Source organism: Aquarana catesbeiana, linkage group LG05, assembly GCF_042186555.1.
Source record: "Aquarana catesbeiana isolate 2022-GZ linkage group LG05, ASM4218655v1, whole genome shotgun sequence".
NCBI lineage: Eukaryota > Metazoa > Chordata > Amphibia > Anura > Ranidae > Aquarana > Aquarana catesbeiana.
Genome location: NC_133328.1, coordinates 10228107 through 10300195, shown reverse-complemented (window position 1 = coordinate 10300195; position 72089 = coordinate 10228107). Strand labels below are relative to the sequence as shown.

Sequence of the window (72089 nt, the reverse complement as noted above, 5' to 3'; positions counted from 1 at the left end):
ATGCTGTGCAATTCTCTGCAATGCTGTGCAATTCTCTGCAATGCTGTGCAATTCTCTGCAATGCTGTGCAATTCTCTGCAATGCCCCCGCAATTCTCTGCAATGCCCCCGCAATTCTCTGCAATGCCCCCGCAATTCTCTGCAATGCCCCCGCAATTCTCTGCAATGCCCCCGCAATTCTCTGCAATGCCCCCGCAATTCTCTGCAATGCCCCCGCAATTCTCTGCAATGCCCCCGCAATTCTCTGCAATGCCCCCGCAATTCTCTGCAATGCCCCCGCAATTCTCTGCAATGCCCCCGCAATTCTCTGCAATGCCCCCGCAATTCTCTGCAATGCCCCCGCAATTCTCTGCAATGCCCCCGCAATTCTCTGCAATGCCCCCGCAATTCTCTGCAATGCCCCCGCAATTCTCTGCAATGCCCCCGCAATTCTCTGCAATGCCCCCGCAATTCTCTGCAATGCCCCCGCAATTCTCTGCAATGCCCCCGCAATTCTCTGCAATGCCCCCGCAATTCTCTGCAATGCCCCCGCCATTCTCTGCCATGCCCCCGCCATACTCTGCCATGCCCCCGCCATACTCTGCCATGCCCCCGCCATACTCTGCCATGCCCCCGCCATACTCTGCCATGCCCCCGCCATACTCTGCCATGCCCCCGCCATACTCTGCCATGCCCCCGCCATACTCTGCCATGCCCCCGCCATACTCTGCCATGCCCCCGCCATACTCTGCCATGCCCCCGCCATACTCTGCCATGCCCCCGCCATACTCTGCCATGCCCCCGCCATACTCCGCAATACTCCGCAATACCCCGCCATACTCCGCCATACCCCGCCATACTCCACAATACCCCGCCATACTCCACAATACCCTGCTATACCCCGCCATACCCTGCAATGCTGAGCCATGCTCAGCTGTACTCGGCCTCTGTATGTGGCCAGGCTGTGGAAGTCTCACATGTGGTATCGCCGTACTCAGGAGGAGCAGGAGAATCTATTTTGGGGTGTCATTTTTGGTATGTACATGTTATGTGGTAGAAATATTGTATAAATGGACAACTTTGTGTTAAAAAAAAAAAAAAAAGCGTTTTAACCACTTCCCGCCCGCCGGCCGTCATACAACGTCCTTGACTTTGTGCGGAGATATCTGAAAGATGGTTGCAGCTACAGGCATCATTCAGATATCAGCTTTTTCAGCCGGCGATTCCCTACACCATGAGAATGATCATAGCAGCTGTTCCACTGCTTGATTGTTCTTACGGGAGGCGAGAGGGGATGTCCCCCCCCTCCCGCGCTTCTACCGACTCACCGCTACGATCGAAGCCAGGATCGTTTTTTTTTTTTTTAAATTTCAGGCTTCCCAGCCTAGAGGTGAGATGCGGGGTCTTATTGACCCCATATCTCACTGTAAAGAGGACCTGTCATGCCATATTCCTATTACAAGGATGTTTATATTCCTTGTAATAGGAATAAAAGTGGTGAAAATTTTTTTTTTTTTTTGGAAAAAAGCATCAAACTAAAATAAAGTAAAATGAACAATAAAAAAAAAAAAAAATTTTTTAAAGCGCCCCTGTCCGTGTGTGCTCGCATGCAGAAGCGAACGCATACGTAAGTCCCGCCCACATATGAAAACGGTATTCAAACCACACATGTGAGGTATCGCTGCGATCGGTAGAGCGAGAGCAATAATTTTGGCCCTAGACCTCCTCTGTAACTCAAAACATGTAACCAGTAAAAAATTTTAAAGCGTCGCCTATGGGGATTTTTGAGTAGCAAAGTTTGGCGCCATTCCACAAGCGCGTGCAATTTTGAAAGGTGACATGTTGGGTATCTATTTACTCGGCGTAACTTCATCTTTCACATTATGCAAAAACATTAGGCTAACTTTACTGTTTTGGTTTTTGTAAAGCACAAAACAGTTTTTTTTCCAAAAAAAACGCGTTAAAAAAATTGCTGCGCAAATACCGTGCGAGATAAAAAGTTGCAACGACCGCCATTGTATTCTCTAGGGTCTTTGCTAAAAAAAACATAATGTTTTGGGGTTCTATGTAATTTTCTAGCTAATAAATGATGATTTTTACATGTAGGAGAGAAATGTCAGAATTGGCCTGGGTGCTCCAGAACGCCTGAAGGTGCTCCCCTGCATGTTGGGCCTCTGTATATGGCCACGCTGTGTAAAAGTCTCACACATGTGGTATCGCCGTACTCGGGAGTAATAGTAGAATGTGTTTTGGGGTGTAATTTGTGGTATGCATATGCGGTGTGTGAGAAATAACCTGCTAATATGACAATTTTGTGGGAAAAAAAAAAAGTAAAAAAAAAACCTTGATTTTGCAAAGAATTGTGGGAAAAAATGACAACTTCAAAAAACTCACCATGCATCTTTCTAAATACCTTGGAATGTCTTCTTTCCAAAAAGAGGTCATTTGGGGGGTATTTGTACTTTTCTGGAATGTTAGGGTCTCAAGAAATTAGATAGGCCGTCAGTACTTCAGGTGTGATCAATTTTCAGATATTCGCACCATAGCTTTTGGACTCTATAACTTTCACAAAGACCAATTAATATACACTAATTTGGGTTAATTTTACCAAAGATATGTAGCGGTATAAATTTTGGCCAAAATATATGAAGAAAAATTACTAATTTGCAAAATATTATAACAGAAATGAAGAAAAATGTATTTTTTTACAGATTTTTCGGTCTTTTTTCTTTTACGGCGCAAAAAATAAAGAACCCAGCGGTGATTAAATACCACCAAAAGAAAGCTCCATTTGTGTGAAAAAAAGGACAAAAATTTCATATGGGTACAGTGTTGCATGACTGAGTAATTGTCATTCAAAATGTGAGAGCACCAAAAGCTGAAAATTGGTCTGGTTAGGAAGGGGGTTTAAGTGCCCAGTGGTCAAGTGGTTAATGGTGGGAGGGTTCTGTAGGATGTGAGGATGGAAGATACTTTATGTGACATGTTCTGCTATCCTTGTATACTAATTGCAGATTGTACACAATATGTTCCCTATTCTAATGCATGTAATTTATGCATGAAGTGTTTTGTAATGTGTCAATTGGTATTCTGTAATTCATTTGTTTTACAACAATAAAGCACCATTGTTTTTTGTTAAAAAAAAAAAAAACACTTGGACACAGGGGTGGCTGTGGACGTGGTATACTTGGACAGAGGGGTGGATGTGGTATACTTGGATTTTGCAAACGTTTGACACAGTTCCCCATACACGGATAATGTGTAGGGTAAAGTCTTCAAGCTGGAAAGATCAGTTTGTAAATGGATAGAAAACTGGCTAAAAAACGGAATTCAGAGAGTAATGGTTAAAGGGTAAATTCACCTTTACATAAAACTCTGTAAGGTGAACTTACACAGGTCCCTCTTCTCGCTCCACCCACCGGTCCAGCGCTGACCTGGACCGCCGCAATCTCCGGTTCTAAGCTCCGGTATATCCATGCCAGGAGTCTGGGGCTTAGAAACCCCCTGAGTTGAATGTCCAAAATGTTCCTCGTCAGGAGGGACATTTTGGAGCTAACTGGTCAGCGCCGTCACATTGGCAGCGCCGACCAATTAGCCTGTCCTGTTAACTATGGAGAAGATGTGTGACTGCAGAGAGGATTTCTAAGCCCCGGTCTCCTGGCGCAGATATACCAGGGCTTAGAACCGGAGATTGCGGAGGTCCAGGTCAGCGGGCCTGGTGGGGGGGGGGGGTGAGGAGGGGGACCTGTGTAAGTTCCCCTTAGAGATTTTTCTGTAAAAGTGAACTTACACTTTAATGATTCTTACTCTGAATGGTCTAAGGTTATCAGTGGTGTACCCCAAGGTTCAGTGTTATCAGTGATATACCCCAAGGTTCAGTGTTATCAGTGGTATACCCCAAGATTCAGTGTTATCAGTGATATACCCCAAGGTTCAGTGTTATCAGTGATATACCCCAAGATTCAGTGTTATCAGTGATATACCCCAAGGTTCAGTGTTATCAGTGGTATACCCCAAAGTTCAGTGTTATCAGTGATATACCCCAAGGTTCAGTGTTATCAGTGGTATATCCCAAGGTTCAGTGTTATCAGTGATATACCTCAAGGTTCAGTGTTATCAGCGATATACCCCAAGGTTCAGTGTTATTAATGGTATACTCCAAGGCTCAGTGTTATCAGTGGTGTACCCCAAGGTTCAGTGTTATCAGTGGTGTACCCCAAGGTTCAGTGTTATCAGTGGTGTACCCCAAGGTTCAGTGTTATCAGTGGTGTACCCCAAGGTTCAGTGTTATCAGTGGTGTACCCCAAGGTTCAGTGTTATCAGTGGTGTACCCCAAGGTTCAGTGTTATCAGTGGTGTACCCCAAGGTTCAGTGTTATCAGTGGTGTACCCCAAGGTTCAGTGTTATCAGTGGTGTACCCCAAGGTTCAGTGTTATCAGTGGTGTACCCCAAGGTTCAGTGTTATCAGTGGTGTACCCCAAGGTTCAGTGTTATTAGTGGTGTACCCCAAGGTTCAGTGTTATTAGTGGTGTACCCCAAGGTTCAGTGTTATCAGTGGTGTACCCCAAGGTTCAGTGTTGGGACCATTACTTTTGAATACCTTTATAAATGATATTGGGTCTGGGATTAAAAGTACCATTTCAGTGTTTGCAGATGACACCAAGCTATGCAGTGTAATAACGTTCTTAGAGGATGTCTATAACTTACAAGCCGACCTCAATGCACTGTCTAATTGGGCAACTGTGTGGCAAATGAGGTTTAATGTTGATAAATGTAAAGTTATGCACTTGGCGACTAAAAATATGTTTCATACATACTGTACTTGCCTGCTCTGTGTAGTAGAACTGCACAGAGCAGACCCCGATCCTCCTCTTCTCTGGTCCCCCGCTGGATTTCCTGGCTTCTTCTCTTAAGCTGGTGCCCCCAATAGGAAGCAGATTCCCATGGGGTCACTCCTGCGGGCTCGCTCCTGAGACCGGCTAAAGTGTCTATTGACACAGACAGCCCGATCCGTGCTCCCTTGTCACTAGAGTTTACTGAAAGGAGTGGGAGCCAGTGGCTTCCACTGCTATTGATCTGCCCTGGGACAAGGCCAGGAGAGCCGCAGCTCTCATGCACAGCACTGGATCGCGATGGGGCTCAGGAAAGTATAAGGGGGAGTAAAGGGGGCGTGACACAGAAGTTTTATTACCTTTATGCATTAAGGTAAAAAAACTTGAGGCTTTATAACCACTTTAACCCCTTGCGGACCAGCCGCCGTCATTATACTGCAGCAGGTTGGCACGGCTGCACAAATCGCCGTATCTGTACGTCGGCCTCTTTAAGAGCAATAGTAGGCACGCAAGCGTCCCCAAAGCCGATGTGTGTGGCCGACGATCTGCTGTTTCTAGTGATCAGGAACAGCGATCTCTCTCTACTCCTTGTCAGTCCCCTCCCCCCACAGTTAGAAACACCTCCCTAGGGAACACATTTAACCCCTTGATCGCCCCCTAGTGTTAACCCCTTCCCTGCCAGTAACATTTATACAGTAATCAGTGGCTATTTTTAGTACTGATGGCTGTATAAATGTGAATGGTCCCAAAAAGTGTCAAAAGTGTCCGATCTGTCCGCCGAAATTTTGCAGTCACGCTAAAAAAAAATCACAGATTGCCGCCATTACCAGTAAAAAATAATAATAAAAATGCCATAAATATATCCCCTATTTTGTAGACACTATAACTTTTGCGCAAACCATTCAATATACGCTTATTGCGATTTTTTTTTACCAAAAATATGTAGAATATGTATGAAATACATATTGGCCTAAACTGATGAAGACATTTAAAAAAAAAAAAAAAAAATTTTTTTTTGGGGGTGGGTTGGGATATTTATTATGGCAAAAAGTAAAAAATACTGATTTTTGTTTTTTTTTTTTCAAAATTGTCGGTCTTTTTTTGTTTATAGCGCAAAAAATAAACGGCAGAGTTGATCAAATACCACCAAAAGAAAACTATTTGTGGGGGAAAAAAATGACAATTTTGTTTGGGTCCAGCGTCGCACAACTGCACAATTGTCAGTTAAAGCGACACAGTGCTGTATTGCAAAACAATGGCCTGGTCATTAACCACTTAAGCCCCGGACCATTTGGCTGGCCAAAGACCAGAGCACTTTTTGCGATTTGGCACTGCGTCGTGCGGTCGTGCGACGTTGCTCCCAAACAAATTTGACGTCCTTTTTTCCCCACAAATAAAAAAAATTTTTCCCCTCAGTTTAGGCGTATTCTTCTACATATTTTTGGTAAAAAAAAAATTGCAATAAGCGTTTATTGATTGGTTTGCGCAAAAGTTATATAGTCTACAAAATAGGGGATAGTTTTATGCCATTTTTATTAATATTTTTTTTTTAATAGTAATGGCAGCGATCAGCGATTTTTATCATGACTGCAACATTATGGCGGACAGATCGGACACTTTTGGCGCTATTTTGGGACCATTCACAATTATACAGCGATCAGTGCATGCATTGATTACTGTGTAAATGGGACTGGCAGTGAAGGGGTTAACCAGGGGGGGCATTGTAGGGGTTAAGTGTGTTGTAGGGATGTATTCTAACTGTGGGGGGGAGGGGCTATGTGTGACATGACACTGATCACCGCTCCTGATTACAGGGAGCGGTAATCAGTGTCCTGTCACTAGGCAAAATGGGGAAATGCTTGTTTACATCAGCATTTCCCCGTTCTTCCTCTCCGTGAGACGATTGCAGGCATCCCCGCGGACATTGAGTCCGTGGGACCCGCGATCACACTCATGGAGCTTGCAGCAGGGTCGTGCACGCGCTGGCGGCGCCGCGCACGCGACCACGCGGTGGCAAATTTAAAGGGTCGTACCTGTACACCCATTTGCCTGTCCGTGCCATTCTGCCGACGTTACGACGTATATGTACATGCGGCGATCGGCAAGTGGTTAAGGGGGTAAATCCTTCTGTGGCTGAAGGGGTTAATGAGATTGTAAAGGCATGTGCAACCAAACTGATAACAGTAGTGCAGGAGCTATGAGGAAAGATTAGCTGAACTAAATTGTATTCTCTCTTGAGAGAGAATTGAGGTGATTAAGTGGGGATATGATCTCCATGTACAGTATCTCACAAAAGTGAGTACACCCCCTCACATTTTTGTAAATATTTTTTTCTATCTTTTCATGTGACAACACAGAAGAAATGACACTTGTCTACAATGTAAAGTAGTGAGTGTACAGCTTGTATAACAGTGTAAATTTGCTGTCCCCTCAAAATAACTCAACACACAGCCATTAATGTCTAAACCGCTGGCAACAAAAGAGCCATGGTTATGCAATAGAGTTTGTCGATCAGCCTACCTGTCTCCATGTGTTCATCTCTAGAGACCAGCTGCCCCTCACCTGACTGCTTTTGTAACCTCTCCTCTAAGTATGGACCCACCCCAGGCCCTATCAGGGAACCCTATATTAACCTGTGCACTGCAAGCCAGCAGTGCTGATCAGCCATTGTGTGTTAGCCTCCGTGTGTACTTGCTGTGTTTCCTACAGCTGATTCCTGTTACCGACTTTGGCGTGTTCCTAACTATTCCTGTCTGCTCGTGACCCTGACCTTTGGCGTGTCCCCGACCATCCCTGTTTGCCTGTGACCCTGAACCTTGGCGTGTACTCTGTTGTCCTTATCTGCTTGTGGCCCCGACCTTGGCTTGTCCTTTACTTCCTTGTTGTTCCAGCCTGCTGCCTCCTTCCTCATCTCCTATAGTCTACTGTGAGCGTGAGCTGTGAGACCCTGGGGGCCGCGACCTGAAGCCAGACTGCAGCACAGTCCATCCTTACCATTAAAGGCTCTGGTGAACACCTGCTGGCTCTTAGACTCTGTGCCCTGGGGAATCTATGCTCTAGCTCCCAGTGGGATCTGTGTCAGTGATCCAGTAGACCTGCTTCCTGAACCTCCCAGGGGTCTAACCACAGCAGTCAGTCCTAGGGTCCACTACCTAGCGGTGCACTTCTGACTCCTACAGAGTGCATCTGTCACCTAGCCTCAAGGTGACCTAACAGTTTGATCAGCCATGGACCCGGCTGATGTGCGGCTACACGCAGATGATCCGCTGCAGGGCTTAGTTCGCAGACTTGAGGCCCAGGAATCGCATCAGACCCAAGTGATGCGATTCCTTCAGGATTTGGCATCCCGTTTTGAACAGGTTCAGGCCTCATTAGGACCCCCGGTTCAACAACCTCAACCGCTATCTGCTGCTGCACCTATCGCAACAGTCGCAGCCACACATTCATTACAACTGCCAGCTCCAGCCCGTTTCTCTGGGGACTCAAAGGCTTGCAGGGGGTTCCTTAGCCAGTGCACGATTCATTTTGAACTTCAGCCCCAAAACTTCCTGTCTGGGCGAAAGTAGTCTAAATTATATTCCTTCTGTCCAGCGAGGCACTAGCTTGGGCTGCCCCTCTGTGGGAACTGAATGATCCAGTGGTTTATAGCCTGTCTGATTTCTTCAAACTTTTTCGAAATATCTTCAAGGAACTGGGTCGTGTATCCTCAGCGGCTAGCGCTCTTTTACGTCTCCGTCAAGAGTCCGCTTCTGTGGGACAGTATGCTCTTCAGTTCCGTATCCTCACAGCTGAATTGAGCTGGAATAATGAGGCCCTAGTTGCAACCTTTTTACATGGCCTCTCTGATAGAGTGAAGGATGAATTAGCAGGAAGATCCCTTCCTGCTGATCTGGACGGTGTCATCACCTTGTGTAACCAGATCGATATTCGCTTTCAGGAGAGGGCCCTGGAAAAAAGACGCCAGCACTCCCCGTTCCTTAGGCAGCTTGAGCTCCCAGTCCCTTCTCTTCTATCCGACGAGCACCCCCTGCCCACTGAGGAACCTATGCAGCTGGGCTGGACCAAGTTGTCTCCTATCATATTAGGTCTTCCTTGGTTACGGCTCCATTCTCCACATGTTGACTGGACTGCTGGACAGATCTTGACTTGGGGTTCCTTCTGTTCCTCCTCCTGCCTACTCAAGGTTACCCCAAAAGAGAATCCTCCTGTTGCCACCATCCCAGTATCTTCTGCTCTTCCTGTGTGTATAGCGATTTCTGCAATGTCTCCTGCAATAGTCGGGCTGAGGCACTCTCTTGGTCGTGTGGCACTCTGGATGAGAAGCCTACCTGTGAACCTGAGCTGATCAGTCACTCCAGTTTGCATGGCCATTTCTCTTTGCCTGTCCCTGGACCCCCTTGGACACACACCCAGGCTGACTCGTCCACCAGTTCCACAGTCGCTATGCCCTGCAATGTAATTCTGGTGGTCGCTGCACCTGGCAATGCTGTTCAGTCAGCCTCTGCACCAGTCCAGCCTATGCCCAGTGAGATTCCTGCTTCTTGTTCAGGACCTTCTGTAACCTGGCCTCACCCTACTGCTACTACGTCCGTTCAAACCTGTTTAAGAGGCTCAATCCATCCTTTGGATAGACTGCCTCATTCGGCCAGGTGGGGTTTTCAATCTTTTGTTCAGGGCTCTCTGTATTCTGTTTGTGTTTCAGCTATCCAGCTTAACTCTTTTGACACGTCACCTTTTAACCAACCTGACCTCAGGGATCCACTGACCTCTACCCAGTCTGAGGGTCCTGTGTTGGATGTCCAGCACATCTTTAAGGGTCTGGGGGACCTTGCTTAGACTTCTGATGGTCTTCTCGTGCCCTTACCCATTTCTAAAAAGCCTTTAGTCCTCAATAAGTCCTTTCGTCCTCTCCTTACCTCGGTTCCGGTCTCTGAGGATAATCTAAAGTAAGAGGTTAGTCAAGTTTTGGATTCCCGGCTCCGCATTCTTCAGTACCTCGTACATTGGAAAGGGTTTGGTCCTGAGGAGAGGTCTTGGATCACTGCATCTGAGGTCTTTGCTCCTCGTCTATTGAGGAGGTTCCATCTGGAGTTTCCCTTTAAGCCTGGGCACAGGCGAGGGAGGGAGAGGTCTCATAAGAGGGGGGTACTGTCATGGTTATGCAATAGAGTTTGTCGATCAGCCTACTTGTCTCCATGTGTTCATCTCTAGAGACCAGCTGCCCCTCACCTGACTGCTTTTGTAACCTCTCCTCTAAGCATGGACCCACCCCAGGCCCTATCAGTGAACCCTATATTAACCTGTGCACTGCAAGCCAGCAGTGCTGATCAACCATTGTGTGTTAGCCTCCATGTGTGCTTGCTGTTTTTCCTACGTCTGATTCCTGTTACCGACTTTGGCCTGTTCTTAACTATTCCTGTCTGCTCGTGACCCTGACCTTTGGCGTGTCCCCGACCATCCCTGTTTGCCTGTGACCCTGAACCTTAGCGTGTACTCTGTTGTCCTTGTCTGCTTGTGGCCCCGACCTTGGCTTGTCCCTTACTTCCTTGTTGTTCCAGCCTGCTGCCTCCTTCCTCTTCTCCTGTAGTCTACTGTGAGCGTGAGCTGTGAGAGCCTGGGGGCCGCGACCTGGAGCCAGACTGCAGCGCAGTCCATCCTTAGCATTAAAGGCTCTGGTGAACACCTGCTGGCTCTTAGACTCCGTGCCCTGGGGAATCTATGCTCTAGCTCCCAGTGGGATCTGTGTCAGTGATCCAGTAGACCTGCTTCCTGAACCTCCCAGGGGTCTATCCACAGCAGTCAGTCCTAGGAACCGCTACCTAGCGGTGTACTTCTGACTCCTACAGAGTGCATCTGTCACCTAGCCTCAAGGTGACCTGACAAAAAGTCAGTACACCCCTAAGTGAAAATGTCCAAATTGGGCCCAATTATCCATTTTCCCTCCCCGGTGTCATGTGACTTGTTAGTGTTACAAGGTCTCGGGTGTTAATGGGGAGCAGGTGTGTTAAATTTGGTGTTATCGATTTTGTACTCACTTTTGTGAGATACTGTATTAATACATAACAGGGGGGGTATGATCACCATGTATAAATACATAAGTGGTCCATATAGTGAACTTGGTGTTGAGTTATTCACTTACAGGTCATTACAGAGGACAAGGGGGCACTCTTTACACCTGGAGGATAAAGAGATTTAACTTCCACGTATGGAAAGGCTTCTTCACAGTAAGAGCTGTGAAAATGTGAAATAGACTCCCTCAAGTACAAGTTCTGGTCCGCTCAGTAGATTGTTTTAAAAAAAGACCTGGATGCATTTCTGAATGCACAAAATATAACTGGATACTGGCGCTTATAGGTAAAAACATCAGGGGTAGTTGAATAGAGAATATCCGGTTACTTTCAGGGGGATCAGGAAAAAAATAATCTCCGCCGTTGGCACAAATTTGATCAAGCTTTATTGTTTTGGGGTTTTTTTAGCCTTCCTCTGGATCAGTTGGGGTATAGAATTGTATATATGGAGGTTTTCGATTTGTACGTTTTATTTTTTTTTATTGATTGAATGTAGCGCTGGTAGATTTTCAATCTACTGTTGATAGGTAAATTTAGTGGGTTATCTGTTCATACATAGTCAGATTTGTCTCTGTTCCAGCTTGGCTGAGTTGCATGTAGTTTCACACTGTGCCTGTGGGTGTCGCTATTGCCATGTGTCGGTGTTGGAAAGGCAACACGCTGAAGCGTATGAGTACTCCTCTGTCCTGGAGATAACTCGGTGGAGGTGGTCCTCCGAGTTGCATTCTGGGGGAGGGTATTTATGGAACAGACGCCATGTTTGGGGGTTCGTTTCGTTCCACCTGCTGGCCCTCCTGGCCGACATATATATGCTAGGAGTACTACCTCCAGTGGCGGCCCGTCCATAGGGGGCGCCAGGGCGCCGCCCCCCCCCCCCCCCTCCTGTAGTCAAAAAAAAAAAAAAAATTTTAAAACGGCCCCTTTAAGAACAAAAAAAGTCCTTTAACAAAGTGCACTGTGGCGCCGGATGCCAGTGCACTATGGGAAGCGCCACGTCAATGCAATCACGAGATTGCAGACGCAGCGCTTCATTTGCGGGCTTTTAACCCGCCTTGTGGCGCAAATGAAAACGCTGATTAGCTTCCGCTCGTAGAATCAGTGTGATTTCTATGGGCGGGAGCATTGCTTTTCAAATCTTGAGGTCACTTCCGGCTTTCGTGAAGAAGACGAGAGCCGGAAGTGATGTCGGCAGCTCCGTTCTTCGGCTGAGCGGAGCTGCAGGAGGAAGGTAAGAGCCATATGAGGGATGGGTTGCTGTCTGGCAAGCAGGGTGAGCTCCAGCACAGCACAGCACAGCACAGCTGCATGTATCTGTCCAACTCTTCCCCATTCCCCCCCCCTCCCTCCTGTCTTACTACACACGGCTGAAGACACCTATACACAGACAGAGGGGGAGGGGGAGGAGAATGAACACATACACAGGACGTGAGGGGCAAGTTATCAAAGAAAGATACAGTGATTTGGGGGGCTGGGAGAGGATGCTGTATGTGCTAGGGGCCACTTTGGGAGCAGAGAGGATTTGTGCTGGGGGGGGTCTAATTTTATATTCAACCCCCCTTCTAGCACAAATCCTCTCTGCTCCCAAAGTGGCCCCTAGCACATAAAGCATCCTCTCCCAGCCCCCCAAATCACTGTGATTATCTTTCTTTGATAACTTGCCCCCCTCCCCCCTTGTTCAGAGATGCTGGCTGCTATTAAGGAGACAATCATGGTTTCTGGGATCAGTGGACACAGTGGCTGCGTTTTTGATGACACAGTGGCTGCGTTTTTGATGACACAGTGGCTGCGTTTTTGATGACACAGTGGCTGCGTTTTTGATGACACAGTGGCTGCGTTTTTGATGACACAGTGGCTGCGTTTTTGATGACACAGTGGCTGCGTTTTTGATGACACAGTGAATGTGTTTTTGATGACACAGTGGCTGCGTTTTTGATGACACAGTGAATGCGTTTTTGATGACACAGTGAATGCGTTTTTGATGACACAGTGAATGTGTTTTTGATGACACAGTGAATGCGTTTTTGATGACACAGTGAATGTGTTTTTGATGACACAGTGGATGCGTTTTTGATGACACAGTGGCTGTATTTTGATGACAGTGGCTGCGATTGATGTTTTTTTTTCAGAATTTTTCAGTTTGTTTGTGCCCCCCCAAAAATTTTGAGCACCAGCCACCACTGACTACCTCGTGGTCCTCCGTCCGGGAGGCCCACGTAGCTGCAGCGCGTGGGTGGCCCAGAAGCCTATCTGGGGCCTACCACAGTGGCAGAGGAATGGTCCTGGGCTGTCTATCCTGAGTAAAGAAGCTGGCCAAATGAGAAGATCCCAGGGGAGGACCCGTCATGGAAGAATCATGCAGAGTGCTGGTCTGGAGAGGGGCCTGGTGACTCAGTTGGAGGACGCATCCTGAAGTAACCCTACCGCATAGTACTGCTGGGTCGGCTTAAAGGTTCTAGTGCTGTTTGCTATTCATCTTAAACCAATACATCCTGTGGCAGAGGATCATACGGGTTTTAATCCAATCAAGTTTGTGGCAGAGACTTTTGTTCGTGCTGCGTACTGGCTGCTAGGTTAGTGAGAGAAATCTATCCAGGCGGGCAAAGATTTAACTCTACAGAGAGAGTATATCCATCTACAAGCTTTCACTTCCTAATGCTACACTAAGACAAGGTATTTGAACTTCCCTGCAACTTTCCTTCTACCTCTTACCTGCTACTTTCTTCAATTCATGTTTATTAAAGCATTGGAAAAGATACTCAAGTGTCCGGTGCCTACATTGACTGGTGTTAAACTCAGCGGGACACTAGACCCGGTTCTGGTGAAATAGAGGTAATGAAGGTGACGGTAACAGCCCGCTTAAACCAGCAGCTCCACCGTGAGTTATTGCTACATGAACAAGATGCATTTGTGTCTTTTTTAGCATGACTAACTACATGCCTACCATATGTAATCTTACCGACAAGGGTTGATGCTAATTTTTGAGGACAGCCTTAGGCAAATCACAGAAGAGATAACAGAAATAATTAGATTTTTCTTTCTCTGCTTCCTTTAAGCCTGCATACCAAGGTGTCACAAGGGCAGAGCCCATTGGTATGCCGATATGAGGGAGGGGTGGGCAGAATATATATATTTAAGGCATGGGTCTTGGAACGCCACATTCACAAGCCTCCTCCAGCTTACAATGGCACCACACGTAAGCATCCTACTGCTGGCAGCTCTCTGTATTGGATCAGGTAAGGGACATCATTAATATTATGATTTTTTTTTTCTGGAGAATTTTCTCATTTTATAATACATAAAAGAAAACTTTTTAAGCAACAAGCAATTTATAGAAACAAGATACTTGCAATTCCCTTTGAGATGACTGCAGTGCAGTACCATTGGTATCCTGCTCAATGGCTGCAAGCATGCTGTAGTCTGGGGTTGGAAGAGAGAGCCCTTAGGTCCTCCTCCATTTATTTCTTTTGCCTCTATCCAAGGCATTACCAACATCCCCCAGTTACATCCCATTGCCTCTCAGGATCTCTTCCAAGCCTACCACCTCTATGCCCTTTTCCTTTTCATCCGCTCTGGACCCCTATATCCCTACCTACCCCAACTTGACCCTCTCCTACTTAGTTGCACTGGAATATGATTTTCCTCCACACCCCACCTTCACACTTGCAGCTGGTTGTCTTTTGTGCTAAAAAATGGCCTTACACCTGTTGAATTTTGTTAGAAAATAGTCCTATTTAGAACATTTGTTCAGTTAGATCAGGGGTCTTCAAACTATGGCCCTCCAGTTGTTCAGGAACTACAATTCCCATCATGCCTAGTCATGTCTGTGAACGTCAGAGTTTTACAATGCCTCATGGGACGTGTAGTTCTGCAACAGCTAGAGGGCTGCAGTTTGAGGATCCCTGAGTTAGAGGGACAATTCTACAATTGGTTTCGACCAAGCAAGAAAAACAAATCAAAGGCCAAGGATGGAAAATTTTTCGTAGAATCTAATGGAAACACATTTCTAATGCCCCGTATACACGAGCGGAATTTCCGTCCGAAAAATCTTGGACGTTTTTTCCGACGGAATTCAGCTCAAGCTTGGCTTGCACACACACGGTCACACAAAAGTTCTCTAAACTTTCGACCGTCAGGAACGCAGTGACGTACAACACCGCAACGAGCCGGGAAAATGAAGTTCAATGCTTCCGAGCATGCGTCAAATTGTTTCCGAGCATGCGTAGGAATTTTGTGCGTTGGAATTGCATACTGACGAACCCATTTTCGGATAGGAACTTTTTCCAACCGAAAAACAGAGAACCTGGTCTCAATCTTTTGCTGGCGGGAATTCCGCCAGCAAAAGTCCGATGGAGCAAACACACTGTCACATTTTCCGATCAAAAGCTTTCATCTGTCTTTTGCGGGCCGAATTTCCGATCGTGTGTACGGGGCATTATTGTTGAATTCACTCATGCCGATAAAAAGTATTATTAGTCGGACAGCCCACGTCCCTCTTTACTTCCTTGGTCCTCCCTTTCCACCTTCTCCCTTGTCTAACCCCCTTCTTTCTTCTTTCCTTTCTCTTCTTACCTTCTCTTTTTTGCAGCCAGTTTCTTTTTTCCATGGGTCTATCCTATTAGTATAGTCCTGTCGGTAGGGACTGACTCGACAGGATGCCAACCACATCTGTCCCACAAGACCGAAGGGTTCTACCTACACACGGTAGTTGCTCCCCTTTTCCCAGTCCTTTTTATTTTTAGGGTCCCCAGTGCTTTGCACTAGGTCTGTTTTCCTTTGAGTCTCATGTCATAGGGCATTGGTGTGCACAGCCTATAGCATTAGGGTGCGCACCCCAGAGCACAAACACACATAGAGTAGAGCAGTGGATGGTGTCAGTAGAGCAGAGATTGGTGTCAGTAGGGCAGTGCACGGTGTAAGTTGTTTTTTATTTTTATTATTTAAAAATATTTTTTACAATGTAATTTTTTTTTGTTTGTTTTGCTTTTTTACAGTTTTTTCAGGAGCCCCATTGGGGGGCTTTCGTGAAATATCAGGGGGTCTAAACAGAGAGAAAAGCGGAGCAAAATATTACAGCGCACACATGCAAAAAAGACATTTACCTCCAGCAGGGCTAGTTTAAAACACCTAGACAATCTAAAAAATATTAGCAAAAAATATGGGGATTTTTGTTAAAGCGGGATTCCACCCAAATTTTGAACAATATCTGTATGTATTCTCTTCCTTGCCTAGATGCTGACATGCAGTTTAAAAAAATTTAAATCGCCGTAATTACCTTTTTATTTTTCTATTCTTCTTTGCACTTCCTGGTTCTCCTCCTGTGGGAGTAGGCGTGTTTCTAGCCTCTCCCAGACTCCTGGGAGCTAGTCTCAGACTTCCCAGGATGCCACTGAGCATGTGCGGGAACGAGCGGTGAATGCTGGGAGCACAGCATTCACCACATCCAGGAAATAAATGCTTGTGGGCTTCAAATGCCCATAATGAAGATGGAAACTGCCTGCAGTGAATAATATAAATTATTCTTTCCGACGAAATCTGACACAGGCGGACATATTACACACAATATGTGAGTATGTAATGCTGAGAAGAAAAGTTTGTGAATGAACTAAAAAACAAAATAAAACCATAGATAGGTGGACCCCCGCTTTAATATTTTTTAGATTGTCTAGGTGTTTTAAACTAGCCCTGCTGGAGGTAAATGTCTTTTTTGCATGTGTGCGCTGTAATATTTTGCTCTGCTGTATGGTCTTATGGCTGCACCAGCTTTAATGCATCTTTTAGGGTGTGCCCCCCGAATATCTTGTTTGTTTAAACAGAGAGAAAGGGACACTGGAGGACAGAGCTTCCCCAGTCCCTTTCTCTGCAGCCTCAGCTGCACTTGAATGGGAACTGCTCTTTGCTGAGCGGCTTCCTGTTCATTCACAAACTGAAACATAGCAAACATAGTTTGCTATGCTTCCGTTAACGATGAACACAGGAGCGAACGCTCACTGTGTTCATTCATTCATTCATTCATCCTGAAACATCCCCTACAGCAGCCAACAGGAGAGGAGGGAAGCTGGCAGCACTGCAGAGGAGAGATGGGGGTGCCAAGAATCAAGGGAAATCGGCAATGCACAGGGTGATTAGGGTGTGCCCAGGCACACCCGGCACACCCTGTGCGCACGCCTATGCCATAGGGCAGGGATATGCAATTAGTGGACCTCCAGCTGTTGCAAAACTACAAGTCCCATCATGCCTCTGCCTCTGGGTGTCATGCCTATGGCTGCCAAGAGTCTTGAAATGCCTCATGGGATTTGTAGTTCTGCAACAGCTGGAGGTCTGCTAATTGCATATCCCTGCTATACAGTATTTTTCAATGGTTCCAACACTTTACAAAAATGCAGTTATATTATGCTGTTGCACACCTGTGTCCTTTTCTCAACTATACAAACTGTGCTGTTTAACAGTTCTAATGTGTGTACCTCTCCACTTACCCCATACTTGTACGGGCTGCGTCCCGTCATTGGACTGCATCAATGTACATCCTGTTTTGTCCCCTTTTCTTTCGGGGACAATTCTTACTTGTCCTCTACCTTTGTATGCTTACTATATTCTTTAATAAAACGTTTGAACAAGAAAACAAAATGTTAGGCACATGCACTTGTCAAAGTTTATTCGGAAGTAGAACTTTCCTTCTATGATAATGGAGACATTGACATGGCACTTGAATGAAAAGCCATTAGAAATGAGTCAATCCCATGAAGGGATCATCAAATGGGTCAGATGAGAGATTTTTATACTTTCTTTTAGGAACTAATTCTACAACGATTAATAAATGTACCAAGAAAAAAGAAATACCCCCTTTGTTGGGACTTTGTAGGCAGCAAACACATGGGTAAATATGAAAAATGTACTTTATTAAATATTCATAAAATTATTCGGTCATACAATGACCGATACTTAAAAAGCATAGAAAGAATGCTGTATGAACAATTTTTTTTGTTTTAATGTGAAAGATGATGTTATTCCGCGAGAATCGTGATCTATCTTTTAAGCAAAAAAAATCGTGATTCTCATTTTAGCCAGAATCGTGCAGCTCTAGTTACACAATATTTGTGCAATTGTTTATCAAATCTATATTTTTCAGGAACATTAACATGATCCCTCCAGAAAAAAACTAGTTAGGACTTTAAAGGTGCCAATATTTTTCAAATTAAGTATAAAAACATCAAAAGATTTTTTTATTATACCTATTAAAATTCAACAATAAAATCCATCAAACATGGTGCCGGAGTTACAGATCACATTATACATTTGTACATGTCAGAACTAGGGATGAGCTTCGAGTTTGAGTCAAACCGAACAGCGAACAATTTGGGGTGTTCGCCGCAAATTTGAAAGCCGCGGAACACCCTTTAAAAGTCTATGGGAGAAATCAAAAGTGTTAATTTTAAAGGCTTATATGCAAGATATTGTCATAAAAAGTGTTTGGGGACCCGGGTCCTGCCCCAGGGGACATGGATCAATGCAAAAAAAGTTTTAAAAATGGACGTTTTTTCAGGAGCAGTGATTTTAATAATGTTTAAAGTGAAACAATAAAAGTGTAATATTCCTTTAAATTTCGTATCTGGGGGGTGTCTATAGTATGCCAGTAAAGGGGCGCATGTTTCCCGTGTTTAGAACAGTCTGACAACAAAATGACATTTCAAAGGAAAAAAGTCATTTAAAACTACTCGCGGCTATTAATGAATTGCCGGTCCGACAATACACATAAAAGTTCATTGATAATAAAGGCATGGGAATTCCCCACAGGGGAACCCCAAACCAAAAAAAAAATGACGTGTGGGGTCCCCCTAAATTCCATACCAGGCCTTTCAGGTCTGGTATGGATTTTAAGGGGAACCCCGCGCCAAAATAAAAAATATGGCGTGGGGTCTCCCTAAAAATCCATACCAGACTCTTATCAAAGCACGCAACCTGGCAGGCTGCAGGAAAAGAGGGGGGACGAGAGAGCACGCCCCCTCCTGAACCATACCAGGCCACATGCCCTCAACATTGAGAGGGTGCTTTGGGGTAGCCTCATCCCAACAACCCTTGCCCGGTGGTTGTGGGGATCTGCGGGCCGGGGGCTTATTGGAATCTGGAAGCCCCCTTTAACAAGGGGACCCCCAGATCCCGGCCCTCCCCCTGTGTGAAATGGTAATGGGGTACAAAAGTACCCCTACCATTTCACAAAAAACTGTCAAAAATGTTAAAAATGACAAGAGACAGTTTTTAACAATTCCTTTATTTAAATGCTTCTTCTTTCTTCTATCTTCTATCTTCCTTCAGTTTCTTCCTCCATCTTCTTCTTCTTCTGGTTCTTCTGGATTTTCCTCCAGTGTTCTCGTCCTTCATCTTCCTCTGCGGCGCCGGCGTCTTCTTCCCTTCGTCTTCTGGGCCGCTCCGCATACAGCATGATGGGATGGGAGGCTCCCGCTGTGTGAAGCATCTCCTCTTCTGACAGTTCTTAAATAATGGAGGGCGGGGCCACCCGGTGACCCCACCCCCCTCTGACGCACGGGGACTTCCCTGTGGCATTCCCCATGCGCCCCTTTACAGGCATACTATAGACACATACTATAGACACCCCCAGGTACGAAATTTAAAGGGATATTATACTTTTATTGTTTCACTTTAAGCATTATTAAAATCACTGCTCCTGAAAAAACAGCAGTTTTTAAAACTTTTTTTTGCATTGATCTATGTCCCCTGGGGCAGGACCCAGGTCCCCAAACACTTTTTATGACCATAACTTGCATATAAGCCTTTAAAATTAGCACTTTTGATTATTCATGTTCGTGTCCCATAGACTTTAATGGTGTTCGCGTGTTCGAACAAATGTTTTACCTGTTCGCATGTTCTGGTGCGAACCGAACAGGGGGGTGTTCGGCTCATCCCTAGTCAGAACCAGAGGTGGCTCTAGGCTTTGTGAGGCCTTAAGCGAAACTTACACATGAGGCTCCAATCACGCCCATAATGGGAAAAAAATTCAAGCAATACAAATGGCTGCAAAAAGATGGACAGATCTAGCACACAGTTCATCAGCACCACTTCCAGGGCACCCTACTCACCCATCAGACATATGCAGCCAATAAAACAACTGGGGCCCAGCAAGGTGGCAACCCCTCTAAGAATTTCCTGTGTCTTGGGAGAATGGGGAGGGGATGTCACTGAGTCATTCCACATCCACAGAGGAAGTAGAGTGGGGGGATCCCAGCACAGCACAAGGTGAGAGAGAGAGGGGGAGGGAGAGAGAGGAGGGGAGAGAGAGAGGGAGGGAAAGGGAGGGAGAGAGAGGGAGGGAGAGAAAGGGGAAGAAAGAGGGAGGGGGAGAGAGGGAGAAAGAGGGGGAGAGAGAGTGGAGGGAAAGAGAGAGAGGGGGAGCAAGACATTGTGAGAAAGGGGGAGGGAGAGTGGGAGAGAGAGGGGGAGAGAGGGGGAGCGAAATGGGGCAAAAGAGAAGGTGAGCGAGAGGGGGGTGAGAGAGAGGGGTAGAGAAAGGGTGCCCAAAAGGGGGGGAGAGAGGTGGAGAGAGAGAGAGAGGGGAGGGGGAGAGAGAGAGGGAGGGGGAGAGAGAGAGAGGAGAGAGAGAGAGGGGAGAGAGGGAGGAGAGGGGGGAGAGAGAGAGGGAGGGAGTGGTGTGAAGGGGTAAGAGAGAGGAGTGTGGTGAGAGAGAGAGAGGGGAGGGAGGGAGGGAGGGGAGTGACATGGGGTAAGAGAGATAGAGGGGGAGGTGAGAAAGAGGGAGGTGAGGGAAAGGGGGTGAGAGAGATCTCTAACCCTGTTCCTGTCTGCAGCCCCTCCTGTGCCCCATGTTCCAGTCTGTAAAAAGCACTGGGGGGGCAAAGAGCAGGGAGGAGCTGAAGAGTGCTGGGGGCGGAGAGTGCTGGGGGGTGGGGGCCGGAGAGTGCTGGGGGGTGGGGGCCGGAGAGTGCTGGGGGGTGGGGGCGGAGAGTGCTGGGGGATGGGGACCAGAGAGTGCTGGGTGGTGGGGGCTGGAGAGTGCTGGGGGGTGGGGGCGGAGAGTGCTGGGGGGTGGGGACTGGAGAGTGCTGGGGGGTGGGGACCGGAGAGTGCTGGGGGGTGGGGGCCGGAGAGTGCTGGGGTAGGTGGGGGCTGGAGAGTGCTGGAGGGGTGGGGGCCGGAGAGGGCTGGAGGGTGGGGGGCCGGAGAGGGCTGGAGGGTGGGGGGCGGAGAGTTCTGGAGGGTGGGGGCGGAGTGTGCTGGGGGAAGGGGACCGGAGAGTGCTGGAGGGTGGGGGCCAGAGAGTGTTGGAGGGTGAGGGCAGAGAGTGCTGGGGGGAGGGGGCCGGGGAGTGCTGGGGGGTGGGGGTGGAGAGTGCTGGGGGGTGGGGGCCGGAGAGTGCTGGGGGGTGGGGGCAAAAGAGCGCTGGGGGGAGCTTGAGAGGGGGAGAAAGAATTTTCGTGGAGAGCAGGGGGGTGCTGATGAAATGGGGCGGTGCCAGGGAGGACAAGGATTGGCTGGAGAGCAGGAGGGGCAGAGCCAGGGGGCACATGGAGGGGCTGGAGAGCAGGAGGGGTGGAGCCAGGGAGCACAAGGAGGGGCCGGAGAGCAGAAGGGAGGAGCCAAGGAGCGCATGGAGGGGCGGAGCCAGAAAGCACAAGGAGGGGCCGGAGAGCACAGGGATGTAGAAAAAGTTGGATAGGAGGAGCGATGGGGAGACTGCACATAGTGGAATTGATTTTTCCATATTACTCCATGCAGCCACTGAATGATCACTTCTCCTCCTCTTCTACCTGCAGACATTTAGCGGCTGCATGAAGTAATATGAAAAAATCAATTCCACTATGTGCAGGGAGGCTGCACGGACACTTACCTTCTCTCCGGTCGGCCAGGCAGCATAAGAGCTCCTTCCTCTTCACAATCATGGGGCACTGCAGCTCAGCTGGATAGCTTTAGTGACCCGCCCGGCCCCGACTGCAGAACCAAATAGGGGGCAGGTGCGGAGAGGTCGGCTGAGCGGCACAGGCAGAAGGAGCAGCTCAGCTGCGGGTCCCACATGGACATGCCTCCTGCATGCCTTGGAGCCAGGTGCTATCATCTACTCGCTGCCAACACCTGGAGGCCTCTACTGTTCCTCTCCCCGCACTTGCTACCACCAGACCGGGATGAGACCTTGACAACATCAGTGATTGATCACAGGCAAATTAGGCGGCCGCGTGGCCCCTGTGACTGTGGGGCCTTAGGCGATCACCTAATTTGCCTAATTAGAGAGCCGCCTCTGGCAGAACATAGTGTACATGCACCATTTAACTATTTTATTGTAACTAAAGAAGGAGAAATGAGGTAGCCACATCCATCGCGTTTCACAGGTCAACGTCTGCTTCTTCAGGAAAGAAAGGAAAAGAATTTCCCCCTATCAGTAACATAAACTATTTCCCAATATTACGTCATGAATACAACAATACATTTTTGACAAATCCGTTATTAAAAAATAAAAAAAATAAAAAGTGTCCCGCGATGTAAATCCACCGTCAATCACGCCGCCCGATGGACCCGAAAAACAGCAAAAATGAAAATGCTCCTCCTCCATGGGGGGGCTTCCTGCCGACTGCTCTCTCTTTACTTTGACAGCTCTTATATAGGCAAGGCCGCCTTCTGATGCCAAGTAAGCAGCCTTATATAGCGTGGGGCGTGGACTTAGCCCCTGAGCCATGATTGGCCAAAGGCACCCTGGCTTTGGCCAATCATGGCTCTCACTGTACACCGCACTATAACTGGCCAAAGCATACAGGTCAGGTGCATGCTTTGGCCAATCAGCAGCCTTCGATGCACTGCAATCTTGCAGTGCATTATGGGGCTCTCTGCGGCAGGCAAACGCCCCGCGAGCGCCCCATATGTTCATGGGTTCTACAAACAAATGAACACCCGATGTTCGAGTCAAATGTAAGAACATTGGGCCCATCCCTAATTACCATGACTAAAAGTATATCCCACATATTACACACTATTATTCTATATACTATGGCTGATGGAATCTAAAATCAATATTTTGTGTAAGTATATATATATATATATATATATATATATATAGGGTCTTCAATGTTTTTTTCTCAGTTTTTTATATTTAATAGAGTTATAAAAAGTGTGGAAACTTTTTGAAGAACTCTTGTATATAATACATAAAAAATATATATACAGTGGGGATGGAAAGTATTCAGACCCCCTTAAATTTTTCACTCTTTGTTATATTTTTTTCCTCATTAATGTACACACAGCACCCCGAATTGACAGAAAAACACAGAATTGTTGACATTTTTGCAGATTTATTGAAAAAGAAAAACTGAAATATCACATGGTCCTAAGTATTCAGACCCTTTGCTGTGACACTCATATATTTAACTCAGGGGCTGTCCATTTCTTCTGATCATCCTTGAGATTGTTCTACACCTTCATTTGAGTCCAGCTGTGTTTGATTATACTGATTGGACTTGATTAGGAAAGCCACACACCTGTCTATATAAGACCTTACAGCTCACAGTGCATGTCAGAGCAAATGAGAATGATGAGGTCAAATGAACTGCCTGAAGAGCTCAGAGACAGAATTGTGGCAAGGCACAGATCTGGCCAAGGTTACAAAAAATTTCTGCTGCACTTAAGGTTCCTAAGAGCACAGTGGCCTCCATAATCCTTAAATGGAAGACATTTGGGATGACCAGAACCCTTCCTAGAGCTGGCCGTCTGGCCAAACTGAGCTATCGGGGGAGAAGAGCCTTGGTGAGAGAGGTAAAGAAGAACCCAAAAATCACTGTGGCTGAGCTCCAGAGATGCAGTCGGGAGATGGGAGAAAGTTGTAGAAAGTCAACCATCACTGCAGCCCTCCACCAGTCGGGGATTTATGGCAGAGTGGCCCGACGGAAGCCTCTCCTCAGTGCAAGACACATGAAAGCCCGCATGGAGTTTGCTAAAAAAAACCTGAAGGACTCCAAGATGGTGAGAAATAAGATTCTCTGGTCTGATGAGACCAAGATAGAACTTTTTGGCCTTAATTCTAAGCGGTATGTGTGGAGAAAACCAGGCACTGCTCATCACCTGTCCAATACAGTCCCAACAGTGAAGCATGGTGGTGGCAGCATCATGCTGTGGGGGTGTTTTTAAGCTGCAGGGACAGGACGACTGGTTGCAATCGAGGGAAAGATGAATGCAGCCAAGCACAGGGATATCCTGGACAAAAACCTTCTCCAGAGTTCTCAGGACCTCAGACTGGGCCGAAGGTTTACCTTCCAACAAGAAAATGACTCTAAGCACACAGCTAAAATAGCGAAGGAGTGGCTTCATAACAACTCTGTGACTGTTCTTGAATGGCCCAGCCAGAGCCCTGACTTAAACCCAATTGAGCATCTCTGGAGAGATCTAAAAATGGCTGTCCACCAACGTTTACCATCCAACCTGACAGAACTGGAGAGGATCTGCGAGGAGGAATGGCAGAGGATCCCCAAATCCAGGTGTGAAAAACTTGTTGTATCTTTCCCAAAAAGACTCATGGCTGTATTAGATCAAAAGGGGCTTCTACTAAATACTGAGCAAAGGGTCTGAATACTTAGAACCATGTGATATTTCACTTTTTCTTTTTTAATAAATCTGCAAAAATGTCAACAATTCTGTGTTTTTCTGTCAATATGGGGTGCTGTGTGTACATTAATGAGGAAAAAAATGAACTTGAATGATTTTAGCAAATCTTTTCTAGAGAGGGACATTTTTGCTCATTATTCTTTGTAAAATATCTCAAGCTCTGTCAGATTGGATGGAGAGCGTCTGTGAACAGCAATTTTCAAGTCTTGCCACAGATTCTCAATTGGATTTAGGTCTGGACTTTGACTGGCCCATTCTAACACATGAATATGCCTTGATTTAAACCATTCCATTGTAGCTCTGGCTGTATGTTTACAGTCGTCCTGCTGGAAGGTGAACCTCCACCCCAGTTTTAAGTCTTTTGCAGACTCTAACAGGTTTTCTTCTAAGATTGTCCTGTATTTGGCTCCATCCATCTTCCCATCAACTCTGACCAGCTTCCCTGTCCCTGCTGAAGAAAAGCATTCCCACCACATGATGCTGCCATCACCATGTTTCACCGTGGGGATGGTGTGTTCAGGGTGATGTGCAGTGTTCGTTTTCTGCCATACATCGCGTTTTGCTTTTAGATCAAAACTTTCAATTTTGGTCTCATCTGACCAGAGCACCTTCTTCCACATGTTTGCTGTGTCCTCCACATGGCTTCTCACAAACTGCAAACAGGACTTTCTTATACTCGTAAGGTAAATCTATGCAGCCATACTCTTCAGATCTGTGCTGACACTGAGCGATCACTGGGTGCCTGGTCGTCCTGTTTGTGACTACCTTGACTCCCACTGATCTTTCCTGTTGAGCAGTACATTACTGCTCTGTATTACTGACTTTGTGTCAGTTTAATAATGGATTCCTTGATTCATTCTCACTCTTAATATTTCCTAATCTTTTCCAGCACGAGCCTATCCTCTGCTTCTAGTGGTATAGGTTGGCTATACCAAGTCCCTTGGTTCCAAATCGCTTCTACGCTCATATTGTGAGTTCCCCTTTTCCTTTTGCATTTATGTAATTGGTGGTTACACTGTTTCATAGATCGAATATCTACCAAACCTAATGTCCATTTACACATTTATGTATTCACTATAAGTATACACCAATGGATATATGCTATCCCTATCTACATATAGACCCCTCTCTTTTTTTCTTTCTTTTTTCTTTTTGAATATATGCTGTTTAGCTGGTCATTTGTCCCCTCTGTGATCCCCAGCCATTTGCGGCCCTGACTGTGTAAGTGGGCTTTAGGTGTGAGTGCAACGGAACTGCTGCCCCTCTCATTTTGGCAGATACGGGATAGAAGCAATGCTCTGGGATTGAATATACAGGTGCATACACTATTTTATTTTATGTGTACTGTAATGTTTGGGGGACCAGCTAGATCGCAGGACACAGGCTTTTCACTCAAAAGGAGATTTATTGAACTTAAATAGCTTTACAGCAGCAAAAACAAAAGAAAAAGGTTTTAGTCTCACCGACTTGCAAAGTCCAGAACTGCTATCGCAGTTAAACAGTCCTTAATTTCTGTTGCAGCTAGCTTCCCCTGGCAGGAGACTTCCAGGCAGGACACTGCTATTCACTCTTGTTGCTGCACAACAAACACCATCCACCATCCACATTCTCCTTTACACTCCTCCACACCCTCTCCAACTTCCTGTCTTGTTTTAAACCCCACTTCCTCTGACAGGTGAGTTAACCCTTTTTGTTCCCTTAAAGGGACCACAGTCCAAACAGAGGGGAAACATAGCGTCCTTCCAGGACCCAGCCACGGCGTCCTGTACATATCCCCCCCCTGTGCCCCAACGCCATGGAGGTGGAGGCAACAGTGGAGCTCAAACAATGGACTCGGGAGAGGGCATCTGCATTTTGATGCAGTCTCCCGGGCCTATGCTCCACTACAAATTTAAATTCCTGGAGTGCCAGGAACCACCGAGTAACCCTGGCATTATTCCCTTTACCCTGTCTCAACCATGTTAAAGGGGCATGGTCAGAAATCAGCCTAAACTTCCTCCCCAAAAGGTAATATCTGAGGGATTCCAGAGCCTACTTAATGGCCAGACACTCTCGTTCAATTATAGCGTAGTTTTTTTCCGCTGGTGTTAACTTCCTACTGAGGAAGACTACCGGGTGCTCCTCTCCATTAATAACCTGTGACAACACCGCTCCCAATCCTACATCAGAAGCATCAGTTTGGACAACAAACTCTTTTGAAAAATTGGGTGCTACCAGGACAGGGTGTTGGCACAGTGCCGACTTGAGCTCCAAAAAGGCCTTCTCAGCGTCTGCATTCCACTCCACCATGACCGATTTCCGACCCTTAGTCAGATCGGTCAATGGAGCCGCCAACGTGGCAAAGTTGGGTACAAACCTCCTGTAGTATCCCACCATGCCCAAGAATGCACGTACCTGCTTTTTTGTGAGGGGACGGGGCCAACTCTGTATAGCCTCTACCTTGCTGACCTGAGGTTTCACCACCCCTCTACCCACGATATAGCCCAGGTATTTCACCTCCTCCATTCCCAAAGCACATTTTTCAGGGTTTATTGTAAACCCCTCCTTCCAAAGAGAGTCCAGCACTGCCTGGACTTTGGGCAAGTGTGATTCCCAGTCTCTGCTAAAAATGACTATGTCGTCCAAGTACACTGAGGCATATTTCTGGTGAGGTCGTAAAATCCTATCCATTGCTCGCTGGAATGTGGCTGGAGCAGTTTGCAATCCAAAAGGCATCCTTTTGTACTGAAAACTCCCCTCTGGGGTAGAAAAAGCAGTTTTCTCTCTAGCAGCCTTAGTCAACGGGATTTGCCAATATCCCTTGGTAAGGTCTAATGTAGTGATATACCTGGCTGGACCTAGTCTCTCAATAAGCTCATCTACCCGGGGCATGGGGTAGGCATCAAACCGTGAAACTTCATTAAGTTTCCGAAAATCATTGCAGAATCGCAGAGTCCCGTTGGGCTTCGGTACCAACACAATCGGGCTCGACCACTCACTCTGCGATTCCTCAATAATCTCCAGATCTAACATCTTCTTCACTTCCTCTGAAACAGCCTTCCTTTGGGCCTCTGGGATGCGGTAGGGCCGGACAAAAACTTTGACTCCTGGTTCCGTGATGATATCATGCTCTATGGTACTCGTGAGCCCTGGCAAGTCTGAAAATTTTTCTTTATTTCTCTGCAAGAACTCCTTTGCCTGCTGGCTTTGGGTTTTAGACAGGGTATTTGCTACTTGGACACTCTCCACCCCAACCCGAGGCTCCAATCTTGCACTAGCCAGGGAGGTCACTGGTTCCCTCTCTGTCCAGGGCTTTAACAAGTTTACATGATATATTTGATAGGGTTTCCTCTTACCCGGTTGGTGGATTTTATAATTCACCTCTCCCACTTTTTCTACAACTTCAAAGGGGCCTTGCCACCTGGCTAAGAATTTACTTTCCACAGTGGGAATCAACACCGCTACTCGATCCCCCACTTGGAAATTCCTTATTTTAGCAGCCCTATTATAGACTCGTCGTTGAGCCTCCTGAGCTTTTTGTAAATGTTCCTTGACTAGTGGCAACACAGTTCGGATCCTCTCCTGCATTTGGGAAACATATTCAAGAACACTCTTATGCTGACTAGGTTCACTTTCCCATTCCTCCTTAACAAAATCCAGTAGTCCGCGAGGTCTTCGCCCATATACCAACTCGAAGGGCGAAAACCCAGTGGAGGCCTGGGGCACTTCCCGGATAGCAAACAGGAGAGCTGGTAACAGACAGTCCCAGTCTTTCCCATCCCTTTGTACAACTCTCTTAAGCATAGATTTAAGGGTCTTATTAAAGCGTTCCACTAACCCATCCGTTTGGGGATGGTAGACCGATGTGCGCAGCTGTTTAATCCGGAAGAGCTTACACACGTCGGCCATAACTCTCGACATAAACGGGGTGCCCTGGTCCGTTAGTATTTCCTTGGGAAAACCAGTCCGTGTAAACAACTGGAATAATTCCCGGGCAATGGCCTTAGAGGAGGTATTTCGCAGGGGTAGCGCCTCAGGATATCGGGTGGCATAGTCGAGAATCACCAGTATGTAGGAGTGACCTCGAGCCGACTTCACCAAGGGACCTACTATATCCATGGCTATCCTTTCAAATGGGACCTCAATTATGGGCAGAGGGACCAAAGGATTCCGGAAGTGGGTCACCGGAGCGGTCAACTGACAGGTGGGACAAGAGGTACAGTATCTCCTTACTTCTGCTTTCAGACCTGGCCAGTAAAACCGGTCGGTGATCCGTGCCTCCGTCTTTTCAACTCCCAGGTGTCCCCCTAAAACATCATCATGGGCCAGGTCCAGGACCTTGCGTCTATACTGTTGGGGTACCAATAATTGCTCTACCACATTTTCTCTCACTTTGGTAACCCGATAAAGCAATTCATTACATATTGCAAAGTGTGGCCACCGCTCATTCGCACCTGGCTCTTGGGGAACCCCATTTAATACTACCACCTGTTCCCGTGCATGGGCCAAAGTGGGGTCCTGCATCTGGGCAGTACCAAATGCCCCCTGCGGAACACCCAAATCCGGCAGGGCAGGGGTAACGGCCACTTCCTCATCCTCTTCCCCCAGCATTACCTGAAGTGGGAAAGGTTCCCCCCCCTCTTCAGTGTTCAGGTAGGTCTGTGAACCACACATTTTGACACCCTTAATAACATCAGCACTACTTTCATCACCATTAACCAAATCATTAGCATTTTCAAGAACATTCGGCATTTCAGGGTTATTTCTCTCAACCGCAGGAACAGAGGGACTAGTTTCTCCCCAGTCTCTGGACCGTTCAGGTAGTTCTCCTTGTCCCCACAGTTTTGCAAATAACGGACAGTCTCGTCCTATGATAACATCATGTACCAAGTTTTTTACCACCCCCACCTCTTGAGTACCAGTGCCACATGCTGCGGAGATGGTCACCGGGATGAGAGGGTACTCTCTAGTGTCCCCGTGAATGCACACCACCCGTAAAGTTTTTCTTACCGGACCGATCTTCCCAATCACTCTAGGATGGATCAGGGTTACCATGCTTCCGGAGTCCAGCAAAGCCCGGGCAGGGAGGTGGTTCACTTGGACTTCACACTCGAATTTCTCTTCTCCAAGATCGATATGTGTTGTACATGCTTTATGGGCATAAAAAGACCTCCTCCGAAGAACCCCGCATTCCATGGGCTCCTCTTGCAGTGGGCAGTGGGCCCGGGTATGGCCCCAGGAATGACATCGCCAACATTGTACATCCCCTCCTCTCCGAACAGGAACAGGTCACCGAGAAGGTATCGGGAGTGACTCTTGACCTTCTGGGGTGTTGGTTCCAGGGCTCCGGGGAACGTCCTTTCGAAGGGCAGCAGTCGAACGAATAGGCCGTGGCAGACTGGGTCCTTGGCGCTTGGTAGGGCCAAGCAGATCCTCCACCACTGTGTATCGTTCTACCATCTTGACAAGGAGGTTCACTGTTTTGGGGTCTCCATGGCTGACCCACCGTTGAAGGTCGTCTGGCAGTGACCTTAGGTATCGGTCCAGCACGACCCGCTCCACGATTTGGAGGCCAGACAACATTTCGGGCTGCAGCCATTTTTTTACCAGTTGCACCAGGTCATGCATTTGAGACCGTGGTGGACGATCTGGACGATACTTCCATTGGTGCACTCGTTGGGCCCGAACAGCTGTAGTTACCCCCAAACGAGCCAATATTTCTGCCTTTAATTTTTGATAGTCTTTAGCGTGATCTGGTGGCAGGTCGAAGTAGGCTTTTTGCAGATCTCCGGTTTGGAAAGGAGCAATTAGGCCGGCCCACTGGTCCTGGGGCCACCCTTCTCTCTCTGCCGTCCTCTCAAATGTAGCAAGAAATGCCTCTACATCATCACTCAGGGACAATTTCTGCAAAAAATGGCTTGCCCTCACGGTCACCTGGTTGCCAGGGGCAACAGCCGCTTGCTCACGGCCCTGAGAAAGCTGCTGCACTACTTCTTTTAAGGCAGTCACTTGAGCCTGCATCACCTCTTGCTGGGTCGCTTGCTGGGCTGCCAACTGGGCCACCAACAGGCGAGTGCTTTCTTGCTGTACCTCATGGCGAGTCTGCGCTTGTATATTAGCCAAGGACAGCTGTTTAATTAGCTCCTCCATTGCTTCAGCTTTCAGGGTTTGTGCGGCTTTAACCCAGGACATAAATCCACTGTACTGTCCCTTTAAATGTCAGTTTTAAGTCCAATACACAAAAAAAAAAAAAAAAAACAGCAAGAAAAATGCCTGTTACTCTGTCCTGCCCGCATTCTCCACCACTTGTAATGTTTGGGGGACCAGCTAGATCGCAGGACACAGGCTTTTCACTCAAAAGGAGATTTATTGAACTTAAATAGCTTTACAGCAGCAAAAACAAAAGAAAAAGGTTTTAGTCTCACCGACTTGCAAAGTCCAGAACTGCTATCGCAGTTAAACAGTCCTTAATTTCTGTTGCAGCTAGCTTCCCCTGGCAGGAGACTTCCAGGCAGGACACTGCTATTCACTCTTGTTGCTGCACAACAAACACCATCCACCATCCACATTCTCCTTTACACTCCTCCACACCCTCTCCAACTTCCTGTCTTGTTTTAAACCCCACTTCCTCTGACAGGTGAGTTAACCCTTTTTGTTCCCTTAAAGGGACCACAGTCCAAACAGAGGGGAAACATAGCGTCCTTCCAGGACCCAGCCACGGCGTCCTGTACAGTACATATGTCTATGCTCATATAATTTATAATGTATTGGCGGTGATATGTGTATATCCCCTTCTCTGTTATTTGACACTTATACATATTTTTTCTTTTCTATGTGCACGGTCCTTTGTATGTTTGTTACTCTAGAAGGCGTGTACCCCTGCAAGGACAACTCCCCTGAAGAAGCCCGATTCATTGGCGAAACATGTCGGGTTCTGTATGCTGTCCCGATTTAACATCTTGTGATTAATATTGTACTTGCCTGTATTTATTGATTTTATCTTGTTTTGTTTCTATTTCACAAGAAATAAAACAATAACGTCTTTTACTGAAGGCATCTGACATTATTTTTTGCACCTCCAAAATCCCCATTCCTTTTTCCTCTGAGGTCTTTCTTATGGCTTTCTTTCAACAATGTCTTTCTTCTTGTCACTCTTCCATAAAGGGCAGATTTGTGGAGAGCACGACTAATAGTTGTCCTGTGGACAGATTCTCCCACCTGAGCTGTGGATCTCTGCAGTTCCTCCAGAGTTACCATGGACCTCTTGGCTCTTCTCTGATGAATGCTCTCCTTGCCGGCCGGTCAATTTAGGTGGACGGCCATGTCTTGGTAGGTTTGCAGTTGTGCCATACTCTTTCCATTTTCAGATGATGGATTGAACAGAGCTCCGTGAGATGTTCTAAGCTTGGGAGATTTTTTTTATAACCTAACCTTGCTTTTAACTTCTCCACAACCTTATCCCTGACCTGTTCCTTGGCCTTCATGATGTTGTTTGTTCACTAAGATTCACTAACAAACCTCTGAGGGCTTTACAGAGCAGCTGTATTTATACTGAGATTAAATTACACACAGGTGGGCTCTATTTACTAATTAGGTGACTTCTGAAGGCAATTCGTTACACTAGATTTTAGTTAGGGGTATCAGAGTAATGGGGCTGAATACAAATGCACTCCACACTTTCCGATTTGTTTTGTAAAAAAATGTTAAAAACCATTTATCATTTTCCTTCCACTTCACAATTATGTGCCACTTTGTGTTGGTCTATCACATAAAATTCCAATAAAATACATTTACCTTTTTGGCTGTAGCATGACAAAATGTGGAAAATGTCAAGGGGTACGAATACTTTTTCAAGTCACTGTATATTGGGATTCACAAATATATTAGGAAATTGAACATCAAAAAATATATGTTGAGTTATACATGTTCCTACTCAGGCAATCATGTTAACAGTGAGAGCCCTTTCACACTGTGCCGCCTAGGGCGTCAGCGGTAAATCAGCGCTATTTTTAGCGCCGCTTTACTGTCGTTTTAGCGACGCTATTCGGCCGCTAGCAGGGCAGTTTTAACCCCCCGCTAGCGGCCAAAGAGGGGTTAAATCTGTCCGCAAAATGACGCCGCAGTGGTGTTTTGCTGGCGGTCAATCAGCGCTGCCCCATTGATGGGGAGGAGCAGGGGAGGAGCGGTGAGTTCACCGCTCCTTCACCACTCCAAAGAAGCTGCTGGCAGGACTTTTTCTGACGCCCTCCGGCTTTCACACTGGAGTGAATGGAGCCGCTTTTTTCAGGGGCTATGCAGGCGCTATTTTTAGCACTGTAGCGCCTGAAAAATGCCTCCAGTGTGAAAGGGGTGTAACAGAGAAATAAAACATAGGAACAAATCTATTTTGAATCCCCAGATTAGTGACAACAAATATGTTGCTGTTTTTAAGAAGGTGGTTTTTGATGTTTTAGATAAATTGCAAGAGTTAAGGACCCTGTTTTTATTACTGAAGGCATTAAGTCTCTGGAAGATAAAAAAATATGTGATCATAAGACCCGCAGATAAGGGAGAGGGCATAGTAGTATGTCCAAAAAAGTCTTCAACAGGGGTCTCAAACTGGCAGCCCTCCAGCTGTTGCGAAACTACAAGTCCCATGAGGCATTGCAAATCTGACAATTCCAAGCATGATTCCCACAGGCAGAGGCATGATGGGATAGTTTCGCAAACAGCTGGAGGGCCACCAGTTTGAGACCCGTGGTCTATAATGATGAGGTTTTAAGGCCATTGGGAGATACAGATAGAGCTAACGAGTAACCCTACAAGCAAATACAAAGAAAGGTGTTAAGAAGAAGCTATTAGATCAAAAAGAAGAGAAGTACCTAGTGCCCACCACATGTAAGTCCCCATTTTATATATTTTACCTAAGATACATAAAGATAGAGAAAACCCTTCTACGTGCCTGATTGCAAAATGGCATTTGATCAGTGTGCTCAAGAATGGGTGAGTATATCGAAAACCAATATATAGTGGGTAGGCATAGGCCAAACAAAACTCCCGAACAGGGGTAAAGTTCTAACCCAAACAGCAAACCACATTGAAGTCTATGGGAGCCGAACAGGAAAAATCAAAAGTGTCCATTTTGAAGGTTTATATGCAAGTTATTGGCCATAAAAGGGGTATAGGGGTCAGGGTACTGCTCTGGGGGACATGTATCAATGCGAAATATTTTTTTTAAAAACAATAGTTTTTTCAGGAGCAGTGATTTTATTTATATTTACTAAATATAGTGCCTGGGGGTCCCCTTAATCTGTAAAGTGGCGCATCTGTAGCATATATAGAACATGCTGCAGCAAAAATGAAATTTCTAAAGAAAAAAAATGAGTTCAATCACATTTAAAATGACTCGCGGTCACTCAGCTATTTAAAAAATGAAGAAAGAAAATGGCGTGAGGCAACTGACGCCAACATCTAAAGAAAAAAACGGCATTGTTTCCCCCCTCCAAAATCCATACCACCGGGCATGCAGCCTGGCAGGTCAGGAAAGGGACCATGAACCATGCCAGGTCACATGCCCTCAACATGGAGGAGTGGGTGCTTTGGTGAAGGTGGGCTCTGCCCTCCCCCACCCCAAAGCACAAGGGGGGCCTCATCCCCACAACTGTGGCCGGTGGTTGTGGGGGTCTGCGGGTGGGGGACTTATCGGAATTTGGAAGTCCCCTTTAACACGGGGGCCCCCAGATGCCGCCCCTCCCATGTGAATTAGTATAGGGTAAAAAGTGTCAAAAAGTAATAAAAACAAGAGACAAGTTTTTGACAAATCCTTTATTAAAAAATAAAAAAATAGAGTCCTTTGATGTAAATCCATTGTCAATCACGCTGCCTGCCGGACCCGAAAAATAAAAATAAAACAAAACACTCCGCCTTCTGGGACGGCCACCCGCTGAATGCCTCTTCTGCACTTTGACAGTTCTTATATAGGTAAGTTGCAGGGCCACCTGGCTACATCACCTGGTGACATCACCCCCTTCTAACATCATGGACTGGTGCATGCTGGGCCCCCCTGCCCCAAAGCACCCACTCTCCATGTTGGCCTGGTATGGTTCGGGAGGGGGGGCGCTCGCTTGTCCCCCCCTTTCCTGACCTGCCATTCTGCATGCCCGGATAAGGGTCAGGTATGGATTTTGGGGGGACCCCATGCCGTTGTTTTTTTTTAAATTATGGCTTTCCGGCCCCGCTCCTAAACAACCAGCTTACGCTGTGCCCTGATTGGACAAAGCTTTGCCCAATCAGGGCGCAGCATGCACTGTCCAGCAATCGTTGCATTGCAGGGTGTTCAGGGGGGGTGAACACCCTAGCTGCCACTGGTAGTTTGTATTGTTCTTTCACACATCCCTATACCATTCATATTACGGTAGTTTTAAAGAAATATAATAAATGTAAGGAAAACCATTATTTTGATGTGGAAATGACGATATATTTATACTTCTTATATCAGTATAATATTTGCAGTTTTATCACTTTTTTAAAAGGTGGAGTCACACTTTAATTGTTCTCCTTTCAGCCCATTCCCTGAAGTGTTACACGTGCACCAGTGCAACCAGCAACAGCGACTGCATGACAGTGACAACCTGCCCATCCGACTCCAGCTACTGTGGGACAGCCGTAGGCACCATTTTAATCAGTAAGATTTGCTCAATATTATTTTATATCCAACACGAGGCCAAAGAGCACAAACCAGTCATAATGCAGTGTGAAATATAGGGATCAGTTGCAGCAGATCAGCAGTTGATCGTGTACACCGATCTCACTGGCTGTGTCTCAGGTGCCTTGGTACATGCAGCATTTTCTTATAATATCGCCTGGAGTTTATGTGATACATTTTTGCCAAACTATGAATGAGAGAACAGAAGTGCGCACCGGAATGCTGCCCAATCCTGTAAGTATAAATTATAGACATGTGCAGTTCGTTTCGTTCCGAATTAATATTCAGACAAATTTTTCATTTTTGGAAATCCAGATGTATCCGAATTTCTGAATTACAATAGTACCGAATTTAAACTAATCCAAAATAACGAAAAAAAAAAATTGGACCAAATTAGCATTCAAATCAACTCGAATAGTTTTCAAACTTCAAAAAGTTTTTGAATTTGAATAGTTTTCGATTTGTTTTCCAATTTCCGAATAGAATAAAACAGAAAATAAAGGAATAGAATAGAAAAAAATAGAATAGAGTAGAAAAGAATATAACAGAAAATAAAAGAATAGAACAGAATAGAATAGATTAGAAAATAATAAAATAGCATAGAATAAAAAAGAATAGAATAAAATAGAAAGAATATAACCTCTCAGGGCTGGGCTCAGCCCTTCCTTCTCTGAGCTGGCTGCTCAGCTGTCAGCTAATTGCCAGCTCCCATCTCCCCACAGTTACTCAGCTGTTGATGATATCCTGCTTGTCAGTCCTGCCTATTTAAGCCGTCCAGCCCAGTGGATCTCTGCCTTCGCCTTCGTCAACATCACAGAAACTATCTCCTGCATTCCTGTTTAAAGACTTACTTGGCTGACATCTCTTCTGGCTCCAGATCCTGCTTGCTGTTCCACTACATTGATCCCTGACCTTCTGGCTTGGCTGACTATCCATTCCAGTTACTGAACATTGACTATGTTTTGACTACATTTGTTATATTTTAATTTTATTATTAAACAAGTGTGATTTAACTGAACTTCTGTCTTGGTCTGATTCATGGTTTCTGACAGTAGGCGAAGGCCATGAATTCAGAAGATGCAGTCAATCCACTTGTTGATAATATTTTTTCCAGATTGGATGAGCAAGATCACCACATGGATCAGTTTGCCATTGCGTTACAAATGCTCCTGAGTCTCACGGCTCACCTGGAAACTCCCACTGTGGCCGCCCCGGAACAACCTATGTTGCAGGCCGTCCCTGATTCTGCTCCAGTCTCTGTGCAGGCACCCGCCTCGAGTATTACCTCTATAAGAGGTATGTCTGGTTCCACTCCGCTTCCCCAGCGATTTGGGGCTATCCAGTCCAATGCAGAAGGTTCTCCAACCAGGTTGACATATACTTTGAGATGCTGCCCCAGGTGTTTCTCACGGACAGAAGCAAGGTAGGTTTTGTGATATCTTTGCTTTCTGAGAGAGTCTTGGCCTGGGCAAACCCTCTATGGGAGACGCAAAAAACTGTTGTCTTGAGTTACTCTGAGTTTGTGGCTTCTGTTAAAAGGATATCTGACATTCCCGCACGCTCCGCTTCTGCTGCCAAGTGTCTCATGTCCATCAAACAGAGTACGAGAAGTGTTGCAGACTATGCCATTAAATTCCATACTCTGGCATCAGAGGTTGCGTGGCACAATGAGGCCCTCGTGGCAGCCCGAGATATACCCACTGAGCTGGAGAGCTTGATCTAGTTTGCCATCCTCATTGACTCCAAACTCGGAGAAAGACTTTCTTTTAAGGAGCGCTTGCGGAAGCCTCCTGTACGTTTGTCTCCGATCTTTGCAGTCCCACCCGTGCCTCCATCACCTTCCATGCCTCCTGGTACCGAGTTGGTCAGTGAAGGTGAACCCATGCCCTTTGGTTTTTACGTGTCTCCCTGCAGATGAGGGAACCTTTAGGAGGAGGGAGAGATCGTGCCTTTATTGTGGCCAGACAGGTCACTTTTTGAAATCTTGTCCTACCCGTCCAGGAAACGCCCGAACCTTGAGGTCCTGTCACGGACAGACCTTAGGTGGCGTTGTTTCATCCCCAGTTATCCAGTAGGTTAAGCCCCTGGTTTCGGTCACCCTTTCTTGGGCTGAGTCATCCGTTGAGATACAGGCTCTAATTGACTCTGGGGCTGCAGGCCTGTTCATTGATGCTGCATTTGTATCAAAGCACTCGATTCCACTACAGCTGCGTGACACTCCACTTGCCATTGAGGCTCTTGATGGGAGAACTCTACAGCCTGCCCATGTGACTCATGATATGGTTCCATTGTCCATGGCCGTAGGGGCTCTTCACCATGAGATAATCCAATTCCAAGTTATTTCTTCACCTAAGTTTCCGCTGGTTATTAGTTATCCTTGGTTACAGAGGCACAACCCCTCTTTTGATTGGCTCCATGCTGAGGTTCTCTCCTGGTCGCCACAATGCAGTAAGACATACTTCCAGAAGGTAGCCAAGGTCCTGTGCACCTCTTCACTCTCCTCCCTGCCAGAGGAGTAACAAGATTTTAGCGATGTCTTTGACAAAGGTCAAGCCAGTAGTTTGTCTCCACACCGGTCGTATGATTGCGCAATTGACCTTCAACCTGGTGCCATACCCACTCCTGGCCGGGTTTACCCTTTGTCGGTCAGGGAGGAAAAGGCCACGGAGGAGTATGTTGCAGACGCACTTTCTCGAGGTTTCATCCGCAAACACTCGTCTACTGCTGGCGCTGGTTTCTTCTTCGTGAAGAAGAAGAGTGGTGAACTGAGACCTTGTATTGATTATAGGGGTCTCAATAAGAATGCCTATCTGATTCTGTTGATTATGGAGTTATTTGACCGCCTCAAGGAAACAACAGTTTTCACAAAGCTTGATTTGAGAGGGGCATACAATCTTGTGAGGATTAAGGAGGGTGATGAGTGGAAAACTGCGTTTAATACCAGAACAGGCCATTCTGAGTACCTCTTAATGACTTTTGGCCTTTGTAAAGCCCCGGCAGTTTTCCAGGAATTTATTAACAATGTCCTCCGAGATTTGTTGCAGTTATGTGTGGTGGATTTTCTCGATGATATCCTCATATTGTCAGATGTCTTCAGAAACTAAGAGAGAACAATCTCTATTGTAAACTGGAAAAGTGCGAGTTCCATCGTGAACAGGCTAAATTCCTGGGTTATGTCATTTCCACTGCTGATTTTTCGATGGACCCAGAGAAAATTTCGGCAGTCCTACAGTGGCCCCGACCCTAAGGTTTACGTCCTCTGAAGCGTTTCCTGGGCTTTGCCAACTATTATCGGAAGTTTATTTGGAACTTCTCGTCTCTGGTCAAACCCCCGACTGATATGACCAGAGAGGACGGTAACCCACAGAGTTGGTCTCCGGAGTCCGTTGAGACCTTTGAGAGTCTCAAACCTGCCTTTGTTTCTGCTCCTGTGTTGGCACATCCTGATCCTATGTTACCTTTTACGTTACCCCTATTCTATTCAAATTGATTCTATTTGAATTTTGGGAAATGGTTATATTCTTTCTATTCTATTCCATTCCATTCTATTATATTCTATTGTTTTTTTTAATTGTATTCTTTTCTATTCGAATTTCAGAGGATGGCTATATTCTATTTCATTCGATTCTTTTTTATTCTACTCTAGACGTTTCTATTCTATTCTTTTCTTTTTTCTATTCTATTTTGTTCTGTTTTACTTTATTATATTCTATATTCTTTTCTATTCTATTATATTTTATTTTATTCTATTTCTTTATTTTTTATTCTATTTTATTCTCTTTGGAAATTGGAAAACAAATAGAAAACAATTTGAATGCGAAAACGATTTGAATTCAAAAGCCTTTCGAACTCGAATTTGAAAACTATATAAGATTTTAAAACTATTTGAATCGATTCGAATTCGAATTCGGAAAATTTGAAAGAATTCAAATGCGAATAAACAAAACAAATTCCAAAAACTAATTAAACGGATCAAACAAATTTATGTAAATGACAAATCAAAACGAAACAAATTTTTTCGTTTTTCACATGTCTAATAAATTAGGCTTCAGCTCTGTCTCCTCCCAAACCCTGACCCACTAATGCGTTTCACTCATTCATGCACTTAATCATAGAGTTATTACTGCTCTATGACAGGGCCCATGGGCAGGTGAAATGTGTTAGAGGGGCGTGGTTTGGGTTCCAGTCTGTGAATACCTATAATGGCCCATATGGTGGTTCAAGATACCAGAAACATCCATTTTGGTTTCATGAGGCTGGTCATGCAACATACCTTTAGCAACATAACTTTAGCGCCGATTTGATTTACACTTAATTGCCCCTTCTTACTTCACAAACCCCACCCCCATTGTAGTGTGCTCTGCCCTCTTTATACCATCCCCCAACAGCACTGCCCTCCTTCACATCTCCCCCCACAGCACTGTTCCCCCTTTACATAAAATTCTGCTTTCACATCATCCCCCTCCCACAATAGTGTGCTCTTCTCTCTTGACATCCACCCCCCCCTGCACACAGCACTGCCCCCTTTTATATCATCCCCCTCCCTCACAGTAGTGTCCTCTGCCCCCTTCACTCTCCTGCCTGCTCCTGTCCTAGTGTAGCGGTCTTCCTGACCTCCAGATACCTGATGGTGACCCCCAGAGACAGGGAGAACTGACATTCCTTCTCAGGGTGTAGGTTACTAGGCATGGTGGGTGTAGTGGAAGGTGGAAAGATTTGGCGCCAGTCACTTTGTGTAAAAATGAACAAAGAGAGTTTTATTTTACTTAACAGGAACAGTGGGGAGAGAGGGTTAGGGCACAGGACACCCTTAGGCAAATGCACAGACAAAAATAGAATAATAGAACTAGGCAAACAGCAATACAGATAAATCTGTATTTTGTAGCAACTGCTGTCTCCTATGGAAACAACTCCTTGCACAATATCCCCCTGTAGATCTTTCAGTTTAATTCACAGTATCCCACTGTAGATCCTTAAGCTCAGCTTACCGTCTCTCACCAGACTTCTTGGACTCTCAGCTACCTGTTGGATCCCTCGAGCTTCACCCACAGCAAACCGCTGTACTTATCTTCAACCTTTACTTACAGCTACCCGCTGTATTCCTAGATGAGTCTCCACTGAAGCCTTCCCACTTACTTCACCACCCCCGGCTAGTGAAGCATCTGCTCTGGCACTCCTTCAGAACTTCATCCCTTCCAACTTGCCTCCAGTAACAGGAGTTATCGTCCCTCCGGCAACGAACAGGCTCCCCTCGGGCTAAGCCTCTAACACACGTTGTTCTGCCCCAGGCTTCGGGCTTAACTTCTGCTGCTCCTCCTCCTTTGCAGACCCTTGTATTTACTGGATAGGCCTTACGTAGACCTAGCAGCCAGTAGCTCTCCTGGATAAGCCTCAGGCTTCAGGCCAAGCAGCCAGGAGCTGTTTGACACATATCCACCCAGGCCGCACCCCCGGGCAGGAAGAACCCCAATCACCTGACTCCTCCCAAATAAATAGCCTATCCCAGCATGCAAAGAGGCCAAAAGAAACTCCTGCTAATTGGCTGGGACAACTTATTTACTCATCACCTGAATTCACTGTAATCCATCATCCTAATGCCAAAAGCAACAGTGCCACCTATTGACAGAAGAGAGAGAGACCACAAATTGAACTCAGACTTAGGGCAGAAATCAATGGATCAAAGACTACCAATTAGCCAGGCTAGTGACCACCTAGCACAAATAGTTTTTTTAGCAGCCCTGTTTAGGACCAGGGTGCTACAATAGCAACTAATCACCTGCGGGTTAACCTAATCCCCGTAGCTCCCACTCCCACCCTCTGTCCAATGCTGTGCTGTGACTCCTGAATTCAATCCACAATTGCCCTGCCATTCGCTCTGCATTCTGTTGTGATATTAACAGTGGCAGAGGCTGGGAAAAGGAAGCAGCTCCTAAACGGCGCAACCACAGTGGTTTGGATGGAACAGTGGCTCAGTCTGGATCCGGACCGTGGTCCACCATTTAGCTATGCCTGGTCTAGAGGATTGAGGGTACAAGATGCCCAAAAACGGCAGCAAAAATTTCCTTTGCTCTGTAAAATTTTCTCAGTATCTTTATCCCTGTAGCATAGGCTAATGCTCAGATGGACAGCTACATTTAAGTACCTTCAGCTCCTCGCGCAGGCTAGTTGTGGACATTTAGGCCAAGAATGGCAGTTGACTAAACAAGACTGAAAAGCATGACTCGGACCTCTCTCTTAGGGCATACAGTAACCTCTCAAAGCAGCAGGCCTGAGAGGCCAAGACTGGAGCGTTTGTAGGTACACCCTCCCCACACAGCAGTCCAGGAAGGCAAAAACAAGAATTCTTCACACCGATATCCTTCTAGGCCAAGCTTGGGTGGGAAAGACCCTTGGAGACACATCCTCCACAAACAAGCAAAGCCTGGGAAGCAATTACTCTTCTAGAAGTTTTCCACAAATATTTATCTCGTTCCCCAGCCCACATCAATGATGTAAACCTATAAGGTAACAGTCACCCTAAATGTGACTTGAGTTGCACAGAATCACATGACAAGGGAAATTTTCGGATTTTCGTTCTTTTGAATTTTCAGGTTTTCATTCTTATTTTCAGATTTTAAAATCTTTGGATTTTCAAATTTCCGATTGTCCACATTTCCAAATTTTCGATCTTTCGAATCTTCGAATTTCTGAATTTCCGAATCTTCGAATTTCTGAATTGTGGATTTTCGAATTTTCAAATTTACGAATTTTCGAAAAGTTTGCTAAACGGGTTTCCGTTAATTTGAATTGCACATGTCTAACACACACTGTATTGAACAAGGACCTAAAACAGAGGGAATTAAAGTAACTAATAAATGTGACTGAACAACCACTTTAACCACTTGCCGACCGCCTAACGCAGATATACTGCGGCAGAATGGCACGGGCGGGCAAAATCATGTACCTGGTATGCGATCTGCCTCCCGCAGGGGGGGGCGCCGGTGCCCCAGGCGGTCGGATTTGTTAGGGGAGCGATCCAGGCTGAGGGGGAGGCCACTCATTCGTGGCCACCCCCTCACGATCGCTCCCAACGAACGAAAAGCTTTCTCTGCTGCTGTAATGTAAACAGTGGCAGAGGAAGTGATGTCATCTCTCCTCGAGCCGGTCTTTTCGTTCCGGCGCAGAGGAGAGAAGACATCGATGTGAGTTGCACAACACTACACTAACAGTAGAACACACTAGGCACACTTTTCACCCCCCATCACCCCCCGATCACCCCCCTGTACCCCCTGTCACAGTGACACCAATAGCAGTTTTTTTTTTTTTTGCATTGGTGTCAGATTGTGACAGTTATAAGTGGTAGGGCAGTTAGTGTTAGCCCCTTTAGGTCTAGGATACCCCCCTAACCCCCCTATTAAAGTTTTAACCCCTTGATAACCCCCCGTCGCCAGTGTCACTAAGCGATCGTTTTTTTGATCGCTGTATTAGTGTCACAGGTGACGCTAGTTAGGGAGGTAAGTATATAGGTTCGCCGTCAGTGTTTTATAGCGACAGGGACCCCCATATACTACCTAATAAAGGTTTTAACCCCCTGACTGCCCCCTAGTTAACTCTTTCACCAGTGATCACTGTATAACTGTTACGGGTGATGCTGGTTAGTTAGTTTGTTTTTTATATTTTCAGGGCACCCGTAGTTTATTACCTAATAAAGGTTTAACCCCCTAATCGCTCAGCGGAGATATAAGTTAAGTTTTAGGGTCAGATAAGGTCTGCGTCGCCACAGGCAGCATCAGGTTAGCGCCAGTACCGCTAACACCCACGCACGCAGCATACACCTCTCTTAGTGGTATAGTAGCTGAACGGATCCATATCTGATCCGATCAGATCTATACTAGTGTCCCCAGCAGTTTAGGGTTCCCAAAAACACAGTGTTAGCGGGATCAGCCCAGATACCTGCCAGCACCTGCGTTTTGCCCCTCGGCGTTTAGCCCCTCTGCCCAGCCCACCCAAGTGCAGTATCAATCGATCACTGTCACTTACAAAACACTAAACACACATAACTGCAGCGTTCGCAGAGTCAAGCCTGATCCCTGCGATCGCTAACAGTTTTTGTTGGTAGTGTTTTGATACAGTCGCTAACAGTCAGAAGCTTTTTTGCCTGTGAGTCTCACTAGTAGATATGAGCTTCGAGTTTGAGCTTATGTGCTGTACAGAGCTTTAGGACGGACTGGATCCTTCCTTAAATTCCAGGAAGAGATTGTCAGAGCCCTTCTGTTTCCAGACGGTGCTCCACCTCACCTTCCCCAACCAAATGCAGTAAGCCAGCTGCATGAGAGGCATTTTCTTTATGTCCTCCCGAGTACCCCCACCCAACGAGCCCCCCAAAAAAGATGTTGTATCTGCAGCAAGTGCGGATATAGGCATGACACCCGCTATTATTGTCCCTCCTGTCCTGACAATCCTGGTCTTTGCATTGGTGAATGTTTTGAACCATACACTAGTTGAGTATTAGCGTAGGGTACAGCACTGCACAGACTAGGACACACTTTCACAGGGTCTCCCAAGATGCCATCGCATTTTGAGAGACCCGAACCTGGAAACGGTTACGGTTACAAAAGTTACAGTTACAAAAAAAAGTGTAAAAAAAACAAAAAAAAACAAAAAAAGTAGAAAAAAAAACCACAAAAAAATATATAAAATAAAAAAAAACAAAAATAGTTGTCGTTTTATTGTTCTCTCTCTATTCTCTCTATTGTTCTGCTCTTTTTTACTGTATTCTATTCTGCAATGTTTTATTGTTATTATGTTTTTATCATGTTTGCTTTATAGGTATGCAATTTTTTCATACTTTGCTGTTTACTGTGTTTTATTGTTAACCATTTTTTTGTTTTCAGGTACGCCATTCAGCTGCAGAGTGGATTTATTTATCTTGACAGCAACAGCGTTTGCTCCCACGATACATAAAGCCATGACTCCAGCGCTGTCGGAGGTGATTTCACCACCACAGTTACATACTTCAGCATATATGCCGAAGCATGGGGGCAGCAGTGGGCGGAGGAGCGATTTGCTCCTACCTTTTGCGGGAGGATGCCCCTATGCTTCGGCATATATATATTTTAGGCACAGGTTGCGTTAAATGTTTTATTTTTTACTATTTTTTTTGTATTTGCTTTGCAGGTATGGTAAGTCTTACTGTTATACTGTAATGTTACTTTGTTTTATTGTTAACCATCATTTGCTTAGCAGGTACGCCATTCAGTTGCAGCGCGGATTTATTAATCTTGACAGCAACAGCGTTTGCTCCCACAATACATAAAGCCGTGACTCCAGCGCTGTCGGAGGTGATTTCACCACCACAGTTATATACTTCAGCATATATGCCGAAGCATGGGGGCAGCAGGGGCGGAGGAGCGATTTGCTCCTACCTTTTGGGGCGGATGCCCCCATGCTTCGGCATATATAAACGATGCAAGTATGCCCATCATTAAAAGTGGGTGGATGAAGGGAGGTATTCTAATGGTGGACATACCCACCGATCAATATCTTTTTTTCATGCAGCCCACAGGCTGCATGAAAAAAAAGTTTACAATATATGCCCAACAAGGACCAGCAACGTACTGGTATGTTGCTGGACTGTGAGTGGTTATACCAGAATGATGCCTGCAGGTTTAGGTATCATATTGGTATCATTCTTTTCAGCCAGCGGTCGGCTTTCATGTAAAAGCAATCCTAGCGGCTAATTAGCCTCTAGACTGCTTTTACAAGCAGTGGGATGGAATGCCCCCCCACCAACTTCCATGTTTTTCTCTGGCTCTCCTGTCCCAACAGGGAACCTGGGAATGCAGCCGGTGATTCAGCCAGCTGACCATAGAGCTGATCAGAGACCAGAATGGCTCCAAACATCTCTATGGCCTAAGAAACCGGAAGCTACGAGCATTTCATGACTTAGATTCTGCCGGATGTAAACAGCGCCATTGGGAAATTGGGAAAGCATTTTATCACACCGATCTTGGTGTGGTCAGATGCTTTGAGGGCAGAGGAGAGATCTAGGGTCTAATAGACCCCAATTTTTTCAAAAAAGAGTACCTGTCACTACCTATTGCTATCATAGGGGATATTTACATTCCCTGACATAACAATAAAAATGATTAAAAAAAAAAAAACAGGAACAGTTTAAAAATAAGATGAAAAAGCAAAAAAATAATAAAGAAAAAAAAAATAAAAAGCACCCCTGTCCCCCCCTGCTCTCGCGCAAAGGTGAACGCAAGCGTTGGTCTGGCGTCAAATGTAAACAACAATTGCACCATGCATGTGAGGTATCACTGCGAAGGTCAGATTGAGGGCAGTAATTTTAGCAGTAGACCTCCTCTGTAAATCTAAAGTGGTAACCTGTAAAGGCTTTTAAAGGCTTTGAAAAATGTATTTAGTTTGTCGCCACTGCACGTTTGTGCGCAATTTTAAAGAATGTCATGTTTGGTATCCATGTACTTGGCCTAAGATCATCTTTTTTTTATCAAACATTTGGGCAATATAGTGTGTTTTAGGGCATTCAAATTTTAAAAAGTGTGTTTTCTCCCAAAAAAATGCATTTGAAAAATCACTGCACAAATACTGTGTGAAAAAAAAATGAAACATCCACCATTTTAATCTGTAGGGCATTTGCTTTAAAAAAAATATATAATGTTTGGGGGTTCAAAGTAATTTACTTGCAAAAAAAAATAATTTTTTCATGTAAATAAAAAGTGTCAGAAAGGGCTTTGTCTTCAAGTGATTGCAAGAATGGGTGATGTGTGACATAAGCTTCTAAATGTTGTGCATAAAATGCCAGGACAGTTCAAAACCCCCCCAAATGACCCCATTTTGGAAAGTAGACACCCCAAGCTATTTGCTGAGAGGCATGTCGAGTCCATGAAATATTTTATATTGTGACACAAGTTGCGGGAAAAAGACAAATTTTTTTTTTTTGCACAAAGTTGTCACTAAATGATATATTGCTCAAACATGCCATGGGAATATGTGAAATTACACCCCAAAATACATTCTGTTGCTTCTCCTGAGTATGGGGATACCACATGTGTGAGACTTTTTGGGAACCTAGCCCCGTACAGGACCCCGAAAGCCAAGCACCGCCTTCAGGCTTTCAAAGGGCGTAAATTTTGATTTCACTCTTCACTGCCTATCACAATTTTGGAGGCCATGGAATGCCCAGGTGGCACAAACCCCCCCCCCAAATTACTCCATTTTGGAAAGTAGACGCCCCAAGCTATTTGATAGGTAGTGAGGAGTGAATCAAAAATGTACGCCCTTAGAAATCCTGAAGGCGGTGATTGGATTTCGGGGCCCCGTATGCAGCTAGGCTCCCAAAAAGTCCCACACATGTGGTATCCCTGTACTCAGGAGAAGCAGCTAAATGTATTTTGAGGTGTAATTCCACATATGCTCATGGCATGTGTGAGCAATATATCATTTAGTGACAACTTTGTGCAAAAAAAAAAATTGTCACTTTCCCACAACTTGTGTCAAAATATAAAATATTCCATGGACTCAACATGCCTCTCAGAAAATAGCTTAGGGTGTCTACTTTCCAAAATGGGGTCATTTTGGGGGGGGGGGGTTGTGCCATCTGGGCATTTTATGGACTTCAAAACTGTGATAGGTAGTAAGGAGTGAAATCAAAACTTTACGCCCTTAGAAATCCTGAAGGCGGTGCTTGGTTTTCGGGGCCCTGCACGCGGCTGGGCTCCCAAAAAGTCCCACACATGTGGTATCCCTGTACTCAGGAGAATCAGCAGAATGTATTTTGGGGTGCAATTCCACTCACATATGCCCATGGCCTGTGTGAGCAATATATCATTTAGTGACAACTTTGTGCAAAAAAAAAAAAGTTTGTCATTTTTCTGCAACTTGTGGCAAAATATAAAATATTCCATGGACTCAACATGCCTCTCAGCAAATAGCTTGGGGCGTCTACTTTCCAAAATGGGGTCATTTGGGTGGGTTTTGTGCCATCTTGGCATTTTATGGCCTTCAAAACTGTGATAGGTAGTGAGGCGTGAAATCAAAAATGTATGCCCCTAGGAATCCTGAAGGCGGTGCTTGGTTTTCGGGGCCCCGTACACGGCTAGGCTCCTAAAAAGTCCCACACATGTGGTATCCCCATTAGGGATGAGCTTCAAGTTCGAGTCGAACTCATGTTCGACTCGAACATCGACTGTTCGCCAGTTCGCCGAACAGAGAACAATTTGGGGTGTTCGCGTCAAATTCAAATGCCGCGGAACACCCTTTAAAAGTCTATGGGAGAAATCAAAAGTGCTCATTTTAAAGGCTTATATGCATGGTATTGTCATAAAAAGTGTTTGGGGACCCGGGTCCTGCCCCAGGGGACATGTATCAATGCACAAAAAAGTTTTAAAAACTGAAGTTTTTTTGGGAGCAGTGATTTTAATAATGCTTAAAGTCAAACAATAAAAGTGTAATATCCCTTTAAATTTCGTACCTGGGGAGTGTCTATAGTATTCTTGTAAAGGGGTGCATGTTTCCCGTGTTTAGAATAGTCTGACAGCAAAATGACATTTCAAAGGAAAAAAGTCATTTAAAACTACTCGCGGCTATACTGAATTGCCGGCCCGACAATACACATAAAAGTTCATTGATAAAAACGGCATGGGAATTCCCCACAGGGGAACCCCGAACCAAAATTAAAAAAAAAAAATGACATGGAGGGTCCCCCTAAATTCCATACCAGGCCCTTCAGGTCTGGTATGGATATTAAGGGGAACCCCGGCAAAAATTTTTAAAAAAATTGGCGTGGGGTCCCCCTCAAAATCTATACCAGACCCTTCAGGTCTGGTATGGATTTTAAAGGGAACCCCGTGCCAAAATTTTTTAAAAAAATGGTGTGGAGTACCCCGAAAAATTCATACCAGACCCTTATCCGAGCACGCAACCTGGCAGGCCGCAGGAAAAGAGGGGGGGATGAGAGAGCGCCCCCCCTCCTGAACCGTGCCAGGCCACATGCCCTCAACATTGGGAGGGTGCTTTGGGGGTAGCCCCCAAAACACCTTGTCCCCATGTTGATGAGGACAAGGGCCTCATCCCCACAACCCTTGCCCGGTGGTTGTGGGGGTCTGCGGGCAGGGGGCTTATCGGAATCTGGAAGCCCCCTTTAACAAGGGGACCCCCAGATCCCGGCCCTCCCCCTGTGTGAAATGGTAAGGGGGTACAAAAGTACCACTACCATTTCACAAAAAAATGTCAAAAATGTTAAAAATGACAACAGACAGTTTTTGACAATTCCTTTATTTAAATGCTTCTTCTTTCTTCTATTTTCTATCTTGTTTCATCTATCTTCTTTCTTCTATCTTCTATCTTCCTTCGGTTTCTTCCTCCATCTTCTTCTCCTTCTGGTTCTTGTTCTTCTGGTTCTTCTTGTTCTTCTGGTTATTCATCCAGTCTTCTCGTCCGGCATCTTCCTCAGCGGCGCCTTCTTCACTTCATCTTCTTTTCTCTGGCCGCTCCAAATCCACGATTGGATGGGAGGCTCCCGCTGTGTGATGCTTCTCCTCTTCTGACAGTTCTTAAATTTTGTACCCCTTACCATTTCACACAGGGGGGAGGGCCGGGATCTGGGGGTCCCCTTGTTAAAGGTGTTTCCAGATTCCGATAAGCCCCCTGCCCGCAGACCCCCACAACCACCGGGCCAGGGTTGTGGGGATGAGGCCCTTGTCCTCATCAACATGGGGACAAGGTGCTTTGGGGGCTACCCCCAAAGCACCCTCCCAATGTTGAGGGCATGTGGCCTGGTACGGTTCAGGAGGGGGGGCGCTCTCTCGTCCTCCCTCTTTTCCTGTGGCCTGCCAGGTTGCGTGCTCGGATAAGGGTCTGGTATGGATTTTTGGGGGTACCCCACGCCATTTTTGTTTAAATTTTGGCGCGGGGTTCCCCTTAAAATCCATACCAGACCTAAAGGGGGGGACCCCACGCCAATTTTTTTTTTTTGGCCGGGGTTCCCCTTAATATCCATACCAGACCTGAAGGGCCTGGTATGGAATTTAGGGGGACCCCCCACGTCATTTTTTTTTAAATTTTTTGGTTCGGGGTTCCCCTGTGGGGAATTCCCATGCTATTTTTATCAATGAACTTTTATGTGTATTGTCGGGCAATTCAGTATAGCCGCGAGTAGTTTTAAATGACTTTTTTCCTTTGAAATGTCATTTTGCTGTCAGACTGTTCTAAACACAGGAAACATGCGCCCCTTTACAGGAATACTATAGACACCCCCCAGGTACGAAATTTAAAGGAATATTACACTTTTATTGTTTGACTTTAAGCATTATTAAAATCACTGCTCCCAAAAAATGTCCGTTTTTAAACATTTTTTTTGCATTGATACATGTCCCCTGGGGCAGGACCCGGGTCCCCAAACACTTTTTAGGACAATGCCATGCAAATTAGCCTTTAAAATGAGCACTTTTGATTTAGAACGTTCGAGTCCCATAGACTTCAATGGGGTTCTAACGTTCGTGCAAAGTTTTGGTCAGTTCGCAAGTTCTGGTGCGAACCGAACCGGGGGGTGTTCAGCTCATCCTTAATCCCCATACTCAGGAGAAGCAGCTAAATGTATTTTGGGGTGCAATTCCACATATGCCCATGGCCTGTGTGAGCAGAATATCATTTAGTGACAACTTTTTGTAAAAAATTTTTTTTTGTCCTTATTCAATCACTTCGATCGTTCGCCGAATTGCGAACGATATGGGCCGTTCGCGCCAAATTCGTGTGGCGCGTCACGGCCCATAATTCACTGCGGCATCGCAGTGCATTGCTTGCTGATGATTGGCCAAGCATGCACTATGACCCGCATGCTTGGCCAATCACAGCGCCGCCTTAACAGAGAGCCATAATTGGCCAAAGCCAAAGCCAAGGAGGCTTTGGCCAATTATGGCTCAGGGGATTTAGTACACGCCCCACACTATATAAGGCCGCCTGCACGGCGGCCCTGTGCAGTGTGTTCCGGTGTGCTTAGAGAGAGAGAGAGACAGTGTCATTTCATTTGAGTTAGCTAGATTAGGCAGGACAGTCAGTCAGTTAGCTGCACTTAAAGTGTATTGTGTATATATATGCATCCCAGGTGTTGCATATATATATATATATACACTGTATTCAGTTTAGCTAGATCCGTTCCTGTTATCTTCTAGACTATTTACATTTAGTGCAGTGCGTCCTGCTCACAGTGTTCAGCTAGATCCGTTCCTGTTATATTCCTACTGACAGGCAGGCTTGTCTTGTTACAGTATTTTGAAGAAAATTACTGGTGTTCTTTTGATCCTATTAGTACCACAGTCAGGCAGCTAGACTATTTACAGTTAGTGCAGTGCGTCCTGCCCACAGTGTTCTGCTAAACCTACAAGTAAGTGGGGTGCGTCCTGCTCACAGTGTTCTGCTAAACCTACAAGTTAGTGGGGTGCGTCCACCTCACAGTGTTCAGCTAAACCTACAAGCTAGTGTGGTGCGTCCTGCTCATATTGTTCAGCTAGATCCGTTTCTGTTATCTTCTTACTGACAGGCAGGCTTGTCTTGTTACAGTAAATACAGCTACCTGAAGAAAATTGCTGGTGTTCTTTTGATCCTATTAGTACCACAGTCAGGCAGCTAGACTATTTACAGTTAGTGCAGTGCGTCCTGCTCACAGTGTTCTGCTAAACCTACAAGTTAGTGGGGTGCGTGCTGCTCTCAGTGTTCAGCAAAACCTACAAGTTAGTGGGGTGCGTCCACCTCACAGTGTTCAGCTAAACCTACAATCTAGTGGGGTGCGTCCTGCTCACAGTGTTCAGCTAGATCCGTTCCTGTTATCTTCTTATTGACAGGCAGGCTTGTCTTGTTACAGTATTTTAAATAAAATTGCTGATGTTCTTTTGATCCTATTAGTACCACAGTCAGGCAGCTAGACTATTTACAGTTAGTGCAGTGCGTCCTGCTCACAGTGTTCTGCTAAACCTACAAGTTAGTGGGGTGCGTCCTGCTCACAGTGTTCAGCTAAACCTACAAGTTAGTGGGGTGCGTCCACCTCACAGTGTTCAGCTAAACCTACAAGCTAGTGTGGTACGTCCTGCTCACAGTGTTCAGCTAGATCCGTTTCTGTTATCTTCTTACTGACAGGCAGGCTTGTCTTGTTACAGTAAATACAGCTGCCTGAAGAAAATTGCTGGTGTTCTTTTGATCATATTAGTACCACAGTCAGGCAGCTAGACTATTTACAGTTAGTGCAGTGCGTCCTGCTCACAGTGTTCTGCTAAACCTACAAGTTAGTGGGGTGCGTGCTGCTCACAGTATTCAGCTAAACCTACAAGCTAGTGGGGTGCGTCCTGCTCACAGTGTTCAGCTAGATCCGTTCCTGTTATCTTCTTACTGACAGGCAGGCTTGTCTTGTTACAGTATTTTAAATAAAATTGTACCACAGTCAGGCAGCTAGACTATTTACAGTTAGTGCAGTGCGTCTTGCTCACAGTGTTCTGCTAAACCTACAAGTTAGTGGGGTGCGTCCACCTCACAGTGTTCAGCTAAAGCTACCTGTAGAAGGTTGGTGGTGTTCTCATACTACAGGCAGGCAGGCAGTTGATTTTGCTAGCTGCAGTATCAGTACATATATATATATATATATATATATATATATATATATATATATCCCAGCTTAGTGCAGCTACAGGCCATTAGTATGTCTGGAAGGCCAAGAAGGAGAGGCAGACAGTCACAAGCCAATAAGAGAGGGCAAGCAGGCTCTGTGTCTAGTGCTGATCGTGGAGACGGTGCATCCTCATCAGCACGTGGCCATGGGACACGCTTGGCCTTTTTTTCGGCAGCTGGCCATGTTGAGCCGCAACATTCGGAAGACTTGGTCGAGTGGATGACCAAGCCGTCCTCATCCTCCTCATCCTCTCTCACCCATGCCCAGGGTACTTTGTCTGGCAAAGCAGCGGCCTCTTCCCTCGGCTCAATGTCATCAGTGACTCCTTCCCTAGCCCCACCATGTCCTCCTGAGGAGTCCCTCGAACTGTTTGACCACAGTGTTGGGTACATGCTCCAGGAGGATGCCCAGCGTTTGGAAGGCTCTGATGATGATACTGAGCTCGATGAAGGCAGTAACACGAGCACGGACAGAGGGGGTGCCCAAGAAGGACAGCAATCTGGCAGTCATGCTCCCCCTGCTGCAGCATACTGCCAGGTTTGCTCCAGTGATGAGGAGGGAGGGGATGATGAGGTCACTGACTCAACGTGGGTGCCTGATAGGAGAGAAGAGGAGGAGGAGGAGGAGGAGGAGGAGGCGGCACATCACCAACGAGGCAGGATGCCCTCCAGGGGCCAGCCTAAGGGCAGCACATTGACTGCATCACACCCCAAAGCTCCACATGTGCAGGGCGCTGCAGTCTCTGCGCGTTATTCAAAAAGTTCTTTGGTGTGGGCCTTTTTTGAGACGAGTGCATCAGATCGCACCGCTGCTATTTGCAACATATGTCTCAAGCGTATCTCGCGTGGCCAAAACATCTCCCGCTTGGGTACCACATGCTTGACCAGACATATGTTGACCTGCCATGCAGTTCGTTGGCAAGCATATCTAAAAGACCCACACCAAAGAACAAAGAAGACCTCTGCTTGCTCCTCATCAGCTGAGATTTCCAACCCCACTAGACCTTCAGTCCTCTCTGAGACCTGCACTGAGAGGAATGAAGGTGTAGAATTAGGTGTGTCACAGCCACGTACTTGTGGGCAATCTGATTTTGGTACACCGACGTCAGATTGTACCAGGCAAATTTCCCTGCCCCAGCTGCTGCACCACCGAAAGAAGTTTGCTCCCAGCCATCCACATGCCCAGCGGTTGAATGCTAGCTTGGCAAAATTGCTAGCACTTCAACTGCTGCCTTTTCAGTTGGTAGACTCTGCCCCCTTCCGTGAGTTTGTGGAATGTGCAGTTCCTCAGTGGCAGGTACCCAAACGCCACTTTTTCTCACGGAAGGCGATTCCGGCTCTCTACCAGCATGTGGAAGGCAATGTCCATGCCTCGCTGGACAGGGCGGTCAGCGGTAAGGTGCATATTACCACTGACTCATGGTCCAGCAGGCATGGACAGGGACGTTACCTAAGTTTCACGGCGCATTGGGTGACTCTGCTGGCAGCTGGGAAGGATGCAGGACAAGGTGCAGTAGTGTTGGAGGTTGTTCCGCCACCACGCCTCCAAAATGCTAATGATTGTGACACACCTCTCTCCTCCACCCCCTCCTCTTCTTCTTCCTCCATGGCCTCTTCCTCGGAACCAGCGGTGCTCCGTAGTCGTTCAAGGGGCTACGCAAGTACTCAGGCCAAAAGATGCCATGCGGTGCTTGAGCTGGTGTGCTTGGGGGACAGGAGCCACACTGGGGCAGAGGTTCTGTCAGCTCTGCAGGGGCAGGTTCAGAGGTGGTTGACGCCACGCCAACTTAAGGCAGGAATGGTGGTTTGCGACAATGGCACCAACCTCCTCTCTGCCCTCCGACAGGGACAAATGACCCATGTGCCCTGTTTGGCTCACGTCCTTAACTTGGTGGTGCAGCGGTTCTTGGGCAGGTACCCGGGCTTACAGGATGTCCTGAGGCAGGCCAGGAAAGTCTGTGTGCATTTCCGCCGGTCATATAATGCCAGTGCTCGGCTGACGGACCTCCAAAAGGAGTTTAACCTGCCCAAGAACCGCCTAATCTGTGACATGCCCACCAGGTGGAACTCAACGTTGGCCATGCTGCAGCGGCTGCACACGCAGCAGAGGGCCATCAATGAGTACCTGTGCGACTATGGCACCAGGACAGGGTCAGGGGAGCTTGGTTTTTTTTCCCCACGCCAGTGGGCCATGATCAGGGATGCATGCACTGTCCTGTCACCATTTGAGGAGGCCACGAGGATGGTGAGCAGTGACAGTGCATGCATCAGTGACACTGTCCCCCTTGTCCACCTGTTGGAGCACACGCTGCGTGGAATAATGGACAGGGCACTTGAGGCAGAACAGAGGCAGGAAGAGGAGGACTTCCTTAGCTCTCAAGGCCCCCTTTATCCAGACAGTGTTCCTGCGTGCCCGCCGATCACACAGGAAGAGGACGAGGAGGAAGAGGAGGAGGAGGAGGAAGATTGTGTCAGTATGGAGGTGGAGCCTGGCACTCAGCATCAGCAGCAGTCTTTAAGGGATCAGTCCCAAGAAACACATGGACTTGTCCGTGGCTGGGAGGAGGTGGCTGCGGACCATGTCGTCCTTAGTGACCCAGAGGACTCCGGACCGAATGCCTCAGCAAACCTACGCTGCATGGCCTCCCTGATCCTGCAAAGCCTGCGTAAGGATCCTCGTATTCGTGGTATCAAGGAGAAGGACCAATACTGGCTGGCAACCCTCCTTGATCCACGTTACAAGGGTAAGGTTGCGGACCTTATCTTGCCATCGCAGAGGGAGCAGAGGATGAAACATCTTCGGGAGGCCTTGCAGAAAGGTCTGTGCAACGCGTTCCCAGAGACTGGGAGGTTACAAACTCCTGTTTCTGGACAACGTGTTGCTGAGGCTTCGGTCAGTCAAAGAAGGAGCGGTGGAGAAGGTGGCCATCTGACCGATGCATTCAGACAATTTTTTGGTCCGCAGCCCCAAGGTATGATCGGTTCCAGCAACCATCGCCAGCGTCTGTTTTACATGGTGCAGGAATGCCTAGGGGCAAGATCAGATTTGGACGCCTTTCCCACCGAAAATCCTCTGGGTTACTGGGTCTTGAGGATGGATCACTGGCCAGAGCTTGCACAGTATGCAATTGAGCTACTGGCCTGTCCTGCATCCAGCGTTCTTTCGGAACGCACATTCAGTGCTGCTGGAGGCGTGGTAACCGATCACAGGGTGCGTCTGTCCACTGACTCGGTCGATCGACTGACCTTCATAAAAATGAATGAGTCTTGGATCACCACCAGCTACCAAGCACCTGATGCTGATGTAACCGAATAATTTTTTTTGAAATCTCAGATCCCTTCAAAGACTGCCTATGCTGATGCTGAGTGACTATTCCTGAGTAATTATCCTCTTCCTCCTCAATCATCACGCTGATAGCTTGTAAGAGCATTTTTGGTTCTGGGCGCCATAACCAGTGCATAAGGCACAATTTTTCAGCCCCTGTTTAACAGGGGCGTGTAATTACGATTTTTGATGTAATACTTTGCAGTAGGGCTCGTTCCTGCATTCCAACTAGAGTGTCTGTGAGGGGTTGCAGTGTTGTGGCACCAGCACCAGTGCCTAAGGCCCAATTTTTCAGCCCTTGTTTAACAGGGGCGTGTAATTACAATTTTTGATGCAATACTTTGCAGCAGGGCTCGTTCCTGCATTCCAACTAGAGTGTCTGTGAGGGGTTGCAGTGTTGTGGCACCAGCACCAGTGCCTAAGGCCCAATTTTTCAGCCCTTGTTTAAAAGGGGCGTGTAATTACAATTTTTGATGCAATACTTTGCAGCAGGGCTCGTTCCTGCATTCCAACTAGAGTGTCTGTGAGGGGTTGCAGTGTTGTGGCACCAGCACCAGTGCCTAAGGCCTAATTTTTCAGCTCCTGTTCAACAGGGGCATGTAATTACAATTCTTGATCTAATATTTCACAGCAGAGCCCTGTGAGGGCTTACAGTGTTGTGGCCACAGCAACACCTAAGGCCCAAATTTCTGCTGAGTATATAGGGCAGGACCCTACTTTCAAACAACTAACTTACAAACGACTCCTACTTGCAAACGGAAGGAGACAACAGGAAGTGAGAATAAATCTACCCCTAGGAAGGGAAATTCTCTCCTGTAAGAGTTAATATGGGAAAAACATTTCTCCTTTCCACTGATGCTTTCCAATCCATTGGGACAAAAAGTGAGGTGAAATCTTCTGAAGAGGAGGAAAGACAGCAAAACAAATGTCACAGGGGTGATAACCCTTCCCTATGTTTTCCAAAAAGCTTAAAAAAGATTTTTTGGCTGGAGCTAAACACGTTAAAAATGTACCCGTTCAAAATTACAAACAGATTCTACTTAACAACAAACCTACAGCCTGTATACTGCTGTTCAGAGTATATAGGGCCTGGTGGCCCCACACCTTTCCTTATTTTAATTTGGGTGCGGGGTTCCCCTTAATATCCATACAAGACCCAAAGGGCCTGGTAATGGACTGGGGGGGTACCCATGCCGTTGGTCTCACTGATTTTCATCCATATTGCCAGGGCCCGACATTACATTAAACCCGCAAGCAGTTTTAAATGAGATTTTTTCCTTTAAAAATGACATTTGGTGCAGGGACTGTTCTAAACACGGGAAACACACGTCACTTTACAGGCATACTATAGACACCCCTCAGGTACGATATTTAACCACTTGACCACTGGGCACTTAAACCCCCTTCCTAACCAGACCAATTTTCAGCTTTCGGTGCTCTCACACTTTGAATGACAATTACTCAGTCATACAACACTTTACCCATATGAAATTTTTATCCTTTTTTTCACACAAATAGAGCTTTCTTTTGGTGGTATTTAATCACCATTGGGTTTTTTATTTTTTGCGCTATAAAAGAAAAAAGACTGAAAATTTGGTAAAAAAATGAATTTTTCTTTGTTTCTGTTATAAAATTTAGCAAATTAGTAATTTTTCTTCGTAAATTTTGGCCAAAATTTATACCGCTACATATCTTTGGTAAAAATAAGTACAACTTGGTGTATATTATTTGGTCTTTGTGAATGTTAGAGAGTCCAAAAGCTACGGTGCCAATATCTGAAAATTGATCACACCTGAATTACTGACGGCCTATCTCATTTCTTGAGACCCTAACATGCCAGAAAAGTACAAATACCCCTCAAATGACCCCTTTTTGCAAAGAAGACATTCCAAGGTATTTAGAAAGATGCATGGTGAGTTTTTTTGAAATTGTCATCTTTTCCCACAATTCTTTGCAAAATCAAGATTTTTTTTTTCTTTTTTTTTTTTTCACAAAATTGTCATATTAGAAGGTTATTTCTCACACACAGCATATGCATACCACAAATTACACCCCAAAACACATTCTGCTATTACTCCCGAGTACGGCGATACCACATGTGTGAGACTTTTACACAGCGTGGCCACATACAGAGGCCCAACATGCAGGGGAGCACCTCCAGGCGTTCTGGAGAACCCAGGCCAATTCTGACATTTCTCTCCTACATGTAAAAATCATAATTTATTTGCTAGAAAATTACATAGAACCCCAAAACATTATATATATATTTTTAGCAAAGACCCTAGAGAATACAATGGCGGTTGTTGCAACGTTTTATCTCGCACGGTATTTGTGCAGCAATTTTTCGAACGCGTTTTTTTGGGGAAAGAAACAGTTTTGTGCTTTAAAAAAAAACAAAACAGTAAAGTTAGCCCAATGTTTTTGCATAATATGAAAGATGAAGTTACGCCGAGTAAATAGATACCCAACATGTCACCCTTCAAAATTGCACACTCTCGTGGAATGGTGCCAAACGTCGCTACTTAAAAATCTCCATAGGTGACGCTTTAAAATTTTTTCCTGGTTACATGTTTTGAGTTACAGAGGAGGTCTAGGGCCAAAATTATTGCTCTCGCTCTACCGATCGCAGCGATACCTCACATGTGTGGTTTGAACACCGTTTTCATATGTGGGCGGGACTTACGTATGTGTTCGCTTCTGCATGCGAGCACACGGACATGGGCGCTTTAAATTTTTTTTTTTTTTTGTTTATTGTTTATTTTACTTTATTTATTTTAGTTTGACACTTTTTCCCCCCAAAAAAATTTTTTGATCACTTTTATTTCTATTACAAGGAATGTAAACATCCTTGTAATAGGAATATGGCATGACAGGTCCTCTTTACAGTGAGATATGGGGTCAATAAGATCCCACATCTCACCTCTAGGCTGGGAAGCCTGAAATAATAATAAAAAAAAAACGATCTTGGCTTCGATCGTAGCGGTGAGTCGGTAGAAGCACCGGAGGGTGGCGGGAAGGGGGGGCGTCCCCTCTCGCCTCCCATAAGAATGATCAAGCAGTGGAACAGCAGCTATGATCATTCCTATGGTGTAGGAAATCGCTGGCTGAAAAAGCTGATATCTGAATGATGCCTGTAGCTGCACCCATCATTCAGATATACCCGCTCAAAGTCAGGGATGTCATATGACTGTGGGCGGGAACTGGTTAAAAATTGCGGAGTATTGCGGGCTATTGCAGAGTATTGCGGGCTATTGCAGAGTATTGCGGGCTATTGCAGAGTATTGCGGGGTATATTGCAGAGTATTGCAGGGTATATTGCAGAGTAGTGCCCGCGTATATTGCAGAGTAGTGCCCGGGTATATTGCAGAGTAGTGCCGGGTATAATGCAGAGTATTGCAGGGTGTTATGCAGAGTATTGCAGGGTATAGTGCAGAGTATTGCAGGGTGTTATGCAGAGTATTGCAGGGTATAGTGCAGAGTATTGCAGGGTGTTATGCAGAGTATTGCAGGGTATAGTGCAGAGTATTGCAGGGTGTTATGCAGAGTATTGCAGGGTGTTATGCAGAGTATTGCAGGGTATAGTGCAGAGTATTGCAGGGTATTATGCAGAGTATTGCAGGGTGTTATGCAGAGTATTGCAGGGTGTTATGCAGAGTATTGCAGGGTGTTATGCAGAGTATTGCGGGGTATTACGCAGAGTATTGCAGGGTTGGCTGAGCATTGAGGGATGGATGGATGTGACAGCAATTGTCACTGAGCACCGCTGTGAGCACTACACATCCAGCCCACAGCGGTGCTGCCATCCGATCCCTCCCCCTCTCCCCTCGCACTGTACCGATCGGTACAGAGAGGGGCGGGAGGAACCGGCGTCATGAGATGACGCCGGTCTGTTGACATGTGATCGCTCCGTCATTTGACAGAGCGATCACATGGTAAACGGCCGCGATCAGCGGCCGTTTACCGTGATCCGTGATGCGCCGGGTCACGGAAGTTCTCGGGTGCGCGCCCCAGGGGGCGCGCGAGAGCAGTATTCTGGGAGGACGTCCATGGACGTCCACCCAGAACTAGCCGACCGCGCTGTTGCCGTCTTTCGGCTATGGCCCGGTCGGCAAGTGGTTAAAGGAATATTTCACTTTTTTTTTTTTACTTTAAGCATCATTAAAATCACTGCTCCCGAAAAAACGGCCGTTTTTAAAAGTTTTTTTTGCATTGATACATGTCCCCTGGGGTAGGACCCGGGTCCCCAAACCCTTTTTAGGACAATACCATGCAAATTAGCCTTTAAAATGAGCACTTTTGATTTCGAACGTTCGAGTCCCATAGACGTCAATGGGGTTCTAACGTTCGTGCGAACTTTCGGTCCGTTCGCGGGTTCTGGTGCGAACCGAACCGGGGGGTGTTCGGCTCATCCCTACTCAACATGCCTCTCAGCAATTTCCTTGGGGTGTGTTCTTTCCAAAATGGGGTCATTTGGGGGGCTTTGTACTGCCCTGCCATTTTAGCACCTCAAGAAATGACATAGGCAGTCATAAACTAAAAGCTGTGTAAATTCCAGAAAATGTACCCTAGCTTGTAGACGCTATAACTTTTGCGCAAACCAATAAATATACACTTATTGACATTTTTTTTTACCAAAGACATGGTGCCAGAATACATTTTGGCTTAAATGTATGACTAAAATTAAGTTTATTGGATTTTTTTTTATAATTTTTTTCAAAATTTTTGGCATTTTTCCATTTATAGCGCAAAAAATAAAAACCGCAGAGGTGATCAAATACCATCAAAAGAAAGCTCTATTTGTGGGAAGAAAAGGACGAAAATTTTGTTTGGGTACAGCATTGCATGACTGCGCAATTAGCAGTTAAAGCGACGCAGTGCCAAATTGTAAAAAGTGCTCTGGTCAGGAAGGGGGTAAATCCTTCCGGGGGCTGAAGTGGTTAAGGGAACTCCAGAAAGCCTCAAGGGCTGGGAGAGGCCAAGCTTGACTTACACAGAAAAAGTCAGGATTGGATATACATTCAGCTGCCCATAGCTCTGAATTTACTGATCGCTGTGACTTGTGGTTTTCCCCGAAGGTCACCTCTGTTTATGCATTTTTCCATCGTATGCCTAAAGGCTCTAAAGGCTGAAGATTTTTTACTTTCAGGCATTCTATACATGAAGGTAAAAAAAATCTTCACTATGCAGCTTCTCCCCCACAGCCCCCCCCCCCATTACTTACCTGAGACTGATCGTGATCCAGCGATGTGCATGAGATGAGAGCGACTGCTCTCCCAGGTTTCTGGCTTCAGATTGGCTGAGAAACTGCAGCAGGAGCGATTGGCTCTCACTGCTGTCAATTACAGCTTACAACCAGTGAGGAGGGAGCTGGGGGTGGGGCCAAGCCCCATTCTGTGTGTCTCATGGACACAGAGAGCGGGTCTCTGGAGCGAGCAGGCACAAGTGCCCCCATAGCAAGCATAATAATAATAATAATAAACTTTATTTTATATAGTGCCTTTAAAGGTAGCTTCTCAAAATGCTTTACAAAGAAAACAAGAAATACACAGGATGAAACAAAGGAAAAAAGGAAACAATTACGTGAAATTTTTTCTAAAGAAAAGAGTTTTTAGACTTGATCTTAATGAGTTTAGAGAAGACTCTCTGATGTTCTTTGGAGGTGAACTGCAGAGTTTTGGGGCGTAGCAGTAGAAGGCTCTGTCTCCCATCCAGTGTAGGTGAGTAGGGGGGACATACAGAATTTAGGGGAGCGCGGGTTACAGGGGGAGGGGGGTAAGTTGATAAAAGTTCAGAGAGATAATGGGGTGCCAAGCTATGAAGAACCTTACAGAGGATCTTACAGTCTATGCGAAACCTGATGGGTAGCCAGTGCAAGGACTCCGGGATAGGGGTAATATGATCACTTGTACCGGACCTAGTCAGGATTCTGGTTGCATAATTTAGTAGGCATTCTAGTCGATTAATAGTGGATTTAGGTACACCGGTGAGGAGAGCATTGCAGTTGTCAAGTTGGGAAAACACAAATGTATGGATCATGTAAGGATCCAAGGCGTTTGGAAGCCTTCTGGCAACCATTGCTTCCAGTTACATCCAACGTCACATCCGGACTTCCTGGTGGTGGAACGCATGCTGATCATGAGAGGGAGAAGAGAGACGGTATTTCAAACACAAAGCCGTATACACAGGGTACACATATACGCTCTCCAGACACTTTATTAGGTACACCTTGCTAGTACCGGGTTGGACCCTCTTTTTCCTTCATTCTTCATGGCAGAGATACAACAAGGTGTTGGAAACATTCCTCAGAGATTTTGCTCCATAGTGACCTGATAACATCATGTAGTTGCTGCAGATTTGTCGGCTGCACATCCATGATACAAATTTCCCGTTCCACCACATCCCAAAGGTGCTCTAATGGATGAGATGTGGTGAGTGTGGAGGCCATTGGAGTACAGAGACCTCATTTTCCAGTGGTGAGATGATTGGAGCTTTGTGACATGGTGTATTATCCTGCTGGAAGGAGCCATCAGAAGATGGGGACACTGTAGTCATAAAGGGAGGGACATGGTCACCAACAATACTCAGGTAGGCCGTGGCGTTTAATTGATGCTCAATTGGTACTGAGCCGGTGATACAAGGCAGGATGGATCCATGCGTCAAATTCAGACCCCACCATCTGAATGTCGCAGCTAAAAACCACACTCATCAGACCAGGCAGCATTTTTCCAATCTTCTATTGTCCAATTTTGGTGATCCTGTGAGAACTGCGGCACTGAAGGGTACTGATGATGAGGCACTAATATGCAGCACTGATGGGCACTGACAGGCAGCACTGATGAGGAGGCACTCAGAGGCATTACTGATGGGCATATATAAAATACAAATAAACTAACCTAAACGTGATTTGTGACAGATATGTCCCAAAGGATTATTTTTAGGGAACATATGAAATCTACTATGCAGTAGCCTGTTATTAGTTCCCTAGTGATTTCCTGGTACTAGTAACCAGAATATAAGACTTGATACAAATAATAAAATCATTAGATTATAAACCATACTCATAAAAATATCACCATTTGTGTATCCAAATCCAAATAGCAAAAAGGATGAGACCGCATTAAGCGGACACCCTATACTTCCGTGACAGGTATAAGAAAAGTTCATATATAAATGTGCAAATAGCAGTCCAAACCACCTCAATACCGGGGGGCACTTTCACCCTCTTCCTGCCCAAGCCATTTTTCAGCTTTCAGCGCTGTTACACTTTGAATGACAATTGCGTGGTCATACAACACTGTACTCACATGAAATTGTTATAATTTTTTCCCCATAAATAGAGCTTTTTTTTGGTGGTATTTGATCATCTCTGCGGTTTTTATTTCTTGCGCTATAAACAAAAGAAGAGTGACAAGTTTGAAAAAAACACAATATTTTTTACTTTTTGCTATAATAAATATCCCAATTTTTTTTTTTAAACAAATGTTTTCCTCAGTTTAGGCCGATATGTAATCTTCTACATAGTTTTGGTAAAAAAATTGCAATAAGCGTATATTGATTGGTTTGCACAAAGTTATAGCGTCTACAAAATAGGGGATAGATTTATAGCATTTTTATAATTTTTTTTTTTTTTACTGGTAATAGTGGCGATCTGCGCTTTTTATCATGACTGCGATATAGCGGCTGACAGAGCGGACACTTTTGACACTATTTTGGGACCATTCACATTTATACAGCGATCCGTGCTATAAAAATGCATTGATTACTGTGTAAATGTGACTGGCAGGGAAGGGGTTGACACTAGGGGGGTAATCAAGGGGTTAATTATGTTTCCTAGGGAGGTGATTCTAACTGTAGGGGGAGGGGACTCACAAGGGGAGGAGACCGATCGGTGTTCCTCTGTACTGAGAACACACCATCAGTCTCTTCTTACCTGACAGGACCGTGGATCTGTGTGTTTACAAACACACAGATCCACTTTCCTGCTGTGTTACTGGGCAATCGCAGGTGCCCAGCGGACATCGCTGCTATCGGGCATGCGCATCGGATCCCCAGTAACGTGGCGGTGGAAAGTGAGTGCCCCCTGGTGGGCTGGGAAGGCGAAGGCATCATATGACGCCCTCCCAGGACGAGAGCCACGCCGCCTGGCTGTCATATGACAGTCGGTGGGCGGCAAGCAGTTAAGAGGTGCCTCCAAGTATCAAAACAGATCTTTAATGCATCTGAGCACCACAAACCAAAAACACAATTTAATTAATTTTTAATATTCAATGCAAACTCCTCCCATCCATCTATGTCTCCATGATTTATTTTGTTGAGAAATCACTTTGAAAAACACCCCCCAGCAAATGATTCATGTAACATTTACTTCCTGGAATCCATCTGCCCTTAGCTCAGGCATGCAGGCAGGAGGGTGTGCTTAGCTGAGAAAACCCCTCCCCTCCTAAAGACTCCTGGGTTGTATGACATAATTTGCCTAGGCAAGAAACCGGGAAGTAACTGAAGAAATGTACAAAAAAGTTTAAAACAAGTAAATATGATCTACCTTCCTATCTATTTACTATTGCTAGCAGCCTGAGGATTACAAATAATCAATATTCATTGGTATAAAAAGTCATATAATCCCACTTCTGGATTTTCTTCAGGAAGGATAATATAAAGGAAATAAACGACTGTTACATTTGTTCTCTTTGTAGATGGAACTTCTACAACTGAAATAGTCAAGGTCTGCACGGACAGCTGTACGCCAAGCACCATCAGCAACTCTCTGGGTACACTCACTGTGTCCTGCTGCTCCAGTGACCTGTGCAACGGAGCCATCAGCATCAAGCCCAGCTATTCCGTCATTGTCCTGGTGGTGGGAACCCTTGTGATGCTCATCAGCGACTCCCTTCTCTGATATATGACATGAGAGAGCAGATTGTCCTTTGAGGTTAAAGTGTTTGTAACCTTAAAAATGAAACATAATAAATTTGGCTCTTAAAGGCGTTGAACAGTGTTTTGTGATATACAACATACATATATACAGTGTATATGTATATGTATATATATATATATATATATATATTTGTTATTGTGCTCCTCTGGTGATACCTGGTTGATCCTGCCTTTTCCCCAATTCCTGGTTGCAAACTGACCACACTAATCAAGGAAGCTGATTTGTGCTGGCGTGGTCAGTTTGCATCCCTTCTTATCCTGTTTCCGAGCTGCAGGAACACCGTGCAAGCAAACAACGTGCCTGTGTCTTCCGTGGTCAGAATGTAGCCACGCCCCTGCCCATCCCTCCTCTCCAGATCTACAATGGATTCCCCATCAGCGGATCCCCAGCCTCACTGTCAAGCTGACATCAATGCCCCCCAAGTTGGTCACACCCACCTGCAGGTCTGTGATGCACTGAAAGAAGAAAAGCGATCCCATAACCTGCACCAGAAATCAGTGAAAAAGATATATAAGCATATTTTCTTTCTTACATTTATAATTATGTATTATTGAAAGATATATTAATACTTATTAGAATACATTTATGGGATAAGATAAATTCACAATTACTTTAACCGCATGCTGACTGCCCTAGAGCAGATTTACTTCTACAGGGCGGCCGTTCTGTTCAGAATTATGTATATATACTTGAATCTGATCTTCCGGGTAGGAAGTTTGCGAACACGCCGCCGTTGTGCAGCTTCCGCTGTGATTAATTAAAGCAGATGCTGATCAGCGGGTGCCGGCCAATGGATGTCTGCCGGCACCCACTGATGTAAACAAGGCAGAGTTCCGTTCTGTCAGCGGGGTTGTGCTAGATTTTGTTTGCTTGCAAAGCACTTCCCTTAGTAAAAGCAGCACACATAGTGTTCACATAAACACTGGCTAGGCACACAGTTAACCCTTTGATTTTTAACCCCTTCCCAGCCAGTGTCATTAGTACAGTGACAGTGCATATTTTTAGCACTGATCACTGTATTGGTGTCACTGATTCCCACAAAGTGTCGAAAGTGTCAGTTAGTGTCAGATTGTCTGCCGCAATATTGCAGTCCCGCTATAAGTTGCTGATCACCGCCATTACTAGTATAAAAAGAAATAAATACATACACATTTCAGTACATATCCCATAGTTTGTAGACGCTATAACTTTTATGTAAACCAATCAATATACGCTTATTGTAGCAGAATACATATTGGCGTAAATTTATGAAGACATTTGATTTATTCCATTTTTTTTATTGGATATGTTTTATAGTAGAAAGTAAAAAATATTGTTTTTTTTTCTTTTTTGTTTATAGCGCAACTAATAAAAAAAACGCAGAGGTGATCAAATACAACCAAAAGAAATCTCTATTTGTGGGAAAAAATTCTATACATTTTATTTATGTACTGTGTCGCAGGACCGCGCAATTGTCTGTTAAAGTAACGCAGTGCTGTATTGCAAAAAATTACCTGGTCATGACGGGGGGGGGGGGTAAATCTTCCAGAGGTAAAGTGGATATATCTGTATATAAATATATAGATATACTGAAGAACCCAGCAATAAACTCAAATGTGTTCAGTATATATGATCCTCATCCTTCAATCGCTGTAAAAAAAGGAATACTGACAATCTCAGACCTGAATAGCAAACATGCATATAGAGTGAGAGAAAAAAAAATTGATCCCCTGCTGATTTTGGACATTTGTCCACTGACAAAGAAATGATCGGTCTATAATTTTACCAGTGAGAGACAGAATAACAACAAAAATATCCATAAAAAACGCATTTCAAAAAAGTTATAAATTGATTTGCATTTTAATGAGTGAAATAAGTATTTGATCCCCTATCAATCAGAAAGATTTCTGGCTCCCAGGTGTCTTCTATACAGGTAACGAGCTGAGATTAGGAGCACTCTCTTACAGGGAGTGCTCCTAATCTCAGCTTGTTACCTGTATAAAAGACACCTGTCCACAGAAGCCATCAATGAGATTCCAATCTCTCCACCATTTTTTTTTTGGTTTTTCTGAAAGTCCGTGGTGTGTGAACAAAAACTTCACCTGGTGCCAAAAAAATTCACACACATAAAGAGTGGAACACAAAAGCGTGCAACGGGTGTACATAAGTCCTCCGAAATCGAAGGACCTTGCCCTGATCCCCCCGGGCGTTAAGTTCCAGACGGGGACTGGGGTACTTACACTTGGTCCATCTGGCCGAAACCAGACAGACCCCATTCTTTGGAGGGTCTACCGAAACAGACCCCCCCCCCAAGTACTAGTTGGGGCTCCCCCAAAGGAAGACCCCATGAGAGAGGGCAAGCCAAACCAGAAGGCCGTGTCCACCTCCTCCCAAGACTTTCAAGGCAGGCCCGAGGACCTACACCCTACCAGTCACACATGCAAAACCGTGTACAAACATGGGGCTTAAATAAAAGAAAGTGGGGGAAAGTGGGGGAGAAGGAAGTGGAGAGGAGAGTGAAGGAGGCAGGTGAGAAAAAAAGTGTGGGAAGTGCAGTGACCTTGGTGCTACAACACAAAGTGACCCTCACTCACTGTGAGTTTACGGCACCCCTGGAATGCCACTCCAGGGGCACATGCATCGCGGGCTTCTTTTTTCGGGCCCGGCCCCCATCCCTGCCAGATAGTGAGCCCTTCTAGGTTTTCTCAGGGAGAGCCATGGACGTCAAACACAGCCTTCACCGATACTAGCCTTTCCAGGCCCCCATCATTCCAGTGGATTTGCATGGCAACACCCTGATCCCTCAGTCAGGGTGACAGCTCCGCCACCGGACGCCGACAGGAACAGAAACCACATCAATCCTAGCCAAAAGGCCAGGATGGCTCAGCCTTTGTCCACATCAGCGCAGCACCCATCCTCACCAGGAGTACCCTTCTGGCCCAGTGGTGTATTTAGGTTTTGTGCTGCCCTAGGCCTAACTAAACTCATGCACCCCCTAATTAAAATATGGGCCACCCCTTCCTGTCAAGGCCACACCCCTTCCTGTTTAAGACCTGCCCTATCTATAAACCACACCCCTTCTTATTTAGGCCCCACCTCTTCCGCTCTGTACATTAAAAGTGGGTACCAAGTGGCCTCATCAGTCAGTGGTCATCAGTGCAGCCTATTAGTGCCCATCAGTGCCACCTATCAGTGCTCATCAGTACAGCCTTATCAGTGCCCATCAGTGCAGCCTCATCAGGGGCAACCGGTGCAGCCTATTAGTGCCCATCAGTGCAGCCTTATCAGTGCTCATCAGTGCAGCCTTATCAGTGCCCATCAGTGCAGCCTTATCAGTGCCCATCAGTGCACCGCATCAGTGCAGCTCATCAGTGGCCATCAGTGCGGCCTCATCAGGGGCAACCAGTGCAGCCTATTTGTGCCCATCAGTGCCGCCTATCAGTGCCCATTAGTGCAGCCTCATCAGTGCCCATCAGTGCAGCCGTATCAGTGCTCATCAGTGCAGCCCCATCAGTGCCCAACAGTGCAGCTCATCAGTGGCCATCAGTGCAGCCTCATCAGGGGCAACCGGTGCAGCCTATCAGTGCCCATCAGTACCGACTTATTAGTGCCCATCGGGGCAACCGGTGCAGCCTTATCAGTGCCCATCGGTACAGCTCATCAGTGGCCATCAGTGCTGCCTATATTAGTGCAGCCTATCAGTGCCCATATCAGTGCAGCTGATCAGTGCCCATATCAGTGCAGCCTATCAGTGCCCATATCAGTGCAGCTCATCAGTGCAGCCTATCAGTGCCCATATCAGTGCAGCCTATCAGTGGCCATATCAGTGCAGCCTATCAGTGGCCATATCAGTGCAGCCTATCAGTGGCCATATCAGTGCAGTTGATCAGTGCCCATATCAGTGCAGCCTATCAGTGCCCATATCAGTGCAGCCTATAAGTGCCCATATCAGTGCAGCCTATAAGTGCCCATATCAGTGCAGCCTATCAGTGCCCATATCAATGCAGCCTATCAGTGCCCGTATCAGTGCAGCTCATCAGTGCCCATATCAGTGCAGCCTATCAGTGCCCATATAAGTGCAGCCTATCAGTGCTCATATCAGTGCAGATGATCAGTGCACATATCAGTGCAGCCTATCATTGTCCATATCAGTGCAGCCTATCAGAGCCCATATCAGTGCAACTCATCCGTGCAGCCTATCAGTGCCCATATCAGTGCAGCCTATCAGTGCCCATATCAGTGCAGCCTATCAGTGCCCATATCAGTGCAGTTCATCAGTGCTCATATCAGTGCAGCTCATCAGTGCCCATATCAGTGCAGCCTATCAGTGCCCATATCAGTGCAGCTGATCAGTGCCCATATCAGTGCAGCCTATCAGTGCCCATATCAGTGCAGCTGAGCAGTGCCCATATCAGTGCAGCCTATCAGTGCCCATATCAGTGCAGCTCATCAGTGCCCATATCAGTGCAGCCTATCAGTGCCCATATCAGTGCAGCTGATCAGTGCCCATATTAGTGCAGCCTATCAGTGCCCATATCAGTGCAGCTGATCAGTGCTCATATCAGTGCAACCTATCAGTGCCTATATCAGTGCAGCTCATCAGTGCAGCCTATCAGTGCCCATATCAGTGCAGCCTATCAGTGCCCATATCAGTGCAGCTCATCAGTGCAGCCTATCAGTGCCCATATCAGTGCAGCCTATCAGTGGCCATATCAGTGCAGCCTATCAGTGGCCATATCAGTGCAGCCTATCAGTGCTCATATCAGTGCAGCCGATCAGTGCCCATATAAGTGCAGCCTATCAGTGCCCATATCAGTGCAGCTGATCAGTGCCCATATTAGTGCAGCCTATCAGTGCCCATATCAGTGCAGCTGATCAGTGCTCATATCAGTGCAACCTATCAGTGCCTATATCAGTGCAGCTCATCAGTGCAGCCTATCAGTGCCCATATCAGTGCAGCCTATCAGTGCCCATATCAGTGCAGCTCATCAGTGCAGCCTATCAGTGCAGCCTATCAGTGCAGCCTATCAGTGGCCATATCAGTGCAGCCTATCAGTGCTCATATCAGTGCAGCTGATCAGTGCCCATATCAGTGCAGCTCATCAGTGCCCATATCAGTGCAGCTCATCAGTGCAGCCTATCAGTGCCCATATCAGTGCAGCCTATCAGTGCAGCCTATCAGTGCTCATATCAGTGCAGCTCATCAGTGCCCATATCAGTGTAGCCTATCAGTGCCCATATCAGTGCAGCTCATCAGTGCCCATATCAGTGCAGCCTATCAGTGCCCATATCAGTGCAGCTGATCAGTGCTCATATCAGTGCAGCCTATCAGTGCCCATATCAGTGCAGCTTATCAGTGCCCATATCAGTGCAGCTCATCAGTGCCCATATCAGTGCAGCTCATCAGTGCCCATATCAGTGCAGCCTATCAGTGCCCATATCAGTGCAGCCTATCAGTGCCCATATCAGTGCAGCTGATCAGTGCCCATATCAGTGCAGCTCATCAGTGCCCATATCAGTGCAGCCTATCAGTGCCCATATCAGTGCAGCTGATCAGTGCCCATAACAGTGCAGCCTATCAGTGCCCATATCAGTGCAGCTCATCAGTGCCCATATCAGTGCAGCCTATCAGTGCCCATATCAGTGCAGCCTATCAGTGCCCATATCAGTGCAGCTCATCAGTGCCCATATCAGTGCAGCTGATCAGTGCCCATATCAGTGCAGCCTATCAGTGCCCATATCAGTGCAGCCTATCAGTGCCCATATCAGTGCAGCCTATCAGTGCCCATATCAGTGCAGCTCATCAGTGCCCATATCAGTGCAGCTTATCAGTGCCCATATCAGTGCAGCCTATCAGTGGCCATCAGTATAAAAACTTCAATATTGAGCACTTGACACACATTAGTAATAGTAACAAAACCTTCTTTCCTGGCTTCTGGCTGGGGATTCCCCTTCCGCTCCTCTCTCTCTCTCTCTCTCTCTCCTCCTCTTATCACCCCGAGCCGGGGAGAAGATTCAGTGAAGAAGTTAGCCGTGCGGAGGAGAGCGGGCGGAGCATTGAGCTCCGCCTCCGCCAGTCAGATTACATTCAGCCGGCCTGGCCAATCACCGGCTGTCTATAGGGATGCTCGTCGTCGTTGCTGCCCCACCCACCCCCTCCCTGCCGGCCAAGCACACTCCATATACTGCCCACAATACAAGCTACAGCAAGCCGACCGCCGGGGCAGTATTTCTGTGGCCGTGGGAACCGAGACTTGGAAAAAATGGGACGGGGGCTTTTTTGCCGCCCCCTGCAAAGTGCCGCCCAATGCCTGGGCCTTGTCGGCCTAGGCCAAGAAACAGCACTGTTCTGGCCCTCTTAGACTCGACCGAGTACTAGCCTCAAACACACCTCCATGACAACCACTGCCTTGCTAAAGAAGCTGAGGGTAAAGGTGATGGACTGGCCAAGCATGTCTCCAGACCTAAACCCTATTGAGCATCTGTGGGACATCCTCAAATGGAAGGTGGAGGAGAGCAAGGTCTCTAACATCCACCAGCTCTGTGATGTCATCATGGAGGAGGGGGAGAGGACTCCAGTGACAACCTGTGAAGCTCTGGTGACCTCCATGCCCAAGAGGGTTAAGGCAGTGCTGGAAAATAATGGTGGCCACACAAAATAATGACACTTTGCGCCAATTTGGACCTTTTAACGTGAGGGGTGTACTGACTTTTGTTGCCAGCGGTTTAGACATTAATGGCTGTGTGTTGAGTTATTTTGAGGGGACAGCAAATTTACACTGTTATACAAGCTGTACGCTCACTACTTTACATTGTAGCAAAGTATCATTTCTTCAGTGTTGTCACATGAAAAGAGATAATAAAATATTTACAAAAATGTGAGGCGTGTACTCATTTTTGTGAGGTACTGTATACAGTCAGGTCCATAAATATTGGGACATTGACACAATTCTAATCTTTTTGGCTCTATACACCAAGACAATGGATTTAAAATGAAACTAACAAGATGTGCTTTAACTGCAGACTTTCAGCTTTAATTTGAGGGTATTTACATCCTAATCAGGTGAACGGTGTAGGAATTACAACAGTTTGTATATGTGCCTCCCACTTTTTAAGGGACCAAAAGTAATGGGACAATTGCCTGCTCAGCTGTTCCATGGCCAGGTTATTTCCTCATTATCCCATTTATAAAGAGCAGATAAAAGGTCCAGAGTTAATTTCAAGTGTGCTATTTGCATTTGGAATTTATTGCTGTCAACTCTCAATATGAGATCCAAAGAGCTGTCACTATCAGTGAAGCAAGCCATCATTAGGCTGAAAAACCAAACAAACCCATCAGAGAGATAGCAAAAACACTAGGTGTGGCCAAATCAACTGTTTGGAACATCCTTAAAAAGAAAGAACGCATTGGTGAGCTCAACAACACCAAAAGACCCGGATAACAATGGAAAACAACTGTGGTAGATGACCGAAGAATTCTTTCCCTGGTGAAGAAAACACCCTTCACAACAGTTGGCCAGATCAAGAACACTCTCCAGCAGGTAGGTGTATGTGTGTCAAAGTCAACAATCAAGAGAAGACTTCACCAGAGGGAATACAGAGGGTTCACCACAAGATGTAAACCATTGGTGAGCCTCAAAAACAGAAAGGCCAGATTAGAGTTTGCCAAACAACATCTAAAAAAGCCTTCACAGTTCTGGAACAACATCCTATGGACAGATGAGACCAAGATTAACTTGTACCAGAGTGATGAGAAGAGAAGAGTATGGAGAAGGAAAGGAACTGCTCATGATCCAAAGCATACCACCTCATCAGTGAAGCATGGTGGTGGTAGTGTCATGGTGTGGGCATGTATGGCTGCCAATGGAAGTGGTTTTCTTGTATTTATTGATGATGTGACTGCTGACAAAAGCAGCAGGATGAATTCTGAAGTGTTTCGGGCAATATTATCTGCTCATATTCAGCAAAATGCTTTAGAACTCATTGGACGGCGCTTCACAGTGCAGATGGACAATGACCCGAAGCATACTGCGAAA

The 72089-nt window shown here is 46.1% G+C and overlaps 1 long non-coding RNA gene across 1 annotated transcript; it reads left to right on the top strand.

The window, feature by feature from the left end:
* Window positions 1-12034: 12034 nt before the first annotated feature.
* LOC141144069 (uncharacterized) lies at window positions 12035-64107 on the top strand. Its single transcript, XR_012244348.1, has 3 exons — window positions 12035-12106; window positions 35015-35134; window positions 63833-64107. It is a non-coding gene; the product is annotated as an uncharacterized lncRNA (long non-coding RNA).
* The last annotated feature ends 7982 nt before the right edge of the window (window positions 64108-72089 follow it).